General features: G+C 36.6%; 1 protein-coding gene across 2 annotated transcripts; it reads left to right on the top strand.

Annotated features, from left to right (window-relative positions):
* The first annotated feature begins 20,365 nt into the window (after positions 1-20,365).
* lima1b (LIM domain and actin binding 1b) lies at positions 20,366-48,998 on the top strand. Of its 2 annotated transcripts, XM_053652695.1 has the most exons (11): positions 20,366-20,561; positions 31,444-31,574; positions 33,844-33,889; positions 37,415-37,990; positions 43,737-43,791; positions 44,500-44,597; positions 45,490-45,579; positions 45,996-46,032; positions 46,394-46,470; positions 47,311-47,450; positions 47,635-48,998. In XM_053652695.1, the coding sequence occupies exons 2-11, from the start codon at positions 31,453-31,455 to the stop codon at positions 48,665-48,667; spliced, it is 2,274 nt and encodes a 757-aa protein (XP_053508670.1). In that variant the 5' UTR covers positions 20,366-20,561; positions 31,444-31,452; the 3' UTR covers positions 48,668-48,998. The 2 variants fall into 2 exon arrangements, with proteins under 2 accessions (XP_053508670.1, XP_053508671.1); XM_053652696.1 differs by lacking the exons at positions 20,366-20,561; positions 31,444-31,574; positions 33,844-33,889 and adding an exon at positions 34,724-35,662.
* The last annotated feature ends 23,091 nt before the right edge of the window (positions 48,999-72,089 follow it).

Here is a 72,089-nt window from a genome sequence, read left to right as displayed (position 1 = left end):
AGCATATTAAATCAATAAAAAATGAACATTATTGTACATTTTGAAAAAATTTTTTGATTAATTTGTTTGTTTGTTTCTTTTTCATCCAGAAACTTTGAGGGATGAAGCATTTAGGCTAAACCTTTTTTTTTCTTTGTTGTTTTTTTTTTCTGTAACTTGTGCATGTTAAAATAAAGTTATTTTTTCAGGTGTTTCTGTGCGCTTATGTTTTAAAGTGTTCTCTAATAATGTCATTGTTTAACTACACAGGAAGAAATGAATAACACAATTTTAACTTTCTAGTAACTACTATTAACTAACTAGAAACTCTGATTAATGAATTAGTAAGTAATAGCATACAGATGAATGCAGGAGTTCACTATTAGCTAATCAATAACTACTATTTCTTTTATGCCTATGAAAGAAATAGTAAATGTCGTTATGTTATGATATGTAACGCAGCCTACTACATCAAGCATGTTGCCAAAATAACGTGCACCTTAAACATGCTTTGTCTATGCCAAGAAAATGGAAGAAGATATGTTTCAATGGACTTTCAACATTTGCTTTGCTTGAAAAAATATAGAGTTACAACTTTTGTTCATTTGATTTAGCCGAGTTAGTAAGGTTTAAAAAATATATATATATATATATATATATATATATATATATATATATATATATATATATAAACCAATTATGAAAATTTTTTGAAAGACATTTGGCTAAAAGATGTTACTTTCCCCTGGAGACTTTTGGGACACCCTGTATAACAGAAAAGGTGTATTTTATATGGGGTTAGAATTGTTTCATAATTCCAATTAAATAGATTATGATCCACAAATAAATGTAGTGAGATTTACAGAAATTAAACAAATTCACAAATGCATTGAATGAGATCCACAAATATATATTAGTAGTTTCACAAAAATAAATAGTGAAATTTATTTTTGCAAATTGAGATTTGCAAATAATTATTTTAAAACTTTTTTTATGTCACAAACACACCTCTGCCCTGCATTAATTTGTGGATTGCGTTCTGTACATTTGTGAATATTTCTGCATGCATTTGTGGATTTTGAAACATTTCTAGCATCAAGAGTGCACACAAATCCACAAATAGGTGGACTCTGCCCACTGTCTACTCAAGCCAATCATATAACCGCCCCATAATTTTACTACATTTAGCTGAAAGTTGTAAGGTTTGTGCTCTGACTCACACATCTTCAGAACAATTTCACTCTTCTACATGCCGCTACACGTTCAGTGCTTCAGGTTTATTGCCTGGTTTCACCTGTTTGTCCCACGCATGCTTTTACAGGGAACACCCAAACAAGAGTCAGAGGACTGGAGTGATAGCCATGCCCACTTTAAGTAAACAAGACATGACTGATTGATTCCTTTGTCAATCCAATCCAGTATGAGTCTCAATCATTCGGTAAACTTTCTTAGCTGTAATAATAATAATAATAATGATATTAAAAATGATGATAATAATAATAATAATAATAATAATAATACTTTAATTGCATATTAATCTTTATTATTAACATGTGATCTTCAACACCATCCAAGATTTATTTTATAATAAAATTCTGAGTTTTTTTTTTTTAAAACTTGTTTCATTGACATGTTGCTCTCTCTATTTTCAATTTGGTTAAAGGTTTCCTACATTACCCACAATCCCATTTAACATCCTGCTGATAGAAGTGTCAGTGAGATTTATGCTGCATTCAACTTACCTCAGAAGCGGAAAGTCGGAACTTTCAACCTCAAAGGTACGAAGCTTGAGACACAAATTTGGAAAAAAAGAACGGATGCCTACATGTTGGTCTTTTGTTTTTCTATCCAGCTAACTGTGATGAGTGATGTAAACTCCTTAGAACAGTGACCTGTAGAGTCAGCGTTATAGATTTAACAAGCTAATATGTCTGAATGTTGATTTAAATCTAAAGCTAAAATTTGTTTATACTAGGTAAGTCATGTAAAAGTAAAGAAGTGCTGCTGCTGTGTTTACTGCTGATGCTGTGGGTGGCCATTTTGATTTGATGTCACTCACTGAACATGGAGTTGGGGAGACCGTCCTGAGTTTACAAAGAGGAATTCCACATCGAAGAGACCTTTTCTTTGTTTTTTCCTAGTCATAGGTCAGAGTTACATAAGAATTTTAGTCAAACAGCCAAAACGTCATCTTTACTTAAAGAGAGTGCTGCAGCAGCACTTTAGTCCTTTACTTTGTCCAGCTTTCTCACCTCTTCATCTGTACACTCTGCTCAATCTCTTAAAGATCACTAACCAGCCGAGTCATAAACCAGCGTTTATCATCATTAGATAATCCTCCCACCACAGCACGGGGAGAACACACAAACTCAGCACACACCAGGATGTGGCGGGAATTGAACCCCCAACCCTGGAGGTATGAGGCAAATGTGCTAACCACTAAGCCCTTATATTTGTCTTCAGAAGGTAATATTTTCTACCACAATGTGTTTTGGGATAGCGACTTCCTTAAAGTGTATAAAATGTATAGATTTCTATATATTTCTCATGAGAAATAATCAGGACTCCTGTTTCCCTAAAAACATTGTAGAGTTAAAGGGAAAATCTAGCCCGAAACACACGAAACACGTTTATGTTGAAATATTTATCATGTGTTGAGGTGCCAGTGTGTTACTAGGTACTGTTTTTGTGATGCTCTGTGATGTCTGTTGTTAAAAACAATACAGTGATCTCAAGTGATAACGATCTTGTTTCACTGTTCGCTCTCCACTCCCTAATTATGTTCAACATCATACTAATGAGAAATCCGGCGTAGAAGTAGAGACACTGGAGCAAACGCTGGACTCAAAGTCCCAGAATGCAATGCAGCTAGGTGACACTAAGTGCCATCCATTGGTGAATGGCGCCACAAAGTCGTAATTACGAGTGGGGAAACTCTGAGTTTCCGACTTAGGGGCGTGTCAGTAAGAAAACATGGCGGAATCAGTGTATGCAATGTGTGTAGTAGACGGTAAATTTGTTGAAATTGAATGTTTACTCACCTCAGAATCCGATTTCAGTTATGAAAAACGTTAAGCTATTGTCAGGCTTTTTAATTTACAATGAAACAAGCTAAAACAGGCTCCTGCACAAAATATGGTAGTATTGTACAATTACTGTATAATGTGTAACGATATATATTTTACACCGGCTTCATAAAGACATTAAAAAAAAAGAAAAACACGTATTCTGATGCACATTCTTCATTCTTCATTTTCTAGAAATAGAGTAAAAAAACCTTGCTGTGTTTTTTTGTGGTTAATTAAGAGAAGGTACGCCACCATCTCGCTCCGACCGAAGTGTCTTGAACTCATCTGACATCGTAATTACAACTTCCCGACTCGTAAATATGAACTTCCCAGGAGGACTTGAATGCACAGAGAGACTCGGCTTGGCTAGATAACGATGTACGAGACGACTAGCACGATGGCGTTAATGGTGGTCTTAACATGAGAGATGACGTTTTAGCCGATCTGTTTGAGCAGAGTGTGCACACTTGGACAGACTAAAGGACTAAAGCCCTGCTGCATCACTCTCTTTAAACAAACATAAATCAAGGGCTTGTGACACACTATCAGCAGGTAGTTAAACGGCATTCTGGGTAACGCAGGAAACCGTTAACCAAAATGAAAACTTTTTCATTTCAACATTTAAGTAGAAAATAAATGTTGGATGCCTTTAAAGAGGAGGTGTTAACAATTAAAATTAATATGCGGATACTTCAGGGTGGATTGTAACTTTAACTCCAACTGATATCCACACACACACACACACACACACACACACACACACACACACAGACACACACATACCAGTCACTGTGTAGGCTGTTGGGATATCCCCTTTCCTCATGAGTAAACATGATGTGTAACATTCTAATTCTAAGACAAAAGAGAGGAACCCAAAAAAAAGCCGGATGGCAGCTTTGAGATGAAGCAACGTATGCTAAGTGTGAAGTGTGAAGACATTAAACTGAGCAGGTAAAAACATGCAGGTGCGTGAAATTATCATAACTACAAAGGCAGCTCAGAGAAACGGTGAGTCAGAGCATCCAGCATTACAGAATTGCAGCATTCTGCTTAAAATAATAGCTGTACCAGTGTGTGTGTGTGTGTGTGTGTGTGTGTGTGTGTGTCTATGTGTGTAAGTGTAGGTGTGGTTTGCATTATGAAATCGAGAGAAAGTTTAATATGTGTATTTATAGTCTGTGTACCAGTCCCTGTACGTAACAGACAAACAATATCTGATTATAATACAGTACAGCTTTCATTTTGAAATCAGATGCAGTTTTGATTATGGATCTATGTGTGATTTTTCTTTTGGTCATTTTTATAGCTCTCTACTTGTTAAAAAATGCCAACACGAAGTGGTGTTTCCAACCTTGAAGTGCATTATTTCCACATAACAGCACAGTCAAGAGTGTGTAATTCCACTTATACCACAGCAATTTATTCCCCTTTGCTGTTATAATGCTTTGGTCCACTCTCTCCGCCAGGAAGGCTTCCCACTAGATTTTGGGGACGTGGCTGTACGGATTTGTGTTCATTGAGCTTCAAGAGCATTAATGAGCTCAGGCACTCTGTGTTCCAGTTCATCCCAAAGGTGATGAGTCAGTGGGGTTGAGGTCAGGGCTCTATGCAGGACACTCAAGATCTTCCACCTTCTTCCAACCTTCCAACACCATGTCTTCATGGAGCTGGAACAGGTTTGGGTCTCTCAGCTGGGAAGCCGTGAAGGGATATTGTAATGCTACAGCATACAAAGACATTCTATACAATTGTGGTTACAGTTTGGGGAACAACCATGTATGGGTGTGATGGTCAGGGGTGCACATACTTTTAGGCATATAGCGTGGCAGACTGGAACCAAAAAGTGGCCCTGGACTTTCTGGCTCAGCGAGGAGGACAAGAGGAGTGTATACATATGAGTGTGTGTGTGTGTGTGTGTGTGTGGATGAGAAAGTGTATATTTGAAAGAGCATGTCTATGTGTATGAGTCAGGCTGGGCCACCGGTGACTCACCCGTACAAAGGAAAGGAGACACAATTATCATTACTGTCATTATTTATATTTATATATATATTTCCAAAGCAGTGGGCCGGCCCACTTTGCCTAGTGGACCACTGGGTAAATTCCTGGTGCTCCAGATGGCCAGTCCATTTCAGTTTCAGGTTTTAAATGTCTAAAAAATGTGCTGAAAGTTGGAGGAATACTTATGCACAGTCATGTAAATGCGACTCATTATAAATTCACCATTTAAATTATTAAAAAAATTTCAGGAGGCATGTATTTCAGACAGAGAGAGAGAGAGAGAGGGGTTGTGTGTGTGTGGTCATATGAGCGTATGTATGTACGTGTGGGTGGGTGTGTGTGTGTGTGTGCTTGTGTATGTATGTACATGTGGGTACATGTGTGTGTGTGTTTGTGTGTGTGTGTGGGTGGGTGTGTGAGAGCGTGTGGGTGTGTGTGTGTGTGTGTGTGTGTGTGTGTGTGTGTTTGTGTGTGTACATGTGGGTGGGTGTGTGTGTGTGTGTGCATGCTTGCGTATGTATGTACGTGTGGGTGGGTGTGTGTGTGGGGGGGGGGGTTAAAAAAACACAGTGTTCAAAACTAGTTACAGCTTGTCTGTGACATGAACTGATGCATTAAAACAGTTGATGAAAGAAAAGATTAAAAGATTAAATTTTCATGCTTGTATTGAATGGATTTTCATTTTTTTCCCCTTGGCTCTGCAGCTCCTCATCGTTATATCACCTTTTATTCACTAACAATAACATCAATAGCTTTATTCTGAAGTGTTCATGTATGAGCAATGCCACCAGCTTCACCCTCCAGTTACAGTTAAAAACGTCATCCTGTACTCGGGAAGGTAAAACATACGAAAGGACTACCAAAGAACACAACAAAATAAAAAATGTTAAATAAATATAATGACCACAGTAGCAATTTAATGAAATGCGAGTTACACTGTCACCTACAGTAATGAGAGCCGTATGGATTTCACATGGAATATATATATATATATATATATATATATATATATATATATATATATATATATATATACTGAAGATTCAGGGGATTCCAGAATCCACCCTTCAGCACGAACAACACCGATAATACAGCAGCACAGCTTTCACACAGCTCCATCGGATATCTGAAGAGCCATGTAGGGTGGGATCTTCACCATAAAGCGTTGTGTGGAAAACAATCACATTTAAAGATATCATGGAGTTCGTGCTAGCGGTTCACTTCATTCATGCAAGATTCCTACAGCAAATCACAGAGACTTTAAGTCTTCTCTGGACTGTGGGGATGGTTTGTAAGGATGGTTTGTAGGGATGAAAATACCTTGACTGGATTGCTGATCTGCTCATTTGAACAGCCCTAAGCAGACACTCAAATGATCTCAGTCTTAAACTGCAGGGGAAAGACATCAGCTATAAAAAGGGAATTTGACACATTTTACAAAATGTCAACAGACATATTTTTTGGCAAAGATTACAGCTGTAGTCTGAACACATGAAGCAGGCATTTGTCAGGAATGAACACTCAGACTACCAGGAGCCCATTTTTGGAAGCGAAGAACCCTTAATTATCCAAAGAACCTTTGAAGAACCCTTAATTTATTTTCTGAGAGTGTGTGTATTAACTGGGTAAGTTTGTCATAGAAACTCCAAATTATTGGTAGTTATTTTGTTCTTAACCCTCTATGGGACTCTAAATCTTTCACATGACTTCCACTTTACCAATAAAATTGAAGAGCTTCATCATGTGACCAAACCTTTTTGTATCCCGGAGAAATTGGAAATTGAGATAGTGCCATGCTTTGGACTACACAGTAGATAGGTGCCATGATAGGTTTTGGTAGATAATGCAATAAAAGGACATTCAGAACTAACACTGTATGATTAGGAGATAAAATTTTGCAACAGTGTGGTACCCTTGTGGTAGTAAACATTTGTATGTGTTTAGGAAGCCAGTAAATTTTACTGAAAGTAGAGAAAACATGCTCTGCCAATTCTTGAGGGTCCTATACTGAGAATGAGGGGAAAGAAGTATTCAGACACTATTGTTTTTTTTTTGTAATATACTTCCTTTACTTTTGTGCACCAATGTCTTTTGTACTTATTAATATAAACCAAAAAGTCATGTTTTGAGCTTTTCAAACATCAGAATGAAGAAAAATTGTGATCGCTGTGATTTTAACTGTGGCGTGGATATTGGTGCGAGTTTGAATATTTCAGTATTTTGAGTTTTTCAGAAATTGCTGATCTCCTGGGATTTTCCACACACAACAGTCTCTACAGTTATACCCACAGAGATCACAATTTTTCTTTCTGATGTTTGATGTGAACACTAACTGAAGCTCTGCATGAATTTATGCAGTGTGATGCTGCTACATGATTGGCTGTGAAAAACATAGGTATTTAAAAAAATCTTTGGGAATGTGGCACCCCTATGAAAAAGAATAATATATTAGAAGTATATTCCCATTGATGTTAAAATTTTTTAGTACACCTGGGTGACTAGGAACAGGAAATTGTTCAACCATGACTTCCTGTAAAATAGTATAAATATTATAGATAGGTATATAGGTATAAATATTAGGTAACACATAGACCAAAATCCCTTAGTCATTCATAACAATGTCTAAGATCAAGGTGTAAGATCAAGGTGTGATGTGATGTGATGCGCAGCAAAAGGTTGTTGATCTTCACAAAATGGGAAGTGGATCTAAGGAAATAGCACAAGCATTGAAAATGCTCATTTCCACCATCAGGGGAATAATTAAGAAGGTCCAGTCAACTGGAAAGGTTATGAATCAACCTGGAATTGGGCGTGTGTCTATATCGTCTCAACGCACTGTGAAGAAGATGGTTCGCGTGGCCAAAAAATCTCCAAGGATCACAGCTGGAGAAATGTAGAAGTTAGTTGCGTCTTGGGGTCAGAAAGTCTCCAAAACTACAATCCGAAGTCATCTACATCACCACAATTTGTTTGGAAGGGTTTCAAGAAAAAAGCCTCTACTCTCATCCAAAAACAAACTCGAGCATCTTCAGTTTGTCAGACACTACTGGAACTTCAAATGGGATGGGGTTCTATGGTCAGATGAAACCAAAACAGAGCTTTTTGGTAATAAACACCAGAGGTGGTTTTGGCGCACACAGAGAGGTAGCCATATGGAAAAGTCAATCATGCCCACGGTTAAATATGGTGGTGGCTCTTTAATGTTTTGGGCTGTTTTTCTGCCAGTTTGTTTCTGGACAGTTTGTTAGGACACATGGCATCATGGACTCTATCAAATATCAACAGATATTAAATGAAAACCTGACTGCCTCTGCCAGAAAGCTACAAATGGGCCATGGTTGGATCTTCCAGCAGGACAATGATCCAAAACATACATCAAAATCAACACAAAAATGGTTTACTGACCACAAAATCAAGGTCCTCCCATGGCCATCAAAGTTCCCTGACCTGAACCCCGTAGAAAAGCTGTGGAGTGAACTGAAAAGGAGAGTCCACCAGCATGGACCTCGAAATTTGAAGGATCTGGAGAGATTCTGTATGGAGAAATGGTCTCAGATTCCTCGCCATGTATTCTCCAACCTCACCAGGTATTATAGGAGGAGACTCTGAGTTGTTATCTTGGCAAAGGGAGCTAGCACAAACTACTGACTAAAACGGTGCCAATAATTGTTGTACACCTATATTTAACAAAGATATATTTTTTTGGATAAACCTGTGTTGTGTTTGCAATTGTTTGATGTCCATGAGAGCAGAGTATTTTTGTGAATTTTGTGAACAAAAGGTAAAAAGGTTAAACAATAGACAATTTGACACAGCACTCTTTGCTCATGTTTAACAAGGGTGCCAATATTATTGGAGGGCACTGTATGTATATCACTTGATCTGTATGATCTTTTTGGACATGGTCAGGAATGCTGATTGCAGCTCTTTAAAAGAAATATGACGTCTGTACGGCAATAGAATCAGACAGACTTGAACTCCGTCACTGGAGCATGACGGATTAAAGGGTGTGTCAGTTTATTTTACTCACTTTTTACAGGACGGTGTAATATTTAACCAATCAGAGAGATCCGTTACCATAACAGTATACAGCAACAGATCACCACTTGCCAAGTCAGCTTCATGTTGTAACACTGATCAGCCAAGATATATTATTTCAAACACCCGGAAGAGCGAGCAGCACTGATTCACTATTACAGTAATAGATTACAGGGTTCTGTTACTTACAGGGTTCTAATCATACAGGGGATGCTGTACGACACACCCCACCCCAAATCTAGTTCCTGGTTGATTTAAAGTTTATAATAATCAGACACACAATGAGCAGAAACTTCACAATGTAAAACACTTGGTTGAGAGGTTAAATTTCAAACGGAACTGGTTTCGTCTCAGGCAGGTATGTATGTGTGTGTGTGTGTGTGTGCGTGTGTGTGCATTAAGGCTCCACCTTCTCTGAGTCATCCAGGTGTAGATGTATTTGAAGCAGAGTGTGAGACTCAGTCCTCAGTCAGCACTCAGTCCTAAAATGATCGCTTGGAGAAAATTCACCATCGAGGTAAATGCTGGAAACATCACTTTTCATTTACCTCCCCAAAGCCCCATTTAACTTTAGATTGATTTTGTTTTTTAAAAATGTGTGTCTGTTTGTGTAGATGCCACTCTTGGCATTTGCAATGCTGGGACTGCATGCGGAGAAGTGCTCAGACAATGAATTCGAGGTCCCGGATTTGATCTCAGGTTCAATCTGCTGCCCGTTCTGTGATGAAGGTGGGTTTACGCAACGTACTATGGCTTAAAAAATACAAATACATGAAAATTTTAAAAACAAGGCTTATAGTAATGAGTTCTGAACCGATTCTCAGGAAGGTACGTGGATATTAACTGCACAAAACATGACCATAAATTCATCGGAGTAAAGTGTGGTATATGCACCAAGTGTGGTGAGTTTACATCTTTTTTTTTTAATGCTACTCTTTATGCTATATTTTATGCTGTTAAAGATTGTGTGCAGAGTTTCACTCTTTATTCTTCATCATTCTCCACACATAGCTGAAGGTTTGCAAATCGCCCCTTGCACCATGTTTTCCAATACCCAATGCGCAGTGACTGGTAAGACTCCTTCTTTCACCTCTAAATGTGTGTGTGTGTGTGTGTGTGTGTGTCAACATTTGTCCATTTTATTAAAGTAGCGTAGTCAAAGTCCACTGCAGAGTTAACAGAAAGTCTGCAAACAGGACTAGGAGGTGGAGAAGCTGAGAAATGAGATAGTGTTACAGAGGAATGTGTTAAAGTTGGGGTGTCAAACTCATTTCAGCTAACTTTACCCTGGAGCCAATGTCGGGTAGTCCGAACCAAAAGAAATCATTTTAGTGACCCATAAGATGTCGATGTCGAAAGCTCTAAAGTCTTACGTTCGTTCGTTTGTTGTAATTTTTTTCCACTGAAATGCAAACAATAAAAAGTAGACTGTAAAGTAAAACCCTGCCCCAAAAGCTTAAATGATGGTTCGTCTAAAGAACATTCCAGGAAGTAAATACAGAGATCTTCAGGACAGATTGTACATGTATCAAAAGATAAGCGTAGTACACACCGTTTCCAGAGAAATAGACCTTTCGGACAAAAGTCCTTTGTTACTGCTGGTAGGAGGTCAAACCTGTAGATGTCCCTTTTACTTCACAGCTGATGATGTAAGATTCCGTCTGAAATGTGTCTGTTTTTCTGCAAGCTTTGCGTACTACATTTAGCATTTATTATTACAGGGGTTCCCGAACTACACGGATCGTTTGTGCTAATATTTGAAATGAAGTGTTTTTCTCACTCTCCTGACATGCTGCACTGCACAGTGGAGAAACGTCCTGCTCATCCACCTATGCTAAACAAACTAGTGTTGTGTCTGAAATGACAAATGTAGACATGACTCTCTTACAGTTAGAAACTGTAACAGACCTCTCAAGTCGGCCACCGAAAGGTCTCTTTTTCTAGATTAGTAAGTAGTTTTTTACTTGTTTAGTTGCTGGTTTTAGTTAGTCCATGGCAACAATAACGACGTCAGCAGGACGTTTGAACAGAGCTTGCCAGTTTGTTTAACGTCACTGTGCACAAAAGCACAAAATATTGTTCAGTTTGTCTTGGAAACCTGACAAACGGGTGTGTTTGAGCTCTGACATGCCTGTTTTGTAAATGTCACTTTTTTTATTTCATTCTCTGGATGTACGTTAAAATAGGCGTGTTCGAACAACACCGCTTGCACAACCACATCTGCACCTACCCGCAAAGACACACGTCAAGTAGAAATGAGATCCTTCCACTCCACTTCACTACAGATCTCACACATGGATTATTTTACTAGAACATCACGCCAAGTGACGTTTTATTCGTTCAAAGCTGGATGTGACAGCTGGAAGAGATGGAGTAAAAAAACCTAACTAAGTTCCCCTGTTGGAGTAGTCCGACGTTATAAATCCATAGGAGATTTTATGAGTTATGAAATACATAATGATAATAATCCATGCGAAGGTGGTGTGAGACAGTTGTTTCCATATAACTGCACAGTCTGGAGTGTTTTATTCCACTTATACCACAGTGACTTACCAACGATAACAACGTTGAACTTTTTAATGAACAACACGTCATGCATTTTAACAGTTTATAATTAGATTTAATAGTCCAGAGTGTCTGGCTGCGTGAGTTTAGTGCTGATCACATGACAGAGTTTAACCACTGGCAGGTTGAGTCTTACTGATAAAGTGGTTCGAAAAACAGATTTCTAAGTCATAAGATTGCAAATTAGCATGTTAGAATGCACTCATATTTAATGACGAATTAATTTGCTTTAAATGTGTTTATTTATTAACAGACACCCCCCCAATCGTCATCTCCGTAGAAACGTAATACTTTTTTACCATTCTTTGTTCCAAAAATAATCATTCTGAGCTTTAGAACATATACAACGTGTAATATGACACGCATTACTGTGTTATTAATGATCTTCAGGCTCCCGCCCACGACCTCAGGCGAGCTGGTGCTGCCATACACGGCTCTGTACGCCACCGCTACTGTGGTTTTCGTCATGATCATCGTGGCCGTCATGTACAAATGGAGGACGAGACGAAGTGTTCCACATGACCCTGCAGGTAAATATCTTCAAATGTGTTTTAAGATTCTTAAAATTGCTTGTATTTCCTCGTCCATAAGTCGCTTTGGATAAAAGCGTCTGCTAAATGAATAAATGTAAATGTAAATGTGTGTTTCTGTGAAACTTTTAGTCCTCCTTTGAGTAGATTATTGACATTAAAATAATAAAAAAAATTGTGTGTGTGTGTGTTTTTCCAGAAGAACCTTTCAAAATTATGATCTGAAGAAGAAACATCCTGGACGAAACAAGGAGAACATAGAAAAATACAGCTGGTATTCTTTTACATTTTATGATCAAAGAGACGAACACAATTTTAACCCATAACTTTACATTATAGTTTTATTTTTTTATTGGAATATTTCATTTAATCGAATCGATGCAGTAGTTACACTACATTATTCAATTTAAAGGACATCCTCTTATTATTTTGATACCATGTGTCATATTTTCTTTTACATATTTATTTTGTAAACTTGAATTTTTTTTGTGGTTTTTTAAAATCAGTATTATGTTTAATGTTAATATGATTGGAAAAAGAGCCAACAAAAGAAGTATTAATGGTGTTTAGCACATAAAGAGAAATCTGATCCCGAAATCTGAAATATAGACCCTGCTGAGGAATCGTCTATTTTGAATGTCTTTTTTTTTGGGAAAAAAAGAAGTTAAGTCTCTTTTTTTATTATATTTTTTATATACTGTGATTGGTTACTTTTGTAGCATAAAACAGGTTTTTTTTTTTTTTTTTTTTTTTTTTAAAAAGCTAACATCCGTTTTAATTTAATACATGATAAAAACTGTTGTTTAGAACTTTTATATTAAAGGGATTATTTTAAAGCGGTGTTATGTACTCGTTTAGTTTCTTTTCTTATTTCTTAAAAAAAAAAATTTTTAATGCACTTTAACCACGATGTGAAAAGTGTGAAAAAATCGTATGATTTTTTAAAAATTTTTGTGTTATTTTTGTACTGCAATAAAACATAGTACACATAAAATGCTTTCTGTGTGTGTGTGTGTGTGTGTGTGTGTGTGTGTGTGTGTGTGTTTCACTGTCTATGGCCACTAAATGGAGCCAGAGCTGACATTTTAGGAGTAGGAATTCTTAAATTGGGCTGAATCCCAAATGCTGAACATGTAGTGCACTACATAGGGAGTAGAAAATGTTAGTAACAGCGCACCTACAATATGTCCAATATTGAGCCATGTATGGTTGTGTTCTGTATAAAGAGAGTCAACTTTAAATAAAGAGTCAACTGTAAATAAAGAGTTGACTTTAAATGAAAAGATTCATCTACAAATAAAAAGAAGCATCTTTAAAAGAGTCAACTTTAAATAGTCAACTTTAAATAAAATTAGTCAATTTTAAATAAATAGACAACTTTAGATAAAGACTCCAATTTAAATAAAAATAGTCAACTTTTCAAAAAGAGTCAACTTTAAAAAAGAGTCAACTTTAAATAAAAAGAGTCTACTTAAAAAAAAGAGTCAACCTTAAATAAAGAGTCAACTATAAAAAAGTCAACTTTAGATAAAGACTACACTTTAAATAAGAATAGTCAACCGTAAATAAAGTCAACTTAAAAAAAGAGTCAACTCTGTTGAATAATGAGTGTGTTGAGTGTGTTGATTTTGTTAAATTAAACCAGTGCTTAATAATTATAACTAGGACTATACATGTAGTAATATATTGGCGATATATTCAACTTATATTAGATTCATCTCAACACTCGCCATTTTCTCATACATATATCATCATATTATTCTCTTAATTTTTAAGAGAAAACAACCCCTATTTTCTTCTTCAGTCCGCATTTTCTAGCCCTGATTTTTTAAAGGTGAGTGGTTGTGATTAAAGGTGGTCGTCTAGATGCTGTTGAAAAACACATCTACACAAGAAAAATCTAGAAAAACCTGAAGCTGCGTAACCCGATTCTGAAAAGGAACTTTTCCTGAGTAAATATTCAAAAACTTTTGCACTTTAAGTCACCCTCTCTGCCATTATTTCATACCCTATATAGTGCACAAATGAATAAAAATGACAAATTAAAATGGAAGGTTATTGTGATATAAAAAATGAAACCAACTTAAATCATGTCAGAACCTTTTCTACCTTCACAGTAAAATTTGATCCTATTAATTAAAATGAAAAACAATAAGAATCATTTTAGGGGGGAAAATGTCCCTATTAACATCCAACTAGAAAAGCCACGGGCCACAAAGAACTTACAAAGCGGATACGAGATGTCATTGTTGAACAGTATAAATCAGGAGAGTGTTATTTCCAGGGCATTGGATATACATGGAACACTGTAAAGACAATAATCAACAAGTGGAGAAAATATGGCACGACAGTGACTCTACTAAGAACCGGACGTCCCTGTAACATTGATGAGAAGACCAGGAGGTCAAGGAGGCTGGCAAGTAATTGCAGCAATTTCTGGCAAGTACTGGCTGCTCCTTACATGTGACAACTGTCTCCTGACTTCTTCATATCTCTGGGCAATGGGTTAGGGCATACATCCAAAAATACATCCAATCTCCCAAACCCATGTGGAATAATGTGTTATCGTCTGATAATTCTACCTGTAGGTGGAGTCGATTTGTATGCTGAGGGGAAAAGCAAATGGTGAGGTGACTCAGCACTTGTTTGTCATATTTTTTAATTGCTTAATTGGTCAATTTACATTAATCAACAGTGTGACAATATGAGTATATGAGTTAGCGTTACACAGTGACACTAGATGTGGGGGTATTATAATCAAATTGTAGGATTGTTTTAGTTGAAATTAGCAGTAAAACATTTCCTTGTCACATATCTTTGGATACATGTGTTTTAAATCACGGAACGTTTTTATGTTTTTTTTCGTTTTTTTGAGTGTACAATGTATACTGACGATGGGGGGGGGGGGGGGCATTAACGCCACTTACATTACTGATTTACATTTGAATGATTAAGTGTGTTGCACAGTGAAAGCGATAAATAATTTAAATAATTATATTTTTGAGGTTAAGTTAGATTAAAATGTTTCAAAACTACAAAAGTATTAGTCTATATAGTAAGAATTATGCATTTTCCATCTTCTATACCGCTTAATCCTTTTCAGGGTCACGGGGAAAACCTTTATTTTCTTCATTTGCAGAGCTTGTTTTGTGGAATGAGACATGCAATGGAAATGTAAGAATTGCGTTTTTGCCTGTGAAAAGAGATCTCTCCTATTGAAGCATTATCACATAAAATATAGAAGCCACAGCAGAAAAGTTTAAGATCTACTGGATGAATCAATGTCTTCTGGAGTGAAACGATAGTTTAGGTGTATGTGTAAGAAAAATACTGATATGTTAAACTTTTTAAACCATATATTTATAAACCATTGCTTCCGGCTAACTGTCGCACACGCGTTCACGAGAGCGTTGTGTTTACGCTTGACATAAATGTAAGCACGTTGTGAAGCTGGCGTGAGAAGTGCTTCTGCGTCCCTTCTCTCATGAGCTTCACAATGCACAACGTGCACCTGATCAACATGCAGCTTGTTTTCTGGAAATTTTTGAATCAAAGAAAGGGGCAGTTCTGAGTTTCTTGATCAGATTTAATCCATGGTAAGGTTGTCGATGCTTCTTAGTTGAAAACTAAATTCTGTTTGCTTTAGCTCAACTTTAATTTGATCTTTTCTGACTAATTTGATAATCCAGTCTATGCTATAAATTTTTTTCAGAGCACTGACATCACTGCTAAGCACAAAGCAGTTCTCCGTGGCCTTCCTTTCATTCTTGGAGAAGAAACCACAGAAGTTTTTCAAACATGTTTGGCAAGTCTCCTTCCCTGTATATTTCATTCGAAACTACAATGCCCCCACACACATAATCACATAAAGTTACATGCCTCATTCAGCTATGTACACTTAATGCTCTTAGCTTGTACTTGACAAGTTATCCTTTTCATTTCTTTATGAACTTAGGCTCTTTTGCATTTTGTTGCATGCAAGTTCTACCTTCATTGTACATTCTACATTGTTTTGAATACAAATTGCACACAATATTTTGATTCACTACCTTTATTTTCCACTGTTAGTTGTACATAATGATCCTGGATCGTTAAATGACACATACATTTGTGAGGTTTGGATTTTTAATGTAAGTAGGATTGTAACATTTCAGCTTACTTGACATTTTTAATGCAATCGTTTCCTAATGTTTTCCTAGTAATATGAACACTAATAAGAAGTCAACTTAACAAATGATTTTGAGTCATCTGTACTCAATTAAATTTGATGACAAATTTAATTAAGTTTTGCCAACTAAAAAGGTAAACTTTGCTTTGGAAATTTTAAGGCAATCGATTTCCTCACTTTTTCTAAGTAAAGTTAAGTTATTACATTTTACAGTGCATGGTGAAGCATGGTGGTGGCTGCATCATACTTTGGGGTTGCTTTTCTTCAGCTTGAACTGGGCCCTTAATTCAGGGTGTATGGAATAATGAATAGCTCCAAATACCAGTCAATTTTGGCTTAAAACATTAAACACTTAATATGAAGAGGAATTTCAGCATTCAGCACGACAACGACCTGATGCAAACCTCCAGATCAACAAAGGAATGGCTCCACCAAAACAAGTTCAAGGATTTGGAATGGCCCAGCCAGAGTCCAGACCTAAATCCAATCAAAGATCTGTGTGGTGACCTGAAGAGGGCTGTGTACAGGAGAGGCCCCGCCCATGTGACAGAGTTAGAAAGTTAGGGCAAGTAATAATGGCAAAACACTAGGCCAAGACTCTTACCAAAAAAGACTGAACGCTGTGATAAAATCTAAAGCTGCTTCAACTAAGTATTAGTTTAGAGGTGTGCAAACTTATGCACCCAAGTTATTGTACATTTATTCTCTTTCTTTTTTGCCCTCTAAAGTAATTCTTATTGTTTTCCACTTTAATTAACAGGTTAAAATTTTACAGTAAAGGTAGAAAAGAGTATATCCACTGTATTACACTACATAATCATGACAAATTTTATACCCTAAAGATCCAATATAGTGCACAACATAAGTAAATAAGCTGTTCATATTGTAATTAGTGTACTTATTTCAGCATTCAGTCCCTTCCATTATGATTTAGTGAGTTACATAGGGCATACAAGCCATTATATCATCATTTATTCACTATTTACAATAAATGGAGTCGATTTCCCAAAAAGCTGACATGTCCTATACACTACATAGTGCACTATATCACGTCATTCCCTATGGAAACCTAGTGCACTACATTGTTAAGAAAGCAGGAGCATTTATTTTATACCCTGTGTACTCCATAGTGTGCAGCAGCCATGATTTCATAGTGGACTACATGTTTATTTCATGCCCCTGGACACACAGTGCACTACATTATTAAATTCCCTATATGTCCCCTAGTATACTTCTATAAGAAATCTAAAGTCTCCCTCTGCACAGTTAGTGCACTAGATAGGATGCAAAGTCTCAAAGTTAATCCTTATTCCTTATATACTCATCAGTAGTGCACTAATATAAGAGTGAGATGTGATTCGGGACATAGCCGTGCCCTACAGCTCGTGCGCATACACACACACACACACACACACACACACACACACAAACACACACACACACACACACACACACACACACACACAGACACACACACAAACACACACACACACACACACACACACACACACAAACACACACACACACTGAGCTGGAATGAATCCCTGCACCCGCTGGCACTGCACTGAATGCCAAACACCAACCACACTCACCCTGTGTGTGTGTGTGTGTGTGTGTGTGTGTGTGTGTGTGTGTGTGTGTGTGTGTGTGTGTGTGTGTGTGTGTGGGTCTTTTGTAAACCACCTTGACTTGGATTTGAATATTTGAATAGATCATTTGAATGCGGCTTCTGTCTCATCTGACTGCCACGGGCGATGTCTTTTAACACACACACACACACACACACACACACACACACACACACACATACAAAGAGAGACACTGTTTGACTTTATACAAATGATTTATTAAATGATTCTAGTTTGTGTTACCCAGGATTTGTTTGTGTGTGAGTGTGTGTGTGTGTGTGTGTGTATGTGTGTGTGTGTGTGTGTGTGTGTGTGTGTGTGTGTGTGTGTGTGTCCTAGGGAACCCAAAGAACCCCTATTTGGTGATTTAATGTTCTCAGAGAAAGAATGATCTTTAGTGCCCTGTCTTTTATTTAAACTGTCAGGATTAATGAAAGCTGCTGTAAAACACACATACACACACACACACACACACACAATAATGATAATTAGATGGTAATAAAGATAGTACAGATCAGCAATAATAATAACAACTGAAAGTAAAAAATACAAAATTTTAATAAATACATGTAAAATAAATTAAATCATTATGCAATAAGTAAAGTGGTGTAATGGTAACAAAGTGATTCACAGCAAGCCGATCTTAATTAAAATACTAAATTATTATTGTTATTTAAATGTAATAAGTAATATCTTTTTCATTTAAAACAATGTTGTTGTTATATACCTTCATTTCATGAATGAAGGAACTGGTATTTTATCACTAGGAATAAGAAACGAGGAGAAACACACACACACACACACACACACACACACACACACACACACACACACACAGACACACACACACACACACACACACACACACACACACACACACACCTGTAACTTGGCAGGTGAAATGAACCGCCCAAGGTCATCTGGTGTCGTGTAATCAGGTTCTACTGCTTGTGGGTCGTGTCTCATTGCGTCCTCCACTGACTCCTGCTGCGCCCTTTAGTCTCTACTCAGGAAACTCTTTAATGATATTTAAATGGTAGCAGTGAAAAGTAAATAATTTGAATAAAGACAAAAATTATTTCCTTCTCAATCTATAAAGGAAATCTTATAATTTATTTACTTTACCTTTGATCTATGTTTCATTTTATCCCTAATGCATGCTAATATCAAACGTAAAATTACTATTAAAAATAAAAAACACATGGAAAATGTGATTTTTTTGGAACATTAAAAGTTTACACATTTATACAGTTTTTCAGGTTATTAAAAAAAAAACTTTGCTAGATATATAGTGCCCTACATAGGGTATAGATCCACTTCTAGAGTATTAGGGTAGTGCATAGGGCATAGGAAACTTATCCAGTGTAGAGCCCTTTGTCCCTAATAGGGATTTATTATTATTATTATTGTTGTTATTCTTTATTTTTTAAAAAATAGATCAATAAAACATCATTAAGTGCACTACTTAGGGCATATACGCCATCATTACACAGTGTGTAGGAGCCGTTGTTCCACTACTATGTAGTGTCCTATATACCTGTTTCAGAGCCACACTGAATTCTTAGGGTACTTAGAGTGTAGGAATCTTTATCTTATACCCTACATAGTGTACTATAAACCTAGTAGGGGGTTATTTTGGTTTCTAGGGTACTTATGGTGGAGAAATCATTATTTCATACCCTATGTAGTACACTATATGGCTAGTAGAGAACAAATGTAACTTTTTCTTAGGGTACTCAGGGTGGAGAAGTGATGAACTTTTATACTCTCTAGTGCTCTATATGTGCAGGTGCAAGCAATTTAGGACATTAAAGGGTACTTTTAATGTAGGAGTTTATAGCCTATAGTGCTCTATATGTCTAGTAGAGAACAATTTAGGATTCTTAGGGTTCTTGGAGTGTAGGAAAATTTATTTTTATTTATTTATTTTATACCCTACATAGTTCTCTATGAGGCTTCTACCTAGTAGGGACTCAGTTTGGATTTCTAGGGTATATACGGTGGAGAAATGCCTAGTTCATGCCTAGTTCATGCCTAGTTCATAATTTTCTGGGATTCCTAGGGTACTATAAGTGTAGAGATCTTTATTTTATACCCTACATAGTGCTCTGTTGGTACTAATTTGATATTTCTAGGGTAGGTATAGAGTGAAAGCTATACTTTTATACCCTATCTAGTGCTCTTCATGCCTGGTCAGGAGTTGTTTGGGACTCTTAGGGTACTCAGGGTGGAGAAAGTGATTATCTTTTTGCCCTATGTAGTGCTCTCAAGTAGTGAGGGTTAAGTGAAGTAGTGAATGAGACACATCCCTGCTCTGCCACTGTGCTGCTGTGCCTTAGCACCTCCCTCCCCACACACACACACACACACACACACACACACACACACACACACAAACGGAACAGGAGTGTCAGGTGTCTCACTGCACGCTCTGTCTCTTCTTTCTGTCTTGCTGTGGAAGCAGGTGACGCAGTGAAGGTGTGGAGAGTTTGAAGAGAACGACAGAAATTTTGAGGAATGAACAAAATCTAAAACAAACAAACAAACAAACAATAATCCAGACGAGAAGCAGCTCAAAAACCAGGTGGAAATCTTTTATTTCTTCTTCTTAACACTAACTAACACAGTGTTTGGGTGTGTGTATGTGTGTGTGTGTGTGTGTGTGTGTGTGTGTGTGTGTGTGAGATGATCACATTAATAACCAGTGTGTAAAAAGCTGAATGAAAGAAGAAAATGTTTCTCTGGGTGAGAAAAAGATTCCTCTCTCCTCCTCTTACTGAACTCATTTCACAAACTGATGGCGTGAAGGAAGAAGCTTCATTTCAGCACTTTATCCTCGGAAGATGAGCCTGTTTTTCCTCCTGTTTCTTTCCCCTTTTCTCTAAAAGAAACAAGGGCCTTTGTGTTCTTTCAGAGTGAGGTCATAACTCTACAGGTATATCTGCTCAAACCCAAACACACCACATTTCTTTCCTTCTTTCGTTCTGTAAACGTGGGTTTTTATCTCCATAATATCATTTGGATCTTCTTTCACTTTTGCCTCATTCTAATTTCAGTTACAGTTTGTACAATTTCACATGCACACACACACACACACACACACACACACACACACACACACACACATTCTCAGATCTCACATACAAAATATTTTATAGCATATATTTTACACTGTATCTAATGCATAGTAAATCTTCAATACTATTAAAGTTGCTGTTATTAAACATTACTCTATAAATGTTCTTTCCTACATTATAATAAAACAGACTATAAATCTATAGTTGGTGCAGATATACAGTAACATACATTAGATATAGTACATATACAATAATAATAATAATATGTAATCTCATGTTACTTATAACTTATATACAGTACAGTATATGTACAAAATCATCTTATAACCTATAATTTATATTAATATGTAATTATATCTCAGAGTTATTTTTAGTTATCATAGAAACTCATGTCAAAATAATATCATGATGCCAATGTTATCATGAACTTCACATACATCAAGATTGTTTATATTATATGTGACATATTGTCTGATATAATAATGATATTTGATCATATATCACATCATATTCAGTATGTGATCGTGATATATCATATTAAAGCAGGACAGTCAAGGACATTATAACATTTAATACCTTGAGAATACTTCACAGTATAAAGAATATTTAAATTAATTTATTTAGACTCTATATAATAATACACTTACTCTAATATATATATATATATATATATATATATATATATATATATATATATATATATACACACACTACCGGTCAAAAGTTTGTGGACACTCGACTGAAATGTTTCTCATGATGTTAAAAAGATTTTGATTTCTGAAGGTTTGTGATTAAATGTGTGAAATCGGTGTCATAGACAAAAACATAATTGCGCCAACATATTAATTTCTTTCATTAGAAAACTAACATTTTGTTATATATATATATATACACACACACACACACACAAACACAGGTGCATCTCAAAAAATTAGAATATCGTGGAAAAGTTAATTTAATTCAAAAAGTGGAACTTTCATATATTCTAGATTCGTTACACATAAAGTGAAATATTTCGAGCCTTTTTTTTGTTTTAATCTCGATGATTATGGCTTATAGCTCACGGAAATCAAACATCCAGTATCTCAAAATATTAGAATAAAGAATTTATAATAATGTGTGTGTGTGTGTGTGTGTGTGTGTGTGTGTGTATGTGTGTGTGTGTGTGTTTTTAACTTTAAGACGAGTCTCAGGAAATTAACGCTATAATGCATGTTTCAGTGTTGAGTCATTAATTTTACTGAACTTTTTCCCTTCCTGTAACTCTGCTTTATAAAGTCATAAACAAGGTGTGTTACAGTCTCAGTTACAGTCATTAAGGTAAACACACTGCGTCCTGTAGCTTGGCTCGTCACAACAACACAAACCTTAGAGATGAAAACATCTGTGGCGTTATCACAGAGTCAGAGTCAGTGTACTATAAAATCTACACCAATCTACTATACTATAAAAAATACTCTCAGAAATATTTAGGCCCATCTTACACGTACACAGTTTAGTGAAACTTTCTGTACAGTCTTGTAAGATCCTGTAACATTTCATTTTTATCATGGAAGCACCAAAGGGTCAGAGAAATACACTACCCATCAGCCCAGCACTTCACGTGTCACTATCACTCACACCCGTTTCCTGTTTCACCTTGATTAGCACCACTATTTAAGTTCTATTTAAGTTCTTCAGTGTCTCGTAGTCAAACCTCTTTTATTTTAATTTTTTTTTTTTTTTGCTGCAGTGGTATTTGCCGTGTGCCACAGTCTCGCTTCAGTCTGTATCTTTTGTTTCGTTTCTCAGTTCATGTCTGTGGTTCTTTTTTTCATGTCTTTGATTGTTTTGTTTGCACTTTACTTAATAAATTACCTGCATTTGCATCCGCCTTCACACACGCATTGATAGATAGCTAGATAGATAGATAGATAGATAGATAGATAGATTTCATAATGTTTATTTAACAGTAAAATTAATGAACTAAAATCAATTCTCATGTTGGTTTTTATATAAAATAGATTTGGGTTAACATAATTTCTGTATTTAAAAAAATAGTTGTTTTCATTATCTCAGAAAAAAATGTTTAATGTTTGTTTATATATATATGTATATATATATATATATATATAAATATATAAATAATTAATTAAATAAATAAAACAATATATTTTATTTTAGATTTTATTTAAGTTATGTTCTTGTTTTTTTTTGTATCTGTACTGTGCTCAGTGTTTTCTCTACTCTGAGAATTCACTAGTGTTAATTATTAACTCAGCTGAACAATAGGTCATCGGATTTTTCGCACTTATGACCCCTCTCCCTTTCTTTCTCCTTTATGGAGGAAATAAATTTCACTTTAGTGTAGAGAAATATTAAACAATTAAGTATCAAAAGAAAGAAAAAAGAAAATATTACATCAGAATTTCTCACTTGGTGTATGTGCACACGTCGTCAGTGAAAGTTGCTTTGTGATGATTTAGAAATGCATGACGCTAAACTGGAAGGCTTCAGATTGTATTATTTATTAGCAATATTCTCTTCGTGGTGTATTTCTTCAGGAAATTGTATATCTTCAGTAGTGTAAATCTAAACGATTTTTTAAAAAAAACAGCTTGTAATCTTCTAGCGTTTTAACTCATGTTTCGGTTATTAAAGCGTGATAATGGGAAGACTCCGACATGTAAACGCTGCTCATACTGAGGAGTTTCTGATGTGTCAAACTTCAGATTTCCATATTTAGCCTCACATTTAGCTCCTGTGGCTTGTGGGAGAGTGCTGAACAAAGTTCAGGTGTGAAGTTTACTCATTTATTCGTTTATTCTGCGCTGTGAGAGATCCAGTGAGCCAATCAACAACAACAACAACAAAACTCAGACGCAGCAGCAGAACAGTTTTATGGTCCGTTAACTTTGACCTTTAAACTGCACAATATACTGGCAATAAATATAACAGGCAGTGAGTTTATTCTGTACATTCAGTTTCTATAGATTCAGGCTTTTGTGAAAGTGAAAGAGGTGTGGCCTCTGTGCCAAAGTGGGTTTGTCCTGTTGTTCAAGTAATATAGGTGTGGCCTCTGTGTCTGTAAGTACCAGTGTAAGAGGTGTGGCCTGTGTATCTATTATTCTCAAGAAAGGAGGTGTGGCCTGTGTGTCTGTCATTTTCAGTGAAGGAGTTGTGGCTTTAGTGTCTCTCAGTTTCAGTAAAGGAGGTGTAGCTTTAGTGTCTCCTTTTAGTAAAGGAGGCATGGCTTTAGTATCTGTCTGTTTCAGTAAAGGAGGTGTGGCTTTAGTTCTGTCAGTCCCAGTAATGGAGGCATGACTTTAGTCTCTGTCAGTCCCAGTAAAGGAGGCGTGGCTTTAGTGTCTTTCAGTCCCAGAAAAGGAGGCATGGCTTTAGTCTCTGTCAGTCCCAGTAAAGGAGGCGTGGCTTTAGTGTCTTTCAGTCCCAGTAAAGGAGGCGTGGCTTTAGTGTCTTTCATTCCCAGTAAAGGAGGCGTGGCTTTAGTGTATTTCAGTCCCAGTAAAGGAGGTGTGGCTTTAGTCTCTGTCAGTCCCAGTAAAGGAGGTGTGGCTTTAGTGTCTTTCAGTCCCAGTAAAGGAGGCGTGGCTTTAGTGTCTTTCATTCCCAGTAAAGGAGGCGTGGCTTTAGTGTCTTTCAGTCCCAGTAAAGGAGGCGTGGCTTTAGTCTCTGTCAGTCCCAGTAAAGGAGGTGTGGCTTTAGTGTCTTTCAGTCCCAGTAAAGGAGGCGTGGCTTTAGTGTCTTTCAGTCCCAGTAAAGGAGGCGTGGCTTTAGTGTCTGTCAGTCCCAGTAAAGGAGGCATGGCTTTAGTCTCTGTCAGTCCCAGTAAAGGAGGCGTGGCTTTAGTCTCTGTCAGTCCCAGTGATGTAGGAGTGGTGATTAGAAGCGAAACATTAATACTGAATCATATCATCACACTGAAACAGATTGGAATCATATTTTTCTGATTGTTAGTTATTTGGAGAGAAAAACTACAAATGAAGTAAAAATCTGGTCGCTTGTTTTTCACGCAAATCTGCTCTGTATATCATTTGTTTCAATTTGTTTCTGGCAAATGTGTTTAGTAAAAACAGATCCTCTCCAGTCCTTTAGAAATCCTCCAGCAAATGTTTTCTTCAATGGTTCTCTAATGGTTCTTATATTCCTACAGGGTTCTTTTCTGATTGGGAAACATTCTGTCACAAGGGTCTACATCCAGCCTTTAACTGAAAAAAAAATAAGAAAACAATTTGGAGTAGATTTTTTAATCACATACAGGCTCCACCTTCAAACTTTAGGCCACACCCCTGTATCTGAATCTGATGCCTGTATGGACACCATTGCAGATTTAATGCACAATGCTAAATTGGAGGCTATACACCTCCATTACTTCCATTACATTAAATTAGCCTCATAACTACAGCCGAAATACGAGAGATGGGTGTCGTTGACTTTCAGTTTTTGGCTGTTCTATCTCTTTAAAGTAACTCCTTCTGTCTGTGGCAGCATTCCTGAATTTCCTGTAAAGCATAACTCAACTCAGTTAACACATTTTTGAAGAAATTCCCAAACTGTGTGACTGAATTTGAAAGGTATTTAGGTCAAAATTAAGAAAGCATTTAATCAGTGAAGAGTATTATATCATATATATTATTATCTGCATATTTGGTGTAAGAATAAGACTTCATGCAATTAAAGACCTATGGTGTGTTCTTAAGAGCTTTAAATGTTATGTATAATTTTAGACTTATAACAGAAACTATTTGAAACTGTGAAAGATGAAAGAGTGGAAGCACAGCCATGTTGTGCAGCATTCACAGTCATCCTTTGTGCTTTTCTTGGACAAAATATCAGAGAAAAAGTATAGAAGTCAGTGCAGCAGACTGGAAACTATTTTCACCTCTGCAAAACCAAGAAAGTGCACTCTTCCTTTCAAACATAATGAATGAGCACAAATGTGTCTTTCATAAAACTTCTCATCCGAAGAACAAAATAGGGAAATACGGCTGACAAACGCACTACAGTTTGTCCATATTTCTCAGTTCATTTAGTTTATCATATTATTGACTTATGTCAGTATTTATGTGGGAAAGTTCCTGGTATTCAGAGTTGGGTTACGCACCTGCTTAAGTGGATTTTCTGAGCTCCACGTTTGGATTATTAAAATCACCTGCTCTGAGGTTGACAGATTTTTCTTGAATTTTCCACAGCGTCTAAACCCGTTGTAAAGAAAACGTGCTCAATGCTTTGAAGGATAATCTGACCAAGCATTCATCTGCTATGCTTACAGAGGAATCTTTAAGTTCAGTCATCATTTTATCCATAAATAATTCCCTCCTTTGAGATAAACAACGTCTTCAGTTAAGAATCCTACGATGTCCTCTGTGGGCTTTAAAGTGGTGATGTTATTAATTAATTCATTCATTAATAGCGCCGTATCTATGTATTATTAATGGCCTCGAATCACAGTCCATAGTGTCTTTTAGTGTATTTACAGCCAAAACATCAATTTCATCATGACATATTGTGCTTACATCAAACTGTCAGACAGTGGCACTGGGTTTGATACTGCTCCTCACTTGAGCTGATATCACACGAGAATAATGCGCTTTAAGAAGTTCAAGGTCAGGATTGAGCATGACTGAGACATGTCCATGCATGTACACCCTCACGCTATATAATCTGTCAGACAGTGATGTAACACACACTATAACACACACTCCCAGGTCAAAGTCCCGGGAGTCAGGCGTCCAGCAGGGTGTGTCAATCGGTGATGATGTAAAAGCTCACAATAACATCACATTAGGATTCCTCCATTCATCATTACAGTTTGCTGAGTGTCTAACGCAGCCAACAACCTGAGCAAACACATTACTCATAGCAAATGTACCAGCTTTCTGTTGCTTGCCAACAAATGACAACATATAATTTATTCTTTATTAGATTTGTGTACTGTGGACTTTTGTGTCCCGCCATCATTACTGTCAGTCCGCTGCAAAAAACAACAACAACAAAAGCTCACTTTAATTATCTAAACTAATGAAACGTTTTACTCAGCTGATCCTTATGACTGAATCTGATACTCAAACATTTCATAAATGTTTATAAAATTAGCATACAATTGCAATTTTGCAACAATTCCTGTATATAAAGAGAAGGTTCAGGGACAGTGCTAGATCAGGATTAGGGACAGGGCTAGATCACAAGTTTAGAGTTAGCAGTTCATGCTAAGTCTAGTAACTGTAATTTTAGTCATACGGAGTCTTTTCTTAGTGATTTATCTTCACATCTGAGGAAAATGTTGATGATCTCGACAGTTCTGTCTCATATTTTAGATGAAAAAAAATACAAAGGTTAATGATAGGATTAAGGAGGTGTTAGGGTTTATATTTCTTATGACTTGATTTAGACAAAATTCAAATCGACATTGCCCTTGTTTGTTTAAATGTACACAATTTTCTCACTTACCCAATTAGCCTTAAATCACTAACAATTGCTAATTTAGCCAGCTGAGGCAAATGTTGAGATTTCAACACTACAGTTTTGTGTCGTTTACATTTTCGCTGTGTCATTACACTGTTTGTATAAAAATGTTTAAATGTATTAAAAACTAAACTTAAACTAGGAACTAACCATTTCTATTATGTAAAATTCCTTAGAAATGGCATTTCAATAAATTGCAAAAATTTTTAAAAGCCATCGTTTTGTTTTCATTAAAGCTGAGAAGCAAGCTAGCAATATCAGTGATGACTTTAGCGATGTAATGACATACGATAAACCCAGAATTTTAAATTCAGTCTTGTGGCTTGTAATGACGAGCGTCATGAATATTATTATAAATTTAATATGAATTTAATCATTTGAATATTCAGGAGAAACCGCCAATTGCATGAATTGGTTTTCATTCGTTTCCGTTGTGAGTGAAATCGGATGGTGTTGCATACAGAAAGGCTACACATGACACGTTTCAGGTGTCTAGGTTTTGCTGATGAAGGAATGAGCAGCTGCTTAAACAAAATCTCATTAACTGTTTGATCATCCAGACATTGTTTTAGAAGAGACGACGGCGTAGTAATCCGCTCAGCGTGTAATTTACTGCAGCGCACTGTGAATCATAGTCACGCCCACTTTTGTGATACTCTTTAATTAACACAGAGATAAAAGACCACTGACTGGAGATCAGTTTGGAAAAACAAACACAAAAATATTTTTTTTGTTGTTGAATGCTCAGTCAAGATCTTTTTATTAGCAACACATGCAACTTCACAACTTGTGTTTGTGAAGACTCAAACACACGCAGAATGACTCAAACACGCGCAGCACGCTGTGTTAACACAACACAATGTAATGTAGCGGAAAGCTACGTCCATAAGTAAAAGTATGGGTAAGTATTATATTAAAATTAGACTTAATTAAACGTGGAAGTTAAAATATATTATTATAGCTGATTAAAAGTTACAAAGTTGTCTACATTTTATACACAAAATTGAACAAACATTGACACAGTTGAACTTTGAATTTGACATTAATAATTATATTTTATTCTTTAAACGTAAATGTGGACAATTTTTATCTTACATTAACACTTCCACTTTTAATTTTGCGTAATTTTAACACTTTTACTTGATTCTACAGCACACTGAATTACCTCGTATAAAAAGTTCTCTTTAAATAAATGATATCAAAATTACAGGTGAGTGTTGGGTAAAAATTGTCCGTGCTTTAACTCCATTCATAAAATTTACACTGAAGGATAATGCTGACATTTTTGACACTTAAGTATAACGCAATACTTATCCATACTCGCACTTAATTAATACATAATTGTTTCTGTATTTTTTTCATCCAATATTTATTATCAAACTTATACTTGAGTGTAAGTTAAAAAGTTTATAAGATAATAGCTGTATGTTAGCTGCCTTTCTAGTGCTTGGCTTTAATTCGATATTACGAGTACTGCATTCAACATTACTCAAAATTGTGGGAAATTTTAACTGTTCAAGCTACAACGTGAGGGGAAAAAAACACTTCCATGAACTTAGCCAGCTAGCATTAACGATCATGAGTTTATGATGTATTTACTATCTCAGAACAGCAAACTGTATGATTAGAGTTGTACCTTATTTCAAAGTAGTGATTTTATTTAACGTTGAGTGTGTGAGTGGCCATATTGACATGATGTCGTATCCTGAACTCAAGCTTGGAATTCCGAGTTGAGGAGGCATTTTCTTTGGTTTGTACTAATCTGAAATTCCCAGTTATGAGCTTTAATCAAAAACGGTTTAGACTAACGTTAGCTAGCTTGTTCGCGAACTTGGCTAGGTAATAATGTGAAATAGCTATCGTTAAATAAAAGCAACCATAGCTAGCTTAGCCAGTGTTGCTAAATAATGATGTGCCAAGATGGAACAAGTAAGAGTCATGCTTTCTACTTTCACTCAATAAATTCAACACGTAATAAACAAGATATAGAACCAGCTTCACTTAGTATTTTTGACATTTTAGCTTTATTCTGAATTCATTCTGAAACTTGGAGACGAAGTCTCGTGAGCTGTGTGTGAGATGAAATGCTGTGTGTGAATGGATCTGAACATCCTGTTGGCTGTGTTTTATCAGGTCCATTTACTAAGCAGGTGACTTTACGGTGTTTAATTACCAACTGTAGTCCATCTGTCGCTCTGCACCGTGTCTCAGCTTCCCTCCGCCCTGTACATCATCAACACACTGTTCTACATGTCCATATTACATTATGCAACATTAATTAGTGTCTGATAATTAACAGTTTCACAAATGCCATTATTTACATGGAGGTTAATAGCGGAGTCTGACGTTCTATATAATATAATAAGTGAGTAATAAACACTGTGCATGTCGCTGTTATAGTAAAATAATCAGTGATCAGTTGCGAAGGTGTGAAGGTGATTATTTTCCCATAACAGCACATGCCTGTGTGTTTTATTCCTCTTATACCACAGCAATTTGACAGTTTAAAAAAATTCTTTATTAAAGAACAACACATCATACTTTATTTTTATCCATTTACAGTTACATTTAACGTTGTGGAACATCCATAAAACACTTCCTCTTACAGCAGCTGTGAACATCGTATCATTCCCTCACCAAAGTGTGTTTATTTTCTTTCTCTCAAAGTTAATAAGTCAAAACAACGACGACGAGGATGACAAAAATGGCGCAAATGAGAAACCACAAAGTGTAAACCGAAGACCTGTGTTACAAAGGGGTGACACGAGACTCCTTCTATAAGTTGTAAACAAACGTGTCCTTATGGAGAAATTCAGCATCGCGACGATTACACACGTTTTTAAAAATCCGTTTACGTGCGGCATGCACCATACGAGTCCCTGGGAATGAGCTGTTGCTATAGAAACGATAGCATTTTAGAACAAGCGTGTTGCAACTGCGCTACTGTAAAAAGTGAACCAGCACCATCTGAACAATCAGAATCCAGAACGCAACAGTGCTGTGGTATAAAAACACCATACTGAACACTGCTTTAACTCGCCACTGTTTTGTGAGAATAAGTTCTTTGTTCTCGGTCTCGTCTCCGAGCAGGAAGCGTAACATTTTGTGTAAGCGGATCCTCGGATCGGCGTTTCCACCTGCTGCTCGGCTCTAATTTGACTCTGTTACCTCCGACGTGTATTTGCATGGCTTCATGCATGAGCAGTTCGGTGTTCTTCAATTCCGTCCTCATGAGGGTTTCACTTTCCACAAAGTTACACACCAGCGACATCGGAAATCAGGAGTCAGCTTGTTAGTGATTTGTTCACACAGAATGAGTTTTGTTAATTTGATGTTCACAGAAAGAAACAAAAACATGTTTCAGACTAGTTTGAAACGTTAATTATCACGTTGTAGTGGCCTTCATGTGCACTAATCTCATAATTACGATATTTCAGTCTGCACTTGAAGGCAGCATTATGTCTGCTAGCTTGCTAGAGACCTTATAAGTTTGTTATCGGTGTTAACAAGGCGGCTAGTCACCTAAACGTCTGCTTTACGCTATATAATCATTAGGCTAATGTTAGCGAGCTTGCTATAAACCTTGGCTACTGGTTTACACAAGATTATATTTAGCTTAAGGACCTTGGCATCCTTGGATATACATTAGTATAAGTTTTACAAACTGACTAACAATCAAGACCACTGCTTTGTGAAATATAATCATTAGGCTAATGTTAGCTAGATTGATAGAGACCTTGGCTTTTGGGTTACCTAAGATAATAGTTAGCCTGATGTTAGCTGCCTTGCTAATGTTAAATGATATAATAGTTAGCTGAACATTAACTAGCTTGTTCGACATGTTGACGTGAAAAAGCACAGTTTATGATTTTTTATTTTTATATCCACGTCCTCACTGATATTTGTGTGTTGTCTGTGTGTCAGGGCGTGGCGATGGAGTCGGCGCCGTTCAGTAGGAAGCAGTGGTCGTCTCAGTCGTTACGCATCACAGCCAGGGAGCTGTCGCTGGTCAGCACTCGAGGGAAACACAACGCCATCGCTGAACGCTTCTCCAAGTGAGTAAAAAACATGGCTTCAACCTTTAATTCATTCTAAAAACTCACTACTTTGGTTGTTTCCGTCTAAATGCGCCCCCTGCTGGAGAACTTATGAAAGTGTCACAGGTTTTATGTTTCAATTTTCTATCATTTTATGTCAATAAAAACATATAAACTAAGGCAAAATAAAGATTCTACCATCTGACATTAAAAATTACTCCACAAAATGGGCATAGATTAAATTACAAGTTTCATTACTGACCATTATTTATTTATTTGTTTGTTTGTTTGTTTGTTTGTTTGTTGCTGTTTATTATTTAGTTAACACAAAAACATCAATCAAGTAATTCCAGTGTTAAGCACTGTTAAAATATTTATTTATTTAATCCTTAAAATTAATTCATTAAATGTAAAAGTTAATTAATTTAGAAATTGATCATTCATGTCACTTCATTCGTGTCATGTACTTCAGTAACCACACTTTTTTCTGTACTTAAGTATCATTTAAGAGATTTGTACTCTACTCTGTGTGTGTGTGTGTGTGTGTGTGTGAAGACTGGGTGGATTCAATGCTAAGGTGTGTTACGAGTCTCTAAGAAGTTCAGAGAAACCAGTTCATCCTGTTTTGTGGGGGTTTTTTTTAGAAATAATTTGAGTGTAGGTGAAAACATTTTAATCAAGAAACATTTAACTCTTTATGTTCAGAGGAATAACACTCACATACTCACACACACACATACACACACACATGACACACACCCACACACCCACAAACACACACACACACACCCACGACACACTGATGCTGCTAGTGCATGTCCTTGAGGAACTTCATGTTGAAGGTTCCATCAGTAGGCCTATCGATCAATTTTTTTTAAACTCAATTATTAACAATTTTTATAAAAACTACAGACTTTTTCTCTCCAGTGTAAATTTTAAACTCATTAGATTATTTGTTGTTTATTTCCCCAATGACTTAAAAGCCACCTAAATTAGCATAGATCTCATTACTTCAATAATTACAGTAAATATTTTTAATCACGGATGTGGAGGTTCATTATTTAGCTAAAATTTTAAAATTTATACAAGTGTTAATGCCTTAAATTGATGTATTCATCAATTAAAGCTTTAAATAATTAATGATTTAACCATTAATCATATATTTATTTATCTATTTGTTTGCTTGTTGTTTGCTTGTTTATTTCTTTGTTTTTTTTAACAAAGCTAGTTGTATTTATTGATTTTATTCATTCTGAAGTTCATAATTTGTGTTCTGATTTTTAACAGTCATGTTTAGGAAATTATTTTAATTACAGTTAAATACAAATATTTTTATTAAATATTTATATTAGAATATTAGTGTTAGGTCGTTTTTTCACTTTTAAATGATCACTTTATATAAGAAAATGTGTTTTAATCTATGTTTGACGTTTTGTTTTGATTTTTGTTTTGTTTTTTATTATAACTGTTCTTATGGCAGAACAATTCCTGCCGATCATTAAAAAATAATTTCTATTAATCATTACTGAGATGAATTGCGGATTTAAAACTTTAGAGACAGCTCTGACACAGTGGGAGAGGAAACAAACTATTAAATTAAAAATAAAAAAAACACACCTCCCAGTTTGTGATGTTTTCATTGATTTGGGATTTGAGCTGTTATCTGCTTCCTCCTGGTGGACAAACTGTGGAACTGCAGCAGGTTCTGAAAGTGCATTACTGCACATGTCCACATGTCCATAGTGGATTCACCGCTGCAGCTTTTCATGCATTTTATGGCCAAAATTTCTGCTAAAGTAAAATTCAAGCGTTTGCTTTCCCCACATTTTAAGGTTGGATAATCAGAGTTGTTCTGTAATTAAAGCAAAAATCAATATAATAATAATTTAACCTGTTAACCACAATTTTCTGGATTGGTGTCACTGTTACACTGCTCAAAATGTTATAATACCTTTGTGAATGATTTGTGTGAACAACTAACATAAGAACTTTCAATAATTTTAATTTTCCTGTCATTTTCTTTCCAGTTTAAATTTGTGAATGTTAGTGATAAGCAAATCTGTTCATATATTATGTTTTTTATTTGTTTTGTTTATCATAGTAAAATAAAATAAAATAATAAAAATATATATATTTTTTATTTTATGTATATATATATATATATATATATATATATATATATATATATATATATATATATATACACATACACACACCCATCATAAAAATGATATAAATGTCTGATTTAAAAATATTTGTTTGTCTGTTTGTTTGTTTGTTCTTTCAGATATCAGAAAGCTGCAGAGGAAACAAATGCTGACAAGAAAAAAATGGTAAGCGACTGTTAATACTGCACAATAATAATAATAATAATAATAATAATAATAATAATAATAAGAGTACACATACACTACAAAACAATAAATAGTGACATTTCTGCATGTAATGCGGATGGTGTGTGACATCACATAAAAACAATAAACATTAATACTCAGTTTATTTAGAAAGCAGGATTCTGTTACACTGACATCATAGTTACACTAAAATAACTCAAATATTCTTGTGATTACTGTGTTATTGTGTAGCATTTAGCATTTAGCACCATTGTTTAATAACGTTAATTTGCATGTGAACAAACTGTACTTCTTTTTTTTATAAACTCAGTTCTCCTCTTCTTTGGTGATTTTACGCACTTCCTCTTTAGCAGCTCCACGCCTCGTTCCTCTGTCAGATGAACTTTCTGTGTTTCATGGCAGATGTTCCACTTCCTGTTGAGTGAATTTTAATGAAGGTCAGAGGTTTAGGTTTCGGAGTCAGCTTCTTATGTTCTTTGTTGAAAGTGCGTAAATTACCACTTTATGGTTGAGGATTTTTGCTAAAGTAAACAGTTACTGCTTTCTGAGACACTAATATGATTTTACACAATACTCCGAGATACTAGTGTGACTTTACACATTACTCCGAGATAATAGTGTGACTTTACACATTACTCCGAGATACTAGTGTGACTTTACCCATTACTCCGACATACTAGTGTGACTTTACACAATGCTCCGAGATACAAGTGTGACTTTACACATTACTCCGAGATACTAGTGTGACTTTACACAATACTCCGAGATACTAGTGTGACTTTACACAATGCTCCGAGATACTAGTGTGACTTTACACGTTACTCCGAGATACAAGTGTGACTTTACACATTACTCCGAGATACTAATGTGACTTTACACGTTACTCCGAGTTACTAGTGTGACTTTAACCATTACTCCAACATACTAGTGTGACTTTACACATTACTCCGAGATACTAGTGTGACTTTACCCATTACTCCGACATACTAGTGTGACTTTACACATTACTCCGAGATACTAGTGTGACTTTACCCATTACTCCGACATACTAGTGTGACTTTACACAATACTCCAAGATACTAGTGTGACTTTACACATTACTCCGAGATACTAGTGTGACTTTACACATTACTCCGAGATACTAGTGTGACTTTACACAATACTCCGAGATACTAGTGTGACTTTACACAATGCTCCGAGATACTAGTGTGAGTTTATGCATACTAATATGTCGCCACAGTGTAAAACATTAGTGAGTATCACCCAACATTTCTGTAACCTGCTTTGTAAGTGTTTGTTATTTATATTTATTTACATATTCTTTATTATTTACATGTTTAAAGTTGATCATGTTCAGATAAAGGACTGGGCTGTTCAGAGAAGAAAGGGTTAATTGACTCATTTCCTGCTTTTGAGCTTCCACTGAACTTCCCTCACTAGTTCCCTTCCTCCCTCTCCCTCATTCTCTCTTTATCTCCCTCACCTCAGTTAATGCCTCTATTTCCCCTGCACTCTTTCTCTCTCCTTCTCTCCTTCTCTCTTTGCCTCTTTTTTCAGCTCTTTTTCTATCCATCCCATTCCCTTGTCCACTCTTTCCCTCCCTCCTTTTTATCTAAGTGCTTTGGCCGGGGGTTTCTTCTTACACGTCGGGTTTTTCCTGCCCGCTCTACATCTGGAGAAAATTTGATCACCGCAGAGAACAAGGGATAAAGTGGAAATAAAGAGAGGAGAGGAAGCACTTCATCTGTCCAGGTCTTTACAGTCATTTTCTACAGATGCATTTTGCTTGGATCTGTTTTTAATTGTTGAGAGAAATTGGCTGTGGAAACACAGTGTTTCTTTTTAATGACAGAATTGTGGCTAAATGGAAAGTTTTCTGTCTAGTTCTGCTTATTATCACTTCCTGTTTCTGAGGTCGAAATGATTTTTGCGTGCGATGTGTGGTCGAGGAGGACGGGATGTCAGTAAGCTGTGTGTGAGGACTCTTATTTGGTGCAATTTATCAATGCAGAGGTGATAAAGTGCTGAAACTTGTGTTTTATTTAAGTATTTTGTTTGTGTTTATTCACCAACAGCTTCATATGATGGCATTTAAACTCCTTTAGCCTTATGACGGATGAGGAGGATGTGCTAAATTACTTGAATTCAAACACCGTTTTACATCAAACTCATGTTTTGTTTTATCTGTTTTTGCTGATTATTATGATTATTATGATGATGGTGATGATGATGATGATGATTATTATTATTATTATTATTATTATTATTTACATTTTCTAGCCCATATTTTGCCATCATATCTTAATTTTTCTTTACCTCACACTCTTTTTTTTTTACATATAATTTTCTCAGCTTTCTTTTATAGCTTTAATATAAAAAAAAAAATCCCTTAATTTTACATCTTTTATATTTGTATTTTACAATTTCATATGATTTCTTTTCTTTTTATGGCTTCTTTCTTTATTTTGAATTGCTTTAAATATGCTCTTTTGGAAGATGATTCAGATAATATTTGCCAAATTCGTTTTACTACTTTTATATAGACTCATTTTGGGGCATGGCTACGTACGGTATGAGTTCAGGTTAGTGATGTCACTCAGCTCTGAAAAGAGCTCTGAACCAATCACATCCTCTATCCGAGTTATTACAGGATGACAGCGCAGCAGCTGAAAACCTTTTACTACAGGTGTTGCTTGCTACATTACCCAGCTAGCTATTGTGGTTGTCATGGTCACAGAGTATATCTGAAATATATACTGTAATGTGGGCAGATTTTGGGCTGCGGTTAAATAAATCAGTGAGGACATGAGGATGTACATTTGACCCTGAAATAACACTGCTGTGACTAATGTGAACCAGTTTGATAGTGATTAGCTAATCAGCTAGCTAAGTTAGCTAATGTTAGTGATATTAAGCTGTTACGGATGGCAGTTGGACATGTTTCTTCTAATTTGCATATTCATACATATTCATGAACCTGTTTATTTTAATCAGGATGAAGGTGTAGAGATGTTCCTTCACCTTCAGTTTTTTTTTAGTTTTTAGTTTCTCAGACATTAAACAATTTATGGTTCAACATCAATTTATTTTAATGGTAAAGAAAGAAATAAACAGGAAAACAGTAAAAAAAAAAAATTGAAAAGAAATTACTAGTCAGAAGTAAAATGAAATGAAAAGTGTAACAAAGCTTTATAACAACTAACAAATCAGTTAAACAAAAATATAAACAATATAATTAAATATTGTAGAATTTTAAAAATGTTTTATAAAGTATTTTACTAAAATAATTGTTCTCCTTTTTTTTTTTTTTTTTTTAACTTTTTCAGCTCATATTTTTGGCTTTGATATCCAATATATAAATATAATATTTATTGCTTTTCTGCTATTTTACAGTTTTTTTTTTACTATTTCATATGTTTTCTTTTTACCTTTATCACACTTCCTGTCTTTCTTTATGTCACATTTGTTTATTTTATTTTTGTTTATTTTCCTATAATTTTTCAGCCGGCCGAGAGCCTGCCATCTGCGGTCCGCTCAGGGAACCTGAGCGTGTTGAAGAAGCGCTGGGAGGAGAAGCGGCAAAACGCACCAGCTGGGACCACGCCCATCCCTCCAGCTGAACCTCGACCTCCGACTCGCTCCCAAAGCTTCAGACCTGTGAAGGTTCAGGAAGAGAAGAAGGCTGAGGTGGAGGAAGTGATGGAGACGAAGCAGGAGACGAAGCAGGAGATGAAGCAAGAGATGAAGCAGGAGATGATGAAGGAGATGAAGCAGGAGATGAAGCAGGATAAGACGCAGGAGATGAAGCACGAGAAGATGCAGGAGATCAAGCAGGAGATGATGACGGAGATGAAGCAGGAGAAGATGCAGGAGATGAAGCAGGAGAAAACACAGGAGATGAAACAAGAGATGAAGCAAGAGACAAAACAGGAGACAAAACAGGAGAAGGTGGTGGAGGTAGAAGACAAGGTGGAGGAAGAGCAGAAGAAGGAAATGGAGTTGAGTTCACTGTCCAACTCGGAGAAACCAAGCGTCGCTCTCAACAGCCTCAAGATGATGTTCGAGAAAGGAGAAACCAAGGTAATAAAAATATTATTCATTTATTTATATTGACATGGAATACAACTCCAACAGTCAGGGGTTAAAAGATCTGAAATTTTTCCATAAATATTCAATTATCTGAGATGGGTTTGTCTGAAGGTTGATGGGTTTGTCTGAAGCTTGCACTGGAGCCACGATGCTGGTGAAGTCAATCTCCATAAATAAAAAACATTTTCTGTTAATAAATACAAACTTTCAAATTTTCATTTATTCACTTTAAACAATTTGTACGAATTATCAGTGACGTTGTAAAGCAAAATTATATGTTTATGATAAAAAACTGAGCTTTATTATCATTGACCTCACTTCCTGCTTTACACTACAATTAAAATTTTGAGAAGGGGCGGAGCCTTGGAGGCGGAGTGATGCCAAGCCAAATCAGTGACTTTATTATTTTTTTAAAGGTCCTAGAGACATATCTAGCAGTGTTTTGATCGGACATTAGCTAAATAAATGTGTGTTATTACATCTGTAACCGTTTCTTCGTGTTTATTTACCGACTCCTTGCTCATTATAATGTATTATTTTCTATTCTGATAAAAGTGTCGTTCTTCTTCCTCTTCGCGTTTTGATATGCAAATGATCAAGATGACTCAATGAACATGTGACAGATTCGGCAACGCTCAACAAACCACACCTCGTCTGACAGATTATATTTGGGGATTAAGATGAAACTGCGTAAATTTGTCTGAGGGTTTGTTTTTATTTGTGAATGAGTTTGCATTTATTTCCTCATGAGGAGAATCGAGTATCGTTTACGGTTGCAGTTCGGTGATTTCCTGCCTTTCAGCTGTAAGTTGGTTTGTTTTCGCCTGTGGATTTAGACATTTTGCATACGTTAGATGAATTATGTCAGCACTTTGCAAACCAGATAGATGAGCTCATGGGCTCTGTTTATTTATAGGGAAATATCAGCCACACAATTGCATGGGTTCGCGCCAGTAAAAGCATACACGGGACATGAGTTCGCTCATGAAACGTGGAGTGTTTGAGATTATTTTGTGATTATTGCCGAATATTTGCCCATGAATTGGACATAAGGTTTAGGATTTTTGAGTTTTCTTGATTATTGCGGTGATTTTTCTGCAGACCTGGCAACACGGGGCCAATCATCATCAAGGTTCTAGGAGTCAATTCATTATGGCTATGAATGACTTCCTGCAGGTTCACACGCACATACTTACTTCCATTTTAATATCTGTTGAGCATTTATCATTGTTTCTCTTTTCCTCTGGACTTAGTTAATGAATGCAATGTGTTTTTCTGATCATTTCCATCAGCATCTCTCTCTCTCTCTCTCTTTCTCTCTCTCTCTCTCTCCGTCTCTCTCTCTCTCTCTCTCTGGTGTTATCCAGAGGTCAGGAATTCACTCACATTCCTCTCTCACTCTCTGATCCAGCTTTCCATCTTGCTGCCGCATGTATTGAAATAAATAAAGATAAGTGAGAGCCAAAGTTGTTTAATATTACTCGTGCTTTTGAATTCTTGATTCTGATTGGTCAGAAGCTGTTGATGAATTTACGCTGAAAATCACAGGTTTATACGAAAGCGCCCGTTCTATTCCGTTATAATTTCTATAGTCTCAGGAACTCGGAGGGCGGAGCTCCACTGATAATAATAATAAAAAAACATGTGGAACTGTTGATATGGCTTTTTGATACGTTTTGTTTTCTGTTATTATTCGCTTATTTAACATTTATGGAAGGAGTCTCCAGTTTCAGTGCTTTGTAACAGGTTTTATAACAGCACCACACACCGCTTTATTTCTTACGTATAAAGTTACAATAAACCATGTTTCAGGTTAGAGCATGTCTTGTGTTATTGGTTGTTTTTTTTATTATTGTGTTCATTCCAGTGAGTTACAGAGGTGTGGTTAGTGTGTGTGTTTTATTGTTCCTACGTTCCCCCTAAAAGTACCGTGCGTGTGATGGAGACAGTGTGTCTTTGTCTTCAGTCACACATTCACACACTTGTGCTCGGGCCCTGAAGAAAAAAATAAAACCCCGATTCACAAAGTGCTGATTGGATGATGACAGTCGAGGAAGTTTTTGATTCTGGATTATGTAACGTGAAAGATAGTCACGATTTGAAGCTTCAGATTCACACACACACACACACACACACACACACACACACACACACGCACACATGCACACACACACATTCCTGTTATAGCTGTGTGTGCTGATGCATTCTTGAAGTGATGATGTCATGTCAATGGTATACACACACACATTTTCCCCCCTGAACACACTCAATGCCCTGAGAAATTGAGTCTCCTGCTGATTGGCCAGACTCCATGTCTCCCTCTTTATCTTTTTATTTCTTGTCGTCTCTGTACACCAGATTAAGCAAACGGGAGCTGCTTAACATTCAGCATTCAGAAATCTCATAAAATAAAGCAGATTCAACAGATCAGATTGTGGTCATGATGATTTACTGCTACACTCGACAGTAAATAGAAGGAGTCAGTTAGGATGTCAGCCAACGATGGTTTAGTAATGATTTAACATAATTTAAATCCTCCTAATATTATATATTAGGATTAATTAGATAAACAAAAATGGACAAAAAAATCAACTTGCAGAAGTCAGCCAATTATTTGGGAAATTCATGGACCTGGCAACCTGGAGTATGGGACTTCATGGTAGAGTGGGTGGGGCCGACAGCATGGTTCATTGCTCAAGGTCATTCTCTCTCTCTCTCTCTCTCTCCTAAACACACACACACACACACACACACACACACACACACACACACTCACACACACTTTAATCCTATGAGACCAGACTTGTATCTGTTTTATTATAAATATTATAAACAGTTCATTAATATTATAAATAAACATTTGTTTTAAGAAAACAACAAATTTGAACTATTTTCATCTATAATAATTACTGATGCACAAGCTCCACCTACAGACTTTAGGCCACGCCCAATATCTGAGACTGATGTGTGATTTTGTCCATTTGTGCATCCATCCATCCATCCATGTTCCCATTTTCTGTACCACTTATCCTACTGGGTCCTAGGGAACCTGGAGCCTGTCCCAGGGGGCATGGGGCACAAGGCGTGGGACACCCTGGATGGGGACCATCACAGGGCTCACTCACACACACAATCACACACTTATTCATACACTACGGACACTTTTGGGCATGCCAATCAGCCTACAATGCATGTCTTTGGACTGGGGGAGGAAACCAGAGTACCTGGAGGAAACCCCCAAAGAACATGCAAACTCCGCACACACAGTGCCGCGGTGGGAATCGAAATCTACAAAGTGACGATAGCTTCAAAATGAATCAAATTTAACGTGTTTAAGCATCAAAATAATTCTTATATTGAGCACTGGATCAACCGATGAAAAATTTGATCAAATTTATCATTTTTCTTAGCTGTTAGAAGTACACTGTGGTACAGATTTATAAGATAATTGGCTGAATTATGCAATAATAAATACAATAGTTATAATGAAATAAATCTAAACAAGCAAACACACAAAACAAAAAGCATAGATGCAAATAACTGCTGACTAAAAATGACTAAAGAAGCTTATCATAATTCTTAACAGATGAGGATTAGTGTGTGTTTGTGTGTGTGTGTGTGTGTGTGTCTGTGTGTGTGTGTGTGTGTGTGTGTGTATGTGTACATATAATACATATTTATTGACCTCATAAACTTAGGTGCCTCACATAAAAATCGCATATTCACAAACACTACAGCTTTTATTTAAAGATCAAAAAGATAAGAATCTGTTAAAAAAAAGTAAGGAAAGTTACAAAAAGTAGTCAAAAATTAAATAATAAAATAAGCAAATAATCATGATGAAAAATAAAAGCATTGATAAAATGAAAAAAAAAATCAATTTTAAATATAAAGTATATAATTGAAAAACAACAGCTACAGTAACCATTATGTAATTGAAAGGTTCGTAAGATGTGTGTGTGAATGTGTGTGAACCCTTTATGAGGTCCAGAAGTCCTCATAATCACAAATTATACAGTATTTTCACAAAAACAGCAGTTTTCATTTAAAAAAATAAAAGAGCATAAGGATTTGCTTAAGATTAGAGTTGACAAGTTTAGGTGTAGAAATAGCGTTAAACTAGAGTAAACATGTCAATAGAAGGTCCGCACAAGGATAGGTTAGTGTCACACGTCCTCATAAGCCGTTCCTGTTTTTATATACACTGCGACTTTTATTTAAAAAGCTAAAAGAAATTAAACATTAGGTTTAGGAATAACATGAAGTTAGAGTAATCATTATGTCGATAGAAGGTCCTCACAGTCAAATGTCCTCATAATCACCCGGTTCTCACAAAAAAAATAAAAATAATAATAATAAAAAAATAATAATAATCACATGTCTACTGAAGTTAAGGTTATAGGTTAGGTTAGGTTTAGGTCCTCATAAGGAAATCCTACATGAATGTGTGTGTGTTATTTTTTAAACCCATGTTCATCATCAGGCTGCACATTACGTTAAAGTCGCATCAAGTATTCAGTGAAATGCGAAAGCATTTCTTCATTGAAATGTGAAATGCGAAAGCATTCTCTTCATAGTTTGCTTCATTTTAGCTACAAAAACTTGATCCAAATTTAATTTGTATTAAAATATCAAAGTGCAAGAACAAGCTTCCACTTTTCTTAACAAAGGACACTATGCGGTGCATAATTACGGAGGTTTATTTAACACTGACATGTGAAGAGCTTTCATTATCATGCTAATGCATGTAAAGACAAAAGACGTTTACTGTAGAGACTCGGATTTTCCAGTCGCTCTTTGTGATGTTAACAGTACTGAGAAGATAAGCCCTATGTGTGTGTGTGTGTGTGTGTGTGCGTGTGTGTTTCTTGGCTCAGAAGGACACAGGAAGACCCAAGTACTCCAGTGTCTCTGGATTCTCTTTTTCTTTCCACATTTTCTAGAGATTGGAATCTGATTTGGACATTTTTCAGGATTTAGATGTTAAATCCAGCTAAAGTTTTACAACTTCGGTGCTATAAAGTTTTATCAAGCTTCATTTTTTGACTTCTTTTCTGGTGACTTGAGAGTTTGCTTGTTGTTTTTTTTGCTTCATTGTTCAGGTACAGCATCAGATTTCAGTTTGAGCTTCATTGTTTTGGATTTAAACTGTAAATCTGCTCAAACTTTCATTGTTAAAATTTTTAAGCAATTTGCATTTCGAGTGTTTACAGTAGAAATCATAAAACGTGGTGCAATTTATAACTAATACAGCTTTTTTCTGTAAGATTTGAGAGTTTGTATTTGAACTGTAAATCTGCTCATTTTTTCAGGCTTTAAATATGATAAACAATTTACTTTGCTTGTGGCTTTTTTTGTAGATATTTTTTGGGATTTGTTTTGTAGCTGTTGTTCAGGTGTAGCATCGAATTGTATTATACTGTATATTAGCATCTGTGCTTCTATGTTTAAGATGTAAATGTACAAAACATTTCTGGAGTAAAATGATAAAATTACCTGAACTTTAAAGAACTTTTCAAACATTTAATACTTTGTTGTTCAGATACAGTATTCAGTAGCATCAGGTTTTCTGTACATTTGTTGCACCTTTCTGAATTGAAACTATAAATCATATAGAATTTATATTTGAGCATGATAACATGACAGTTTCAGGATTAGTTAAACTATATAAAACATAAAACATAGCATGGTCGGACTTATGTGATTAAAGTGTGTTTTTCTCCTCTCCACTGTTTAGGCCCGACGCATAAACAGCACTTCAGAAGACTCGGATATTCGACCAGCAGACAGAGGTACTGAAACAAAACTGCTGGTTTTATTAACATTCCAAATTTCACACTAGTCATTTGTTAGCCTGATGCGTTGTGATACGTTTAAATTGCTATATAAACATACGTATATTTATATTAATTTATACCATGGCCTGTCTGAATTCTCGATTCTGATTGGCTGGAAGGTGTGCGTTCAAACCACAGCAACGTACAGATACAACGGCCCAAAGAGGGATACAGCTATTGTAATTAGGAATGAACACCGGCAGAACACAAGCAGAGAGAAGACAACAAAATAAATTTAATAAATGTGATCATATCACACTACTTTATCTCTTTATCTGTGATAAAGAACAGGCAGAATTCTAGATATAACGACCAATGATTGTAACAACATGCCAGCAGAGTGCTTATACCACAGCGATTTACCGACGATTCCAATGTTTCATTTATTAATGAATGACATGTCACACATTTTAACAGTTTATAGATTTAAAGTTGTGGAAGTCTGTTTCTCACTTACATTAAAGCCTCTCTCTCTCTCTCTCTCTCTCTCTCTCTCTCTATCGCTCTCTTCCATTCTTCTCTAAACTGTCCTGACTCCAGTTAGACTATAATTAATAAATAAAATTGTTAATCAAAAAAATAATAGTTACAGTTTGGACGCAGTGTTGAAATATGTGTAAAGTGTGTATAGTGTGTTGACGTTTCTCGAACATCCTTGCGCAGGTTTGGCGTCTCTGGAGCGATCCAAATCTCTGAGGGTCAGAATGGCGAAGTATCAGGCTGCCGTGTCCAAACAAGAGACCCACAGTCCTCAGAGCTCGGTACGAGACAAACAAACCCCTGCCCTAATTTGGGGGGAGGGGGGTGGTGGGGGAATTTCTTAATGACGATTTCTCAGAGAAATTCTGCACTAACTAATTAAACAAGTCAAATTCTTTAATACAGAAAAGAATTTGTTGTGCAGTTGTTTTGTTTGTTTTTTATTTTTTAATGGGAAAGTCATATTCATGAACAGAAATGTCACACTAACATTGTTAATCATTAATAAAAGGAGATTGAGGTTAATAGAGATTGTGTAAAGGAGGCAACCCATATATAATATTATTAGCACTTATTTAGGGTGTTTGTATTTTATATATTTATAATTATGTACAATTAAAATGTTTAAGAAACAAATACAGTTAACTGAGCACAGCTAAATATATTGATTACATTTATTACAAATTCTCTTTTCGGACTGACTTCTTGTTGTTTTTTGGGCAAATAATGGATTAGCCTGACTAGCATTAAAGAGTTAGCTTGCTAACTGGTTCCTGCTCATTAGGAAATCTTTGAGAAGCTTTAAACATACCGCAGACGTTTATTCACCATGTGGTCTGGAATTTTTATGGTTTAAGAGTCTGAAAGCTGAACGAGGCGCTGAGTTACAGCTCTAATAACGTGCTGTGGATTCCAGGGCTGTTGCTAGCAATGTGTGTGGGGTTTTTTCCCCCTGTGTAATACATTTTGATAAAAACTCACACACACACACACACACACACACACACACACACACACAAACACACACACACACCTCCCTAGCTCTGACGAGTATAACTCAGGGCCATTTAAAGACTTGTTACTCAGAGATAGAACATTTTGTCATGCGTCTTTAGTGAGTTACTATTATTAAACATTGAGTTAATAAAAATGCTCTTGTTGTGATATTTACAGTCGACCCAGGCTGAGATCGAGGTCAAAAGCTCAGCGGTGGATCTGAAGGAAAATGCACCTCCTAGTGGTGGAGAACAAACTGAGAAAGAGGTACGACTGAATAAAAAACATTAATTTAACTGTTTTATAAAAGGTTACGTTTTTAATTCGTTATCTCATTTCATTCATATTAAATGTGACTAAAACTAATACTAATTGACATAAACATTTTAAAATTCAACATTGTGTATAGTTATTCTTTATAATAATACAGTATATGAAAATGTGAAATAAATATTAATATAATAGAAAAAAAGAAACACACAAAAAAACCCCAGAATAGGTCACCTTTATTACTTTATCCAGCAAGTGATAAACAAAATGCATTGACAGGAAAGATGGGAAATTGAACTTTATTCCAAACACCAGCTGAATAAAAAGAGGGATATAAAAATATAATATTAAGGTTTTTGTCTGGTTCGCACTACAAAGATTAAAATCTAATTTTATCTTCTCTTTTTTCACAGAATGCAACTTCAGAGTTGTTGAGCACTAAACCCAATGGTGAGTCACTAATTTTGATACCTTTTACACATTAATCACACTTGTTTTCTCTCTCTATTTCATGAATTAAATCATATTAATGCTTTTTGGTTTTAAAAAAATAAGGAATCAGATTTCTCTTTGCAAATAATAAAGATGCTAAAAACAGTACAATTTGCTCAGATGGTTCTCAATATTCAAGAATTCTTTATTTAAAAACGGAAACAGATCCATTTTAAATCTTTGTATGAAATTAAAATCTCTGGTGTTTCATGTCTGATATCTCAGTATGATTAGACTTTATAAATTACACAGATTTAATCATCTATACTAACATTTTCGTACTCTATTTGTGCTCATTTTTCGTCTTTTTTTTTAATAGGTGTGTTAGCTGATACAGGAAGTTCGAGCACTGCAGCGTCTGAGCCAGAAACCAACGACACTCCCAAATTTGTCCGGGTGAGTGATAAATGTATTATAAATGTATTATTGATATATTATAAATGTAATAACCTCATTGATAATGTCGTGACGTTAGTCGTGACGTTAGCATTCCCAGGGCTGAACATCTGGGGGCTCTAAGCAACTTACCCATGCACACACGCATGCACACACACACACACACACACACACACACACACACACACACACACACACACAAAAACCAGTCATATTATTTTATATGCAAGAATGAACAAAATTAAATTAACACTTCATTATCTTGGATGAGGGGAAAATCATTTAACAAGCAACAAAATAAAAAGACCTGAACATGAAATATATACAGGATAAATTAATTCTCTAAACAAGGAAATAATATTAAATAAATAAATAGATAGAGAAGATTGAAAAAAATAAATATCTATCCGGTCTGCCCTGGATCTTTTTCATGATCTTCTGATCTTAGTTACATAATTTTCATTATGTAAATTGCAGTTTCTTTTCTTTTCACAATACATCAGTTTGCCCCAAGACTGTCTGATACATACATACCCTTTTTTGCCAAATGGTAGGAAAGTGTATCTATTTTTAAAAAATTTTTTAAAAATCATGGCGCCCCCTGGTGGTCCGGCACCTCTAAGTGACTGCTAATGGCAAGAAACGGCGCTGAGCGTTCCTTCACATTGCAGTCATCAAATACATTTTTAACACTAGTTCTAATTTAACTGACTTTCAAATGGTAGATCGATAGTCTGTACATGCCACTTAATTCATTCACTTTATTCATTCATTTCTGGTCAATATTATTCCTGTTGTGGTGAATTTTTAAACCGTATTTTATTTTGTTTTAATTGATAGGGGCAGAAGTTTCGTGCTACTGTGCGAGAAACTTGCGTTGCTTGCCATAAGACTGTTTACCCGCTGGAGAAACTGGTGGCCAATCAACAAACCTTCCACAGCTCCTGTTTCCGCTGCGCTCACTGCAACACTAAGCTCAGGTGTGTCTGTAATGTTTGGATTGAGCTGGAATGATGATAACAGTGTTAAAATGAGTAAAGACTAATGACTGTAATATCATACAAGTATGACTAGCGTATTTATGTTCTTTGCTAGCATGCAGAGAAGTTTTAATATTAGCTAATATTAGAAAAATCTGAAATAATTTTTCTTTACATTTTTTAGCTTGGTCAACTTCGCCTGCCTGCATGGTAACATCTACTGCAAACCTCACTTCAACCAGCTCTTCAAGTCCAAAGGGAACTACGACGAGGGTTTCGGACACAGGCCTCATAAGGAACTGTGGACGGCCCGAGGTGACAACGAGGAGAACGAAGAGTCTGAAAAGCCAAAACCCACTTCACCTGACCCCATCCCAGTTAAACCACCCAGTTCAGAAAAAGTCTTGGATCAAAGTTCCACAGTTGAAGAAACTCCGATAGCGAAAGTCACAGATCTTACAACACCTCTGGAGACCAAAACTCAGCCACCAGTTAAAGAAGCGGAGAAACCTGCAGCTTCTGTGGAGACAAAAAAATTGAAAATCGCTTGGCCACCACGTACTGAAGGTTCCAATTCTGCTCTCGAAAGAGGAAAAAGCCCGGTTAGAGTTTTCAAGCTAAAATGGCCACCAGAGGAAGAGGTCCAATCCAATCTGGAGAGCACAGAGCGAGTGGAGTTGAAGTATCTGAGACGCAGTGCATCTCTCAAAGAACGAAGTCGACCTTTTTCCGTGGCACCTCGCCTGGAATCCACCAATCAGGAGCAACCACACCCCCTCAAGACCACTTTGGTGAGGTCTGGCTCTATGGAGCTCCGTTCAACTTCCAAAATTCAGATTGTCCAGAACAAGAAAGGTGATGAGAGCTCAGAAGCAAGAAAGTCCTCAGAGTCAGACCACAAGGCTTTAAATAGCAGTGAGGCGGAGGTTCCTCCAAAGCAAGAGGAGAAAACCAAAATCCCACAATCGATCCTGAAACGGTCACAATCAAACAATCAAAGGGAGGCTTTTGAGGACCAGATGGAGGCTGAGGAGAAACCAAAAAAACCCCTGGAACTTAAGAAAACATCACCTCCCCAAGCTGCGGAGAACAACAGGACGTCTCAGGATGTTGGTTTCTGGGACGGAGAAGAAGCAGAAGAATCCCCCACCATGGAGGAGGTGATCAAGAGGAACCGATGCTATGAAGATGAAGATGAAGAATTTGCTGAAGTTTGAAACCACGCATCCCTCAGGATCTCCTCAGACACTGAGAGCGTTATTAGAGTAATGAAAATTATTTTGAAAAAAGCCATAAATGGTTGCGGTGATGAGGTTTTTCTGCTTCTTATTATTATTATTTTATTTTCATCTTCATCATCTCATTTCCAACTGGATGAAAAAAAAAAAAAACAGATTATTTTATTGCCGGTGCTCTTAATGTCACCACGTTAATCCCTGTTTCGTTTTGTTTTGGTTTTTTTTAGAGCTGGAACAAAATGCTGTTTTTATTGTTTAGGGTTTTTAAATTTCATGCTTTCAGTCTTTCTCAGCAGCCCTATTGCAACCAAATTACTTTTTAATTTATATATATATATATATATATATATATATATATATATATATATATATATATATATATATATAAATAAAATATATATAAATATATAATATATATATATATTAGTTTTTCAAGGGTTATTTGGTTTTGGCTACTGCCTGCTATAATCCCGTAGTTGGTCCACTTGTCCAGAGAACCTTTAAATACCTCCAGCAATCACAAAATGACCGCTATTGTGGATGAATCTTTAAAAAAAAAATTACATTAAGAGTAGCTGCTATCGACCCCATTACTGCATCATATTTCTTCTCTCGGAGCATACTGAAATTAAACTTATGTCAATTAGAAGATCATAATTACTTATAATGAGAGCTGCAGGGATAAAACCTCAGTTTAACTTGACTTTGAATACACTAATATTCAGATTGTACTGTTAAACCATTGCATGGTCATAAAGGGAGAATAATAGTGGGCCTGAAGCAGAGCCTTGTGGGATGCCCGATTGTCATGATTAATTTATGATGCTTTGTTGCACTCTGGAAATTTTGAACATCTTGTAATATTAAGCGTAATAAAATACACAAAGCGCTACGTCTTGAAAATGAATATTTTAGAAATACTCACTAAAGAAGCTATGTTGCTGAAAATGCAAGGAAAAGTCAATCAGACGATCTCTTATTATGATGGTTACCAATATAACACAATATTATCATATTATAAACTGCAGCATTGTATAAATAAAAACATGCAGAAATATGATCATGTGACCAGGTGATGAAAACATCCAGAAACAAACACCATCATAGTAGGGCTAATTGCTAATTTCTTATTATCTATTTCTTAATTTTTTTAATTTTGCAGCAACAAATGAAACCGGCCAAATTATTTTAGACAGCAATATTTTTTTTATATAATTTTGTTGCAGTATAATAAACTGGAACTAAACATGTGGCAAAATATCTTTACTTAAAATAAATGCTTTTACAGTTGATATGTACGTTTTATCTTTCATATGTCAATGAGTCATGTTGCAGTTATGGCCATTTTACACCAATTCTTTATAATAGTTCTTTCTTATTTATACTTGATTTATTCTTTGCTTTCAAGACATGGAAGATTCTTTCTTTCTCTTTCTCGCTCTCTCTCTCTCTCTCTCTCTCTCTCTCTCTCTCTCTCTCTCTCACTCTCTCACACACACACACGCACACACACACACACACACACACACACACACACACACACACACACACACACTTTTAATCATGAGATCATGTTAACAGGAATATCATCTGGTTGGCTGAAGCCCAGCACAGTGCCTCTCGATTTGTCTTAATGATCCCTCTTAACTTTTAATGTGATTCTGCTTTTATGCAAATGTTTTATATTCTGTCCTACAATGAGACCAAACAAAAGTTTATCTGCCTTAAAATGTAAGAAACCTTGGTGAAGTGTAAGGCTTTAATAAATTTAATAAAATGATTTGAGAGACTGTTATTGCTGAGTGTTGTGTTTCCACTTACATCACAATTCAGTCCTTTGGCAAAACATTAGCACCTTAAATAAATTTTAAAAAAGTAGAATATAAAGGTAAATAATTATAGGAAATATAAAAAAATAATTCTAAAAAAAAGAAAGAAACCGAATAAATTCCAATTTACACACGTAATATTAATAATAATAATAATATAATGATAATAATGATACATACAGTATAATCTTTTATTAATGTATCTTACTTTTATAGACTCAGAACATATATATATATATAATATACTCAATAACACTTATCACATTAAACTTCCTGATGTAATGTTACAATTAATTAAATTTATAGTATTTTTTTCACCTTTCTATTAAATTTAACATATATTATTTCTTTTTAGTATTATTCTAGTCTTGCGACTTTATGATGCTTTGAGATTTGTACTCAGGATTTTAACAGAAAGTGTAAAACCACTAAAATGCAGGTATTTTATAAATACACAAGCTGGGCACTTTTGGGCACAAGAGGGCAAAAATGAGCTTATTTCCACATTTTCTCCAGCAGGTTTCTCGCTGCTGATACTGCAAATGATTCATTTACTTGCACTTAACATCACAAGTGTTGACAGAACATGCCCTATTTTAACAATTTATTATGTAATTTTAAAAACGTTTGCATCTAACTATGGATTAAGTATGAGTGACTGGAGGAATGTTTATTAACAAATTTAAAACAAAAAACTCCAGTGGTGCAAAAACCTTTGATTGGTAAAAAGACAGAGATGTTACATTGGAAGCTTTATACTAAAATAAAGTAGCTAAAAATAAAACGATTTCCTAAATATTTTTCTCATAAATTCCCTCCATTAAGCACTACACTTTTAAGGGTTCTTCAGTTGTCCCTCTTCAGGAACTCTTAAATGTTCTAAGTAGAACCCTACAACAACGTGTTTTCCTATCAGAAAAGCTAAGAACCCTTGAGGAACCATTGGTAATCACCTGAAAAAAATGATTCTAATAAAAACTAATTATTCTAGTAAACATTTCCTCCTTTAAACATTACATTTTAACAAGTTCTTCAGTTGGCCCTCTGAGAGAACCCTTAATGCGTTTCAGCAATGATTCCAAGTAGAAGCTAAGAACCCTTAGTAACTAAAACCCTCACCTGAGAAAAAATCTAATGGAAAATAATTCTACAAAAATGTTTCTCCATTACAAACAGTACACCTTTCAGGGTTCTTCAGTTCCCTTAAATGTCCCATATAAAACCCTAGAACAGAGAGTTTCCTTATGAGAAAGGGTTCCATATAGATCCCTTAATTATCCAGGGAACCCTTAAAGAATCCTTGAAGAACCTTTTTTGTACCTATTAACAGGGTAAGTGTGTGGTACAAACTCCAAATTATTCCTCACTATTTTCCGCTTAATAAAGAGGCTAAAATTAAAGGTTTTTAGCCTCTTAAAAATGTACTTGGAAAACTTTATTATAAAATCACTCAGTTTTAAGGTTCTACAAAGAACCTTTGAGAGTTAACTAAAGTCATCACCTGAAATATTTTATTCTAATACAACTTTTCTCCATTAAACACTACACTGTTATGGGTTCTTCAGATGTCCCTCTGGGGGAACTGTTAAATCTTCTGTGCAAAACCCTACAACAAACTGTTTTCCTTTTAGAAAGGTTTAAAAGCAGAACCCTTTTTGGGGGGAAGATATGAACCCCTAAAGAACCCTTAAAGAACCCTTACTTACTAAAACCTTTGCGTAAAAAAAACACTCCTCCATAAAAATTTTCCTACATTACAAACAATACACCTTTAAGGGTTCTTCAGTTGTCCCTTTGGGGGAACCCTTAAATGTTCCATGTAAAACCCTATAACAGAGAGTTTCCCTATGAAAAAGGGTTCCAAGTAGATCCGTGTGAATGTACTTGGAAAACTTTCTGCTATTGTATTGTTTTCTGTATTGTTGTAGGGTTCTACAAAGAACCTTTGAGGGTAGCGTGGTGTTGACCCATAGACATCCTGTAAGAGTTAATGATGACCCAGTCCTAACCTCGCAGCAGCAGCTTTGAACTCGTCTCCAGGTGTTTGTGGTTTGATGAGATTAAAGGCTTTCTCCATGATCAACCCTTTACACTTTTTTATTTCAGCATTGATTTGGCATATAATCAGTTTTTGAGCGTTGGCCTCGGGAAGCCACCAACATGTACGGCTCTCTCGTTTTTATTTTCAGCTAAGAAGTGGAAGCACATCGTCTCTCACGTTATTTTAACCTTTTGATCCACTATTAACTGAGATTGAGTTTAAATCCAGGTGTGTGGCTGCTGGAATTACGAATGTCAGCAAGCGTTTGAAGCATTTCATTTGTGCTGTCTCAGGATTTCCCAGCTTTGGGAGGTGAGTAAGGCGGCCTGGCAGGTGTGTTACCTCCCTCACGTGTACACTACAACCCAGTCTCACGCTTGCAGCTTTGGTCTCACGCTACTTGACCACACCTCATAATGAATCACCAAGAGACCCCAATTAAGCCTCTTGCTCTTTACAATTATCATCTGAGCTAGCATGAAACAGTTATCACCGATAAACTGGAACACTGATAATCTGATCATTACCTGTTTAGTCACATGGTCATGTAAACCAGGTTAAAGCCGGTTTCCAATAATCAGACACACCCTCCAAACGTTAGCTAAATAAACAAAGCTGTACGGTTTCATTTCAGTGAAAGTGTACGTGAAGGCATTAGGCTTTTTGTAGCCAGTGTAATACAGAGTTGCTAATAGTTCATGAAGTGACCAAAATATTCAGGTTCTATAATCAGAACCTTATGTTTGCTAAGTAACTAGCTTTTGCATGACATAACGTTATTAACTCAATATTATTCAAATATGACAAATAATACAAAAATGCTACTTCAGATAACTCAAATACTAACTCAAACACTACCTCAAATAAATACCAACTCACATAACTCAAATACTAACTCAAATACTACCTCAAAAAATACCAACTCACATAACTCAAATACTAACTCAAATACTATCTCAAAAAATACCTACTCACATAACTCAAATACTAACTCAAAGACAACCTAAAATAAATACCAACTCACATAACTCAAATACTAACTCAAATAACTCAAATACTAACTCAAATAAATTTACCAACTCAAATGCTAACTCAAGGAACTGAAATACTAACTCAAATACTACCTCAAATAACAACTCAAATAACTCAAATACTACTTCAGATAATTCAAATATTAACTTAAATAGCTCAAATAAATACTAATCCAAATAACTCAACTCAAATAAATCAACTGAAATAACTCAAATACTTCTTCAGATAACTCAAATACTAACTCAAATAACTTTACCAACTCAAACAGTCAAACAGTACCGCAAAATACTAATCAAACAGTAATCAAAATAGTAATCAAACAGTACCTCAAAATACTTACAAAAATAACTCATATTGGATGTATATTAAAAAAAAACTCAAATACTACTACAAACACTCAAATACTGAATCATGCAACTCAAATACTAATTATTCAAAGACTTTTTTTATTACCTTCTCTTTCATCAAAATGTAATCTTTGGTTTATGCTCATTGCTAGCCACAGTGTTGTTCCTTTGATTAACCCTAACCCTAATCAACATGTTTTGTACCATGGCAAATTTATAACCAATTTTATTTGACTTTGCAAAAAAATAATGAAGCAGATGCTACTATATCGGAGAGAGCAAGAGGTCATTATAGTAACGGCTTCCTGATGAAAAATCGAGTTTCCTGTTCCATCGTTGAAAGTAATCGCACATCACTCTGATATTGATGAAACATCTGTGTGCCGTCTCTGGATTCTGATGGACTTCACACTGCCCACAAGTCCATTTTCTTTTTCTTTTTTTGCTTTTCTATTTTATGTTTCTCAACTCTAAAAATTATATCAGACCTCATATCCGCCTCTTTTACAAATATGTATCAGTTATATATGCAGTATTTCATTACTGTTTAATCCATTTAATAAATTAACAGTGTAACTAGTTTTTTAAATGCCAAAAAACCTTGAAATGCCTACCAAAACATCTAGCAAAATTCTAGCAAAGTTTAATTAGAATAGAAAATGAAACTTACTGAATAGAAAATACTTGTAGATTTATATATCTCTTTCTATTTATATGCCTATGAAAGTAAATTCTTTTTATTAATTAGTGAATTTTTTATTTCATTTATTTTTATGCCCATGCTGAAAAAAACAATTTCCACACAAAAAGTTTTAGTAAATTAAACTAAGCATATTTTAAGGAAGGTTTACTTTTAATAAACGTTACTATCAGTTTTCTTTTTTAATGCCAACGTTACTCAAACTTGAGTTAAATTCCATAAATAAAATTAACTACATGCTCTCAAATGAGCTACATAAATGTCAACACTGTCAAAAGTCCACATCTTCTATAAGGTATCATTACTATTAACTGGCCACTAACATTGTAAAGTTTATTTTTTTAATTACTAATAATATAAATAAGCTGGAATATATATAGAGTGTGATAAAATAAAAACCCTGATGGTTTTAGTCGTCACCTGAGTAGAAAAGTATTACTTTGCTGAGAAAACACCTTTGGAAAGCGGTCCAGAATGTGTGTTTGTGTTTACACGGCTATCCTGTCCGTCATTTTACAGACACTCCCTCAGATGCCTTCACTCCGCCCCCTGCTAACATGCTAATACTGCAGCTTAAAGCTCATAAGAGCTTATTATGAAGAAAAAATGACCACCTACTTAACTGGTAGACAGCTAATATTGACAGATTTTGAGAAATCATATCTAATGTACCTTTAAACGGTTACAACCAGTATTAGCGTTCCACTGAGTAAACACACTTACATCAGCCTTCATAAAGACTGAACTGGTAGAACCCAAAATAACTACATTCCCAAAGAGGGTGAACCAAGAAAACTTTACTGAAACACTTGATCCATCAAAACATTTCATACACAACAGCCTTTGAGCTTAAAGCTCAGACCTTAAACACAACCCATCAATAATGCTCAAAATGAAATCAGTTTAAAGTCTAAACCTATATGCAAATCAAGTTCATAAACCACACCCCCACTTTAATATTCAGTTGGTTCAAGTAAACATGACTTTTTGTTCTAGTTACATGAGCACTTGCAAAATTATACGAACTTTAACCCAGTAAAATAAGTAAAATTACTTTTTTTGTCATGTTTTTTAGTGATTTCTTTTTGTCATATTTACTGAACAATTTATTTGTTTGTTTATTCTTGTGGGAATATTATATGGTACAAGTATAATACAAGTTAAATAACATTTTGATGTTAGTCTATTAATTAAAAAAATTTGACATTCGTAAATGTGTAAACCTAAAAAGTTTCCTTTTTTTGTTTTTGTTTGTTATTTTTGTGGGTATAAGTATAATACAATTTCAATAACTTTTTTAAATGATGACGCTTAATTAAAAAATGTTTCCGCGTGCATTTTTTTGTATGATTAATTTATGTTCCCAAGTGATTTTTCAACACAAAAAAGTGCAATTCTATAAGTTTATTTTAACTTTGTTTGTTTGTTTGTTTGTTTGTTTAATCCTGTGAGGATATTATATGGAGAAAGTACAATACACCTTTATAAATGTTACACACTTAATTAAAAAAAAAAAGTATTTTCACATTGATGATTCTGGGTTGTGTTTTTCCCATGTAAACATTATGGATTTAGATTTTATTTCAGGTTTTATTTTCACACAGTTTACATGACACATTCAACATTCACAGTCAAAACTGCAAGGGAAACTCCTATTTTACACAATGGGGACTTTTTTCCTTTCTCTTTTTTTTTTGCTCTTTTTTTCCTCCACAGTGGGCCCTTTAATTAAAAAAGTATCACTCTTTGTTCACAGATGTTTTTTTGTTTGTTTGTTTTTTTTTGTTATGACATCCATCACTCTGTGAACCTGCTGACTGATTTACTTTGTCTGGCCCCATAAAATCTGTTTCGGAAATCAGAACAATGGATTTCATTGAAGTCACTATTGTCAGTGAAGTTGTGTAAAACCACCGTGGATGAATGATGATAATCGTTCCCCTCAGGACTGAAAACATTAAACACAGGATTAAATAATCTGTTGATAGCTTTAGAGGTTTTAAGCTTTTAAGCTTGAACATAAAACCCAATTCAGCACACAGAGCGTGTTCATTGTATTATTCCAGGAAAAGTCGATATCTCATTACACGCTGCGCTCGCTGTGAAACGCTGCAGGCCAGATTTCCGTCACAGATTTGAGTCGATCGGCTTCTGTCATCATGATCAGCAACAATGGATCCTCTTTTTACTGCTGAGCAAATATAAAACCACGAAACTGCAAACCCAGATACACGCCAGCAGAGGAACTCTCTATAAATGGTGTAAAATCGAGGAGATGCGTCATCATCGCTCTGTATTATGCTTTGTTGATAAGCGTGACTCTACCTGAGTAACTTTCACAGGACCATAATATTTTGAAAAATAAAGGACGCAGAATCATTTATTGATACGTTTTAGCATTAGCTTTAGTATTAGCAAATCATCTAGCAAAAGTTGACCTACTGACCTAATGCTATATTTCTGTGTAAACTAGTCAAATAATACATTAAGTCTAACAGTCGGAAAAAGGAGAGCCTAGATGAAAGCAATGCCTTTTGTTTTGATGGAATGCTATCACTCTTTATCACTAATTTCCCCTACAGTTATTTCTTTTGTGCTTTTAAAGCTAAATAAAATTAATTCAGTTGTGAGCAGCATTGCGTGAAAGAGTGCTTTCAAAGCCACAGGTTGTGAAACACTATCCGGTTAGGGTTAGGGTTAAAGTTAGGCGCATGCTGGCTCAAAGAGACTGATCCAGACCGGTTCTCAGAGAGGAACATGGCTGAAAAACCCTCCATGGAAGGCGGCTCTCTGAGCTGGGCACGAGCTTCCATGCTACGCAAGTTCAGTTTCAGAACGAACAATTTCAGCTGCATCTCCATGTCGTCTCCATGAGTGCATTTTAGGAAATAGCGTAATATGACACAAATATTTATTTTGCACATTCCTTGCACCATTTGATTTATTTTCATCGTTAACAGTGTAGCCGGAAAAGCATTGAAGCTGGAAATATACTTACGTAGCCTGTGTGGTTCTTTTCTCACGTTTATCAGCATTTAACTGCTCTAACAAAACAACCTAAAAATAGCCTTTTCTCTTGTGTACGTGCAATTGAGTTTGAGCAGTTCCAACTTTGAAACCGCTCGCATCACAGACCCTCGCATGGCGATGACAACAACAAGAAAAAGAATTGTGCAGCCCCATAAACTAAACTCTGAAATGTTAGGCACATGGCTACGAGCAGGCTGGAATGTGGTTTGATAGCTGTTACCTATTTTTGTGAGTAAACTGTTTACCTGAACCGTTTCCTGCACGGCCAACACAAAGCGAATTAAATGACAATTAAGCATCTGCTTCCAAATGACCCGGACATGACTGCGCTTTCATCCTAAACACATTACATCACCTGCAGAACAAACGAGAACCAGTGAGCTGAGAACATGGTCATGCAGCGATGTGAAGAACCGAATGACACCAAATTTTTTATTCATTCTGTGAGTTAGACTAAAGCTTGAAAAAGACAACGGCTTGCGGAAGGAAGAAAAAAAAAGGATAGTCAAAGACATTTCAGGACTGTGTAAAGTGTCATTACCGTTTGAGAAAACTTCAGTTTTGTTTTATGTATTGTTTGGAAGCATACCCAGACCATTGTCACAACTACATTGATTATGTTCAAAGCATATCAATAGACGTCAATAGATCCCTAAAATGGTGAAATTCGTTTACTTGGTGAAGTTTTCTGTGAGTAGAAATGTGTTTATGTAAAGTTTATGGAAGGAGTCTCCAGTGTCAGTGCTTTGCAACAGTCCAAGGTAAAGCTGTAACTTTTTTTCAACATCTTCAGGACAGACGAGTTTACACTTCGTGGTTTCTCGGTAACACGACAAGCTCTGTGTTTTTATTTTTGTCTTATTAACCTCAAGAGTGAGAAAAAGAGAAGTGGGTGAGGGAACGACTGTTTAAAGCTGCGATAACTTAAGTGAATCATTGGCAAATTGCTGCGGTGTTGCTGCAGTAACCATGGTGTGGTAACAGTAACTCCGCTTCATCTCACCACAGCATCGTTGATTATCTAAATGTTTTATTCCCTATGTGTCATATTTCTAGGTTTAATCTTGGTCACACATGACATTCCTGGAGTTTTGTGTGTCAGAATCATGGATAAGTGAGACACGCCCCTTTTTTAAAGGTAAACTCCACCCCTATGCATGCATCAAGTCTAAACTTTGAATACTGATGTGCACAATTTCAATATTAGCTCCTCACTATAAGCAGTGTTTCTGGAACTCTTTCAAGACAACAAATCATAAAACAGAGGAGACTGTAAAAGGAAGTGAAAGGTCAAACATTCGGGCATCTTTGGAGATGTTCGGGGTTAAAGGCTTTGTTTGGTGGCTCAGCCAAAAAAACCCAGAAAAACAGGTTTCTGCTTTGAGGTCCATCACTAAGTGTCTCATATCCAAAATCAGACACGCAGACAGTGGGGGGAAAAATAAAACCTGATGAAGAATTACTGTAAAGTGGCATCTCTCACCACCCTTCTCTTCCATCCCTCCCCCCACCCCTTTTTTTCCAATCGTAGTATAAAAACAATAATTATTCTCTCTCATTTTCACACTCCTTCCATATCTCGCTCTTATTTCCTTTCCCTTCCTGTCACTCAGACGAATGTTTTCCTTCCCTGTTTCAGTCGTTTGATTTCGTCCTGCTTGGTTTTCCATTTTTAATCTCCTTTAATGGGAAAACAGAGAAAACCCGATTAATCTTCACCACACCTTTGTACTCAATGTTACATGGGCTTGACCCAGAATCTTTTCAAGCCTTCGGAGGATGGCGCAGACAGATCCTTAAATCTCCAGCTCTGATGTTAATCACAGATGGGAGGTGTGGACAGGACACTGATTTGTTTTGTTGACCCGCTGCCCTGGCAACTGCTCTCCGTAATTATGGCTTCACCAAATATCATGAAGAGAGAGCGAGAAAGAGAGAGAGAGAGAGAGAGAGAGAGAAAGAATGGATGCCAGTGTTCAGGCTTGCGGCTCGTCATGGCGTGACTGGTAGCTCTCGCTGCTTCTCTCTGTGCTACTAACACACTTTGATAATCCACTGATTGACAAGTTAATGGTGCTAATCAGAAACAAGTATCGCTGTGTAAAGTGAAGATTTTAACATGTCGCTCAGAGTGAGGGATGACCCTTTCAGCCTGGCCAAAACAGACAAGTAATTATAATTAATTTTGTCTAAGTGTGTGTGTGTATACCTTTCACACGTGGCATCTCTATAACCACAGTCTCTAAGGAGTTCCCAAAATCTGTCCAAGGCTTAATAAGTGAACTCCCTGCTAATTTTCATGGATCAAATAACTAAATTAAATTCTTGAATTCCTCGGGCTCGGCAGAAGGGTTATTTTTAGTAAGGGTACTTTTTTGTGTGTGACACGAGTTGAGGTCAGTGGCTCCACTGCTGAACAGTGTAATTCTACCTCGCCAGGACGGCATTAGCATTTTAGTGCCAAGGGAAACAATCTGTGTTATTCGTGTCAGTCCAGTGGAAGCTATTATAATTGAGAATATTATTTGAGGAAAAATGCATCACGTGATGCTCCAGAAATGCGATACAACCTGCTTGCATTGCTCCTTTTTGAACATTATCAAAGAAGATCGTTATTTCCTAATATGGGTATATTATACAAGGTTAAGGTTCACATTAAACTTGAGGAGAATGAAATTTAATTGGAAATGAAGCATTAAAATTGAAACACTTATAAAGACTGTCTCTTTTTAGAGGATTATAAGTGACATGACCTCAATAATTTCTTAAAAAACTTTAGAAATGTTCCTTTTGCCTTCTTAGGTTGCTTTTAAACTTTCACTCATCATTTGGTCTAAAATGTTATCTGGCGTAGTCAAAGTCTGTAATTTAATTCCAAAAACGACTTTAATGTTTACGTGGGGAAAGTTACGAGTATTCAGAGTTGTGTTAGACACATGCTCAAGTGGATTTTCTGAGCTCCACATTCAGATTATTAAAATCACCTGTGTGCAGTTCGCACCTTTTGAGGTTGCCAGATGTTTGTTTGAGTAGAAGCAAGACAGGGCTAAACACAAACACTTGCCTTTAAACCCACAAATAATCATATGCTTTCAGCTCATTTTAATTTAATTCATAATTTTTTCCATAAAAATATATGTCCTTGAGATAAGCATTGTCTTTGAATAATTTCTCTGATTTCCTCAGTTTATGCACTTTATAGCAGAGAATGCTAATACCCTAGGGTTAGGATTAGGTTTAGGGGTTGGGGTTAGGGTTATGTTAGGGTTAGGGTTGGGTTAGGGTTGGGGTTAGGGTTAGGGTTGGGGTTAGGTTTAGGGGATGGGGATGGTTAGGATTGGGTTATGGTTATTAATTAGATGTGATTCGGTGAGAATACATAGATAAAATAAATAATAAATACATTTTCACCATGAATGGCATTCCATAGTTTCTAAATGTAACATTCTGAGGCTACATCAAATGGTCAGATAGTGGCACTGCAGTTACTGAGATACACCTCTGATTTAGATGAACCCCGTTCCCGTGTGCATAACTCTCACGTAACTTGTGATAAATCTGTAGTCATATCTGTCTGAGGGTTGAACAGCAATGAGCAAAATTTCAGCATTAAATCCTCACTTCATTCCTAACTTAATATAGGTGAACCCCTAGATTACCAGCGTTACACCACAGCTCTGCTGGGTTCTGGATTGTGATTGGTCAGAAGCTGTTGATGAATTTTTAATAATAGCAGTTTCTGACAGTAGCACAGCTGCAAATCACAGGATTATATTATTGCGCTTGTTGTAACGCATTATCGTTTCTATGGCAACAGCATTCAACTTTGCTGTGGCAACAATAACTCCACTACACCACCCCGTTGTCGATTATTTTCCTATAACAACACCACACGCAGTGTTTTATTCCATATGTATCCAATATTTTGGGTGTTTTTGAAACTAGATTAAGAATCTCCATGTAAGGTGTTATTCACGAAGACAGTATAACTCGCTTATTCTTTAAAGATGTATATTGTTTACTTAATTTGACTGCGATGACCAGATCCAACAACGTGGGTGGAAGTGCAAGTTTTTAATCACAAAATTTCTAGCAACTGATTCCAACGCAGTAAAGTGAAGCAAGGGAAATGTAAACACATTAACCTTAATGTTCAGGGTTCGCGCACTTAAGGACAGGCCAAGATTTTGCAGTGGATAATGGGATGGCAGGAGAATTAATCAGAGACAGGTGTGGATAATGATGAATTGGGCGATACCGGAGACGTGAAGGTCTCCAAGGGGGTGTGACACATACACTCCAAATATCACTCGAGTAAAAATTAGGAAGCATATTATAACTTTTAACTTAGCATTTTTAAGAGCAGGATATCTACACTTCTGTAAATCACGATCGAATATTCACATAATTTCTTCTCTTTTTTTTTGGTGTTACAAGGAATTTATGCAAATGAATTTTTTCATGAGGTGTCCTGGGTTGCCCTGGATAACTGATAAAAATGTTCCTCTAGCGCAATGACAAAAAAATGAAGAAAACATTTCAACAAGTTTCCCACCCAAAGATTATTCTCAACGCTTTCAACCTGTCTGTTGGGAGTAACATAAATTACAATGTGTCATCCACGTACAAAGCAGTACTACGTCATGAGAAATATTGCTAACCGCAAGAGATAAACTGCAGGATGCCATGTCATAGAAAACACAGGTTTAAAAAAAGTCAGACGGTTGTGGTTTCACATTCCTTTAATGACCATTTTCCTTAGAAATAATAGAAAGAATCAGACCTTTGTTGCAGGGGTCTCTGTTTCGGAAGTGACTCATGCGCCCAATGTTGCGACTTGTCCTGATTTCCCTTTTCTTCACTTCCTTTTTTCTGCATTACATTTTGTGTCACTCCCTTATGACAAAGATTTATGGCAAAAGTCAGGCTAACTGATTCCTCCACTAGGAATGTGGAGTGGATGTGTGACTCAGAAAGGAGAGCTTTAGGGAGCTGGGTGAACACAAGCACAGCTGAATGGCTCAAAGCAAATTTGCTTGCATTCTCAAGTCAGGGTTGTGGAGTAATTACTGCCAGCTTCCTCAACAGCTAACCGCTAATTTGTGTCCTGTGTCATACAGGATTTAAAGCCCCAAAATCAAAAGGTTAAAAAAAATACAGTATAAACATTATATTGACAAGAATTTTGGGATTTATTGTAGGGCCTCATCAGAAGCAGAAGTAAATTTGTCACACTGCATTTCTCAACACGAAGGTTGTTAATTGAGCAACGCTGCTTCAGTGTTTAAGTTTCTGTGGTATTGACCAGATCAATCCTGCCATGCACGGTTTGAAGATTTCCCTACTGTTGACACAACTGATATAGCTAACCAGATAATTATTAAGCCCTATAGAGTATAATGAAGGATACTCTAGGACTAGAAGCTATGGTTGTATTAAGCTCCTTTTGTGAAAGATCAGGTGAACAAACGTTGATCTAAAGTTCATGTTGGGTTTTGACCACAAACACAGAATTTTGGCAGTTTCCCTCCTTTATCCTGGAGTCTTCTCAGAACCCAAATTACTAGATAAAGTGCACACTGATACACTCGGAAAAATGAGTCATATTTCTGTGACTAACACTTTCATACACAAAAAAATGCTTGATGTCTTGAACCAGTTCCCAAACCGCTAAACCAGAGGTTCTCAGCACAGTCCTCAGGAACCCCCAGTCAGTGCCTCATTTTATTCAGTTCTAGCTTCAAGCACACCTGAACCAGTCTCTTTTTGTCAATCTTTTTTTCTTTTTTTTTGCAGTCTCCTAAATTTTTATTGTTTTGGTTTCTCACAGCTTTGTTCTGTGTACTGTCGTTGGGAGTTTTGCAAGGTCTTCCCGTCTGGGTTTCTTCTGGGTTCTCCAGGTTCTCCAGAAACATGCCAGTAGCTTGAATGGTTATCATAAATTACCCCTAAGTGTGTGTGTGTGTGTGTGTGTGTCTGTGTGTCTGTGTGTTTGCGTGTTTGATAGGACTGGTATCCTGTACAAGGTGTATTCCCACCTCAAATCCCATGCTCTAATAAGAGTAAAGCAGTTACTGAAAATGAAAGAATTAATTATTAAACAGCGCGGCCAGGACTCTTTCTAACAGGATTTAACCTTTAAGCCTCAATGAAAGAGAAAACCTCTTGGCCAACATAGAACTGTCTAAGAACTGTCACAAAATCATACAAACAAATTGAAAAATGTTATCTTTATTCAGTCATCTCACAGAAGCCAGAGTCATGATAAAAGGTCATGACGAACATCTCAGGGCATCAGCTTTTCTCCCAGTGCCCTCTAGCTGTGCTTATAAAACCGGTGAAACTGCAGACAGGAGCTTGGAGGAGAGTCCGGAAGAGAACTATCATCAAACTTGTAGTCATTAGGTCACAGGTTCACTACTTCAGCCACTAGATTAGCGTGGGCTTGATTTTACCGATGCAGAGATTTTTTCAGTGATGAGATTATCAGAAAAATGGTACTAACCTGTGGCTCTCCTTTTTGCTCAGAAGGTATCCTTATCTTACCTTACGTTCACGAAGAAACATAGATATAGTGTACTTTTAAGATTTAAGGTAAATAATTAGATCATAATTACCTTTTAGTGCAATATGCTATATGCACCTTTCTAGGTAAAAGGTGTATGCTTGAGGGTACGACTCCAGTGAGAAGGCATGGTACAATTTAAATTTATTTTCTGAGAGTGTTGGACTCAATTGTTTTGTCCTCATTGTGCCTCTACATCTGTAGAAAGCCCTGATGCTAATAAAGTGAAGTTGTTTCTGACCAAGGGATTGCAAAAAAAAAGTCTTAGTATCCAATGCTATCCTTTCATGATCCCAAGACTCCTTGATGTCAACAATGAAAGAGAAGATTGAGGATGGACTGAAATATGGATTAATTTGATCATCAACCTCAGTGGCATCTACAGTGTATGTGTTTGTTCATTAGACAGTAGAATGGTTTGTTCCTGTGAACTAACTGTGGACTTAAGGATGTTAACATACACCAGCATCCCTCTCCTTTTGACCAGTTACAATAAATCCATTGTTAGATCTCTGGAAGATGTGATCCTCTGAGCAATACTGAATAATTACGAGTACCCTATCATGCCGTTAGGTCTTATCAAGGAACGGTCCTTCAGGAAACCAACGGTCCTCCAGGTCCTCCAACAGGTTTCTCATGCTTTTCTCAGGACATTCTCATCTACACAGTGTTCGTGTGCTCACTTGAACCCTTTCAAAATCAAATAAATAGACACATATTCACTGACTGAAATGTCATGGTTCCAGGAATGTGGTGCAACATTCAAGACAATACAAGACCCATGTACATAAAGTTTAAATATTACAATTATAAGATAAGACCAAGGTACAAAACTACTCAATACACTCTCAGAAGAAGGTCAAGGTCAAGTATAAAACTGTAACTGGTCCTACAATTTGTCCCTCTGGGGAGTTTCCTTTTTTCAGAGATGGTAAAATGTATTTTTACTACAACTACATTTCTAAGAGTTTCCTACACAACAGCAGCAACAGTAACAAGGTTGAAATACAAATCAGAATTCTGAACAAAAAAGGTTTAAAAGGTTTACTGTGCAAATATGCATGCCAGGGTGTGTCGAGTTTAAAAAGCATGACCTGTCTTGTTTCTCAAGATTCTAGCAAAGACACCAATGTGCTTTTCCCTGATCAATTTCTCCAGACTCAGGACATAACCCATCCATCCCTCCATCCATCTTCCATACCACTTATCCTACATAGGGTCGTGGAGGAGCCTGGAGCCTAACACAGGGAACTCGGGGCACAAGGTGGGGGATATCCTGGGCATAGTTCCAACCCATCACAGGGCACAATCGTCCACACACATTCACGCACCCATTCACACACTACAGGCAATCTGGAAATGCCTATCAGCCTACAACGGATGACTTTGGACTGTGGGAGAAGCCTGAGTACCCGAAGGAAACGTCCGGTGCACGGGGAATATGTGCAAGCTCCGCACACAGAGAGCGGAGGCAGGATTCAAATCCCCAACCCCTGAGGTGTGAGGCAAACATGCTACCACTAAGCCACCTTCTTTAAGAAAAAGTGGATTATGACCTGAGTCTGGAGAATTTTGAGAGTCTGAGAGAGAGAGAGAGTTTGTCTCTCTGCCTCAAATCTGCATCAGCTGCCTCAAATCCTCAAATTTCTGTAAGAGAACTTTAAAAAAGAAAACATAACTTGATAGATTTTGTTATGTTCATTTTGTCCTGATAGTAATAACCCAGTCCTGCAACTGACTAGCTTCCCCTCCAGGCTGTATTCCCACCTCATGCCCAGTGTTCCCGGGATAGACGTCAGATCCACCTCCACTTCGACCAGGATAAAGTGGTAAGTGAAGATGAATGAATTAATGAGTAATGACCCAGCTAACAAAATGGTGTCCTTGGAACATCCTTAAAAAAGTTTTTTTTTTAACATTATTTTGTAAAATCCTTGAATTTCAGAAAGAATCTTCTTTTTGATGACAGTTCCGGAAACATCTTCCTGTGACTGTAGAAACATGTAGAAATTTCCAACACAGGACCATATCCATTGTTGAATGTCTTTCCACTTAACATCTTCCAGCAGACCAAAATTGAATGTCCCCTAACTTTACAGGGACGTCTCTAGGAAGGGGAACAACAAAAAGAGAATAATGTTGTTTGATTGTTCTTAAAAATCCAGTTCGACATGCGACGAATTGTTATTTATGTAATCTAACGTTACTTGAAAACTATTTGACGAGATATTAAATCTTTTACTTGTGTCATTTTCTTAGAAGTACTTGCACACCATTGGAATTTATATCTGTGTGATTGTAAACTGACACCAGATATTTCTTTTTTTTGTTGTTGTGACACCTATGAGGAACCAATACAGAAAAGTCCATTGTCCATAACAAAGCTCTCAGTCATGAGTAACCGATTGTTATCACAGTGACCAAATCATGACGTTGTTTGGAAAGAGTGTGTGGGTGCGAAAACTGCGCAAACATGTTTACGAAAATGTATTGTATTTGATCATTTTGGAAGTGACACATCAAAGCTGGAGATGCCACTACAGTTTCCCATAGGTGATCCCAAACACAGCTACTTGTAACTGAAGGCTTTGTTACTTGGCGAATGTTTTCATTGTGGCGAAGATAAAATCCTTGAAAGATGGAATATTTTTCCCACCCATGTCTCAGAAGAGTGCTGTAATCCCTGGTGGAGAGTGCAGACCTTCTAGCATACATAGGGGGTCTATACACACAGAGATGCAGGTGGGCTGCTGGTTGCCAACAACATCTAGACAAACGAGATACGAACACACACACACACACACACGCACACACACACACACTTTAAGCCAGACCCATATAAGCAATGAGACTATCGGAAGGATTGACGGTTTGGGTTGCTGGTTTGTTTTTTTTGTGGAGATCCCACATTGATGGCATGTTTTCTTGGATTTTAGACAAGAGTTTAAACATCCGCAGGAGATGGAGGAAGAAAAGGCCTCGCTCATTTTTCCCTTTGTCAATCACAGACACCTGTGATGTTGTGCTTCTTTTTCCTATTTTGTAAGGGGGGAATAAATTATGAGATCATTGCGGAGGCGAGATCGGCACCCTGACAGATCAGGAACGAAAAACAAATGGCCATTAAGGCTGAAAAACCATGACCTCACAGTGAAAGAGTTTATGAAAACTGTATACACACACACATTTATGGATGATGTGAATGTGCTGCTTTTGATCAAGTGTTTTTTGGGGGGGGGGTTTTATTGGTTTTATCAAAGCGATATGAAAGTGTAGAAGCCTTCGGTATGTCCATATCTTAAATCATTCCAAGTAGAACAATTCTTGGTAGCTAAGGACCGTTAATGATTTAAAAATAAAAATAAAAAAACCTCGAAGAACTCTTTTGTCTAAGAATGTAGATGGCATAACTATGAACAGACATTCTCGTTATAAATAAAAGACATTTTCAACTCAAAGACAAGTTCTTGGTGTTTTAGACAGAAAATATTAGCATGAATTAGAAACTCATGACTGCGTTCTTTTCAAGATATGTTTTCCTGGCATTTATTAATGAATAAAATGAAATAAAAAGACCAGGCTATTTTTATTTGACTTTGTAATCCAAATCCGTCCAAATTCCCGGTAACTGTGAGGCTTTCAGCATGGTACTCAGAGGAAAAGTCAGGAAATGTCTCTGTCTGAGAAAAATGTGATTTTTGTTTATTTTTTTTTAAATCTCAAAGTACAAAACACATCAACAGGAATTTGAAATTTGGAGGGAGATATACAGTATGTCCTGAATCTGGGATGTGTCTAAAGACATTTTATTCCTGAGCTGTGCCCTTGGGGGAACACTGCTGCGTCACATAGCGAGGCGTTCACAAGAAATAAAAAACGCGACGTCAGTGTAATGTTTGAAGGTGCATAATTTCGCCCAGGGCCGATAATTATAAATTATTCGAAATGTTGTCAGGAAGATTTCTACTTATGTTTTATAGTTTTACAGCATGACCACAGGGGTTGTGAGAAGCCGTGAGAGGAGACAAGAGTTTGGAAAAGGGCTGGTGGAATAAAGATTAATGTGCTGACTTTCAAAACACAAAGTCGTTGCTGGGGTGGATCAGTTGGAACCTTTTCCAACACCGTCAGACTTTGGCTCTGGTGAAGCCGAGGAAGCTTACTGAGAGGGAAGGTAGAACGGGTTTCAGAACACACCTGGAGATAACGATCTATAAACCAGCACTGCAAATCTGTAATGAGCAACAAGAGAATCTGATCGATTTCAGAGCACATTTGGAGAAAAATCTTCTTTTTTTTAAATATCATTTTCATTTCCTAAAATACAGTGCAATCTTTTGATATTAAAATCTGAGTATTTTAAATTGGCTATTAGAGCTACTGGCTATCGTCCTTCAACTGCAAAAACAGATCACTGATATTAAATGTGCATTTTACATCTCGGCTGTGGTAATCCATCCATCCATCCATTTTCTATACCGCTTATCCTACAGGGTCACGGGGAACCTGGAGCCTATCCCAGGGGGCATGGGGCTTAAGGCGGTGTACACACTGGACGGGGTACCAATCCATCGCAGGGCACACTCACACACACATTCATCCACTATGGACACTTTGGACATGCCAATCAGCCTACAGTACAATGCATGTCTTTGGACCACGGGAAGAACCTGGTGTACCCGTAGGAAACCCCCGCAGCACAGGGAGAACATTCGAACTTCACACACACAGGGCCGTGGCAGGAATCGAACCCCCGACACTGGAGGTGTGACCACTAAGCCACCGTGCGCCCTGCTATGCTAATAATAAAACCAATTTAAATCAAGTCGGAACTTTTGCTAGCTAGCTGAAATAATATTCAATCACATTATAATGTCAGGTAATAACAGCCAATGTTTTTGAATGTTTTGGATTTTGTTCTCCATTCTGATGACCGCATAACAGCATCATGCGAGCTAAAACCAACACCAGAAGATAAAAAGACACAGATCAGGCAAGCGAAGGAGTCAAATAACTCACCCGAGTATGAGTTCTCTAGCTTGGCAATTTCACTATTGGGTAATCATGCAAATTCCACAATGAGGAGAAATCAGCTGAGTTTCCTACAAGATGTAAAAACAAAAATTCTCAAAAGTTAACTTGTTTACTTACTACATCAGTCCTTATCTTTTTTTTAGCATAATATCAGACTATTTTCACGTTTTAACAAATAAAAACATTGTACAACCAGCATAAAAATTTTACACCATTCACCATTCATTTTACACCACACTTTCTTAAAAAAAGGAATTATTGAATGAAATTACTGGATTTACTGAATTACTAAGGAATAATAAGGAATAAGAAACTACTTATTACTAAATTAATAAGAAATTATGGAATGATTTCCCATAATGCTGATTTTGTTTTTAATCTAATCCAGCTTGGACAGGATCAGTGAATAAATGCAGGTGTTACGTTAGAGAAACGTTGTTGAAATGCTGCTTTTAATAAAAGTAAACGATTTACGATTTATTCATGTGATCACAGAGTAAAATTAGCCGCTTAACAGTCACTTAAAAACTGCCAAGGTATTTAAACGAAGCTCAGAGAGTTTGCATGAGCACTATATACAGTAACATCCCTATAGATAACATTTCTATTTGTTATTGAATGCCTTAAAAGGAAAAAGTGATTTGTAAAAATGAATCCATTACAGTATATGCCCTTATCTCTGTAGTCATGATTCACATACTGCAAAAAGAAACAACACAAACGCCCAACATTCTGCCCTGCTATATCATGGCAAGATCCGGCATTTTACTTCCATAAAACGTGTTGTGTCACGTCAAAACCAGGAGTTTCTCCAGAAATGACACAAGCCAACTCCTTCTGGATCCAATAAATGTAGCTCTGCCATGACAACGTCACACACAAACAGCCACATAAGTGCTTTTCTACTGTATTTTTGTAACGCTAATGGATGACTGGCGCGTTGTACACACACTACGGCGCTGCATCACAGCCGAGTGTTCGGAAGTTACGCAATCTGACATCAATTACAGTCAGAGGAAGGAGAGTAGGGAGAGTGACTCTGGAGGCTTGTGTTAATCAAATACAGAGATGGTTGGTTATACAGCATCGATAAGGCCAAGAAAATATTCCGATTGTGAATATTCCGGTTAAAGGACATTGCTCATATTCAGGTGATGGTGATTATTAGCACTATTAGGTTCTCCCTAAAAGAACTGTTTTATTCCTCTTTGTCACGCATTTCCCCCTCGCACCAAGCGCTGCATGCCACACCTCTTAGCACGCGTAACAGCTTGCAGGGCTACGCCGCGTACGTCCATATTGTCTAGTATTTGTTTTTATTGCCACGTGTGTTTTTGTTTTGGTTCATGTCTTGTCTCTTCCATTGTCTTGTCACTGGTTGTCTCCCTAATGTGGCATGATTACACTCACCTGTGTTCAGTTTGCCTGTGATTAGTTTGTGTATTTATAGCCCTCATGTTTCATTGTTCATAGCGAAGAATACGTGTCACTGTATCATTGTGCCAGTCGATACCAAGCCTTGATTTATTGTTTGTTTACCTGGATAGGTCTAGTTCCTGTATTCATATTTTGGTCCTGCCTGCCCTTGTTTATGTTATTTGCATATCGCCTGACCCTTGCCTGTTTTTTGACCACATTTTTTGGAATACATCTTTGTTCTGTTTGCCACGATTAATAAAAAGCATTCAGTACCTGCACTTGCATACTCAACTGAATACTGACAAAATACTTCAACTACCAATGGATGCAGCAGGTGCTCAAGAGCGGCATGATTCTAAGTTGACCATGCTGGCATTTGTCGAGATCCAATTTCCCTATTTATGTTCTTGGAGGCCCAACTCCCTTCTACAGCACTGAATTCACACCAGATGTATTCCTGATACAGTGCATATTTTATTTTGAAAGCCTGGTAGGCCCCAAGCCTGAGGAGAGGAAATGGCCGATAGGGCAGCTTCCCCAGTCAAGTGCCCACCAGAGGCAGACGAGGCAGCCTCCCCAGTTGAGTGCCCTCCAGAGGCTGACAGGGCATCATCCTTGCAGAGACTCAGCCAGAGGCCAACGTGGCAACCTCCCCTGTCAAGATCCCACCAGAGGCCGACGAAACAGCCACCCCAGGTAAGCTCCTGCCAGAGGTCAATAGTGCTCAAACCTGAGGCCCACAGCATGGCTTCCCAAGTCCTGGCCCTGCCTGAGGCCACTGGCGCGGCCTCCCATGTCCACCCTGACCAGAGCATCATAGCTCCACTCAATCACCTCACCCTGGTGTGCCTGTCCTAGCCTTGCCACCTGACCCCCATGAGTCTTTCCCAGCTCTGCAACCTGACCCCGGCGAGGACATCGTCACTCCTCCACCTGACCCCGGTGAGGATGTCACAGCTACACCACCTGACTCCAGCAAGGACATCATCACCTTGCCACCTGCCTCCTGCCAAACTGTTCCATGTCTGCTTCCTGGCTCACCTAGAAAGAGCGAGCATTCTGTCCCATGCCTGCCAGAAAACCATGGGAATTTAGTGGACATTTTACCCAGGGGGCAGGACCAACTTGTATTGTATTAGAAGGTGTTTCAGGAGTTGCACGTTTGGGGGGGGTTCTGTCATATAATTCCCCCTCAGTCCGAGTGCTGCATGCCGTGCCTAGCAGCTCGTAGCGCTACAGCTCTCACTTCTGTATAGACTATTGTTTGTTTACATTGCCACATGGGCTTTTTTTGGTTCATGTCTTGTCTCCTCCGTTGTCTTGTCACTGGTTTTCTCCCTAATGTGGCATGATTACACTCACCTGTGTTCAGTTTGCCCGTGATTAGTTTGTGTATTTATAGCC

The sequence above is a fragment of the Ictalurus furcatus genome, chromosome 21, assembly GCF_023375685.1.
Source record: "Ictalurus furcatus strain D&B chromosome 21, Billie_1.0, whole genome shotgun sequence".
Taxonomy (NCBI): Eukaryota; Metazoa; Chordata; class Actinopteri; order Siluriformes; family Ictaluridae; genus Ictalurus; species Ictalurus furcatus.
This window is presented reverse-complemented; position numbering and strand designations above follow the sequence as displayed.

Coding starts and splice junctions, on each gene's coding strand:
- lima1b (XM_053652695.1), top strand. CDS start 31,453: ATGGAGTCGGCGCCGTTCAGTAGGAAGCAGTGGTCGTCTCAGTCGTTA. Junction 31,575..33,843: donor ATCGCTGAACGCTTCTCCAA/GTGAGTAAAAAA, acceptor TTGTTCTTTCAG/ATATCAGAAAGCTGCAGAGG. Junction 44,598..45,489: donor CCCACAGTCCTCAGAGCTCG/GTACGAGACAAA, acceptor TGATATTTACAG/TCGACCCAGGCTGAGATCGA.